Source organism: Hevea brasiliensis, chromosome 2 (genome assembly GCF_030052815.1).
Source record: "Hevea brasiliensis isolate MT/VB/25A 57/8 chromosome 2, ASM3005281v1, whole genome shotgun sequence".
Classification (NCBI taxonomy): domain Eukaryota; kingdom Viridiplantae; phylum Streptophyta; class Magnoliopsida; order Malpighiales; family Euphorbiaceae; genus Hevea; species Hevea brasiliensis.
In genome coordinates this window covers 66,425,820-66,497,908 of record NC_079494.1, presented here as the reverse complement: position 1 = coordinate 66,497,908, position 72,089 = coordinate 66,425,820, and the positions used below count along the sequence as shown (strand labels likewise).

Here is a 72,089-nt window from a genome sequence, read left to right as displayed (position 1 = left end):
GGAGAAGTGCTACATCTACACAGATCATAAGAGTTTGAAGTATTTGGACACCCAGAAAGAGTTGAATTTGAGATAGAGGAGATGGTTAGAGTTGATAAAAGACTATGATTGTTTGATAGACTATCAGCCAGGGAAAGCTAATGTGGTGGTTGACACCTTAAGTCGTAAGACTATGGCAAGTCTATGGGTTACACCTTTGTCTATGATACATGGGTTAAGATTATTACATGCAAGCTTAGAGATTAATGATGAGGGGCAGACAGCAATTGCATGGCATGTACAGCTAGTATTGATTGACCAGATTAGAATGGCTGCTCAGAATGATGAAAGGTATCAAAAGCTGTTGGAAGAAGTCAGATAGGGCAAGAAACCAGAATTCTCAATAAGAGATGACAGTCTATTGCTACACCAAGGCAAAATTCGTGTTCCTAATGATATTGATTTGAGAAAGATCATTTTGAAGGAAACACATGAGTCTCCTTTTGCCATGCACCCTGGTGGCACAAAAATGTATAGAGGGCTAAAGGAGCATTACTGGTGGATGGGTATGAAAAGAGATGTGGCAGAGTTTGTTTCTAAATGCCTAACTTGTCAGGCAGTGAAGGCAGAGCATCAAGTACCTGCTGGGTTGTTACATCCACTACCAATACCAGAATGAAAATGGGAGAGAATAATGATGGATTTTGTGATGGGACTTCCAAGGAAACAGAAGAGCCATGATGCAGTATGGGTCATTATTGACAGACTAACCAAGTCTGCTCATTTTCTACCAGTCCGGATGGACTACAGTTTAGAAAGATTGGCCAAGTTGTACATCGATGAGATTGTGAGACTGCATGGAGTGCCAGTATCCATCGTATCAGACAGAGATCCTAGGTTCACTTCTAAATTCTGGGGTAGTCTTCAGAGAGCCCTAGGAACTAGATTGAACTTCAGTACTACATTCCACCCATAGACAGATGGCCAATCTGAAAGGGTAATTCAGATCTTGGAGGACATACTACGGGCTTGTGTGATTGAATTTGAGGGTAGTTGGGACATACACTTGCCTTTGATTGAGTTTGCTTACAACAATAGCTACCAATCAAGCATTGGAATGCCTCCATATGAAGCTTTGTATGGTAGAAAATGTAGAACCCTGTTGTGTTGGGATAACGTGGGTGAAAGAAAGATGATTGGACCTGAAATTGTTCAGCAAACTGAAGAGAAAATCAGGGTGATCAGAGATCGACTTAAGACTGCATCAGACCATCAGAAGTCCTATGTTAATCTGAAGAGAAGGGATATTGAATATGCAGTGGGTGACAAAGTATTCCTCAAGGTTTCCTCTTAGAAGAGGATTATGAGATTTGGCAGGAAGGAGAAACTGAGTCCTCGCTTCATTGGGCTATATGAGGTTCTGGAAAGAGTGAGTCCTTTGGCATATCAATTGGCACTACCTCCAGAGTTGGAGAAGATACATAATATCTTCCATGTGTCTATGTTGAGGAGGTATCAATCAGACCCATCTCATGTACTACCAGTTGAAGAAATTGAAGTGAATCCAGACCTCACATATGAATAAGAACCCATAGAGATTCTAGCTTATGAGGTGAAGCAGCTACGAAACAAGCAGATACCATTAGTGAAAGTGCTGTGGAACCATCATTCGGGCCAGGAGGCTACTTAGGAACAAGAGGAGGACATGAGGAGACAGCACCCACAACTGTTCAGAGATTGATACCAGGTAAAATTTCAAGACGAAATTTATTTTAAGGTGGGGAGAAATGTAACACCTCTATTTACATAACCTGGTATATTTCACTATTCCGGTGACCGGAGCCGGTCCGGACAATTAAGGGGATTAGAACAACACTTAAGACAACTAGATAAGCCATAAACACAAATAATTAGTAATTGTCAATTAGTTAAGTATAAATAACAAAAATAGAACATAAGAAGTTAAACGAGCCGAGAGTTACAACGATAGGTGACCTTCTCGGGAAGGACTATGAAGTCGATTTAAACTCAAATTTCGAATCATAAAATATGACAATACGGTCCTTAGGACTATTACGAACACAGTGGAAAAGAGAAAATCACGAAAAAGAATTGTTAAGCCAGTCAAATAATTAGGTCAGGGAGCCAGAAGAAATATGGAATTATTTGCAAACCGGGTTGAACCGGCGAGGGGCAATTTGGTCAATTAACCCCGAAAGCTGACTCCTGACCTGACTATCAAATAAAATCGGAGAAAAGAAAATTTCAGAGTCGGCAATTAAATTAAAGAACTAATAAAAAAAAATGAAAAGAAAAGAAAAAGCTAATTACATCACTCTTATGACATCAAAATGATGTCAAAATTGATTTTTAATTTCCCACCATATTTGACTAATTCAATCACATAAAAGTAACCATAAAAGACATAAAAATTAAAAAAGAAAATGACCCTTCTCTTACCTCAAACTTTCGATAGCCATAGCTCTACCTAAGCTCACCATTGTTTCCTCCATGAAAGCTTGAGTACAAGCTTCTAAACACCCATTTAACCCTACCTTGTCCCAAATTCTTCCATAAAAACTTGTTTTAGTCACTTGAGAAGAAGATTGATCACCAAAGAAAGAAGAAAAGAAGAAGGAAATTAAAGATTTAGCATCCAAGTTGAGGTTAGTGATTTAAGTTGTAAAATTAGTTTATTAGTTGTGTTTATAACTTAACTAACTTAGAAATAAACTTAAATAAAATGAAATTAATTGTTGAAGGACCAAGTTGAAAATTCAGCCAGCTAGGGTTGCTATGCATATGCTTGTGTTTTGATTAAATTTAATATGTTAGGCAAGATTGTATGAATGTGGAAGTGAGATTGACATGCTTAGATGTGGTTAAATGTAACTACTAGTGTGGTTAGGGCTTGGACACTTGGGGTTTAGGAGACAAAATTTAGAGAAATGGTGAAATAATGTGTTTGACCTAGTTTGAAGTGAGAAATGGTCATTTGTGACCAAATGAAGGGTGTTGGAAGTGTTTGAATTGAGGTTAAATTTGGATTCAATGTGGTCATGCTGCAGGCAGCAGGACCAATGTCCCTTTGAGGGACCAAAACTAAAAATTTACAAGTCCAATTGGTATGAGACCAATTGAGAATGAAAATAGACACTAAATGACACAATTTTCATTTGGGAATCATGTCCAAAAAGTGATCAAAACCTAGTGAACAAATTGACCAAATCTGGAAATTCTCAGTCTGCCCTATACAAACTGACCAAATGAACAGTATTTGTTCGTTTGGCCATAACTTGAGCTAGGTAGGTCTAAATGACCTGAAATTTTACCAGTGGATAGTTGAGATATAGACCTAAAACTTTCATTAAGAACACAAACCCAAATTATTCCATTAATCAAGTCATTTTGCCACCCAAATTTGGTGACCTAAAACTGCCAGAACCAGAATTTGCCCAGAAATCTGGGTTAAGTCCAATCCGGTAGCCATGGTTCAAATGGTTATAACTTGAGCTATAAAACTCCAATTTGAGTGATTCAAAAAGGAGAATAAACTTAAGACAATTGGGAACATTTTCTATGAAGGAAGTTTTGCCAAATTCTAACAGAAAAATGACCAATGGAACAATGCAACTTAAGACACCAAAACTGAAAATTTGCAAATTTGCCTAAAAGACTTAGAATTTGAGTAAACAACCAAAACCAACAAATTTAGTCACCCAAATGTGGTATGTGGGTGAAGTTGGAATTCCCATACCTATTAAGCCTTAGAAAGTCAATAAATTGACTTGAATAGTATCATGAATAGTAACCCTGAAACACAAATTTTAAAGAACGTTAAGTTTAGCACATTAGAGCTAGGTAAAAGTGAATTTAAATTTATTTTTGGAATTATGCTAAGTTATGGTACTGAAATACTGTGAAACTGTGTGTTTCAGTGGAAAAGAACACCGGGTAAGAACCTGAGGAATCGAGTCAAGGCCAAGAGGCGACTCGCTTAAGGTTTGTGCACAACGTATAATTTCTGTAAATTATTTTCTGCATAATGTTTTGAATAATTTGAAATAGTGAATTTTGACATTATTTGTGATGCTTTGATTTAAATTGTTGAAAGTTATTGTGTATATTTGAAATGGCAATGTTTAGTAAATTATTAAGATAAGTTTTGAAACCACAGTGTCATGACCATATATTTGAACACCTCACTAGCATGACTAGTGGGGGTAATCAGTTTCGAATTTTTATTCCTTCTCTGGCTTAAGTGTTGAGGTGTGTGCCAGTAGGAGAAGAAATTGAATGGATATCCATATATTTGAGCTAGCTAGCCTTGTGATGTGACTTCTCCTTAGCCTCTGGCTATTGAGATTATATTTGTTTCGAATGGCATGATATAACTGTGGGTTTTATGAAATGTGTTTCAATACTTTGAAATGAACTTGTCTGGATTAAAATCTAATAATTCATGTTTTGTATTTAATTCTCATATTCAGTCCAATTTTTGAATAAATGTGATTTAAATTCTGCATAAAGATTATTTTAGTATGTTGTGCACCACTGAGTCCTAGTACTCAGCGATGGCTGTTATTACTGTCGCAGATTTAGAGACTAGTGGAGCAGCAGATTGAGCTGCTGAGGACAGAGGAGATACCTACTTGAAGTTATATCGGGTATATTTTATACTCTGATTGTAGAAATTTATTTTGATGTATGTAATATACATAAATGTATGGACATGTAAAACTGGTCTTCAGCAGCTTGTATAAAGTTTTTGTATAAAGTTTGTAATAAATTTTAGCTTAAATTTCTCTTAATGTAAATTTTTGTAATGATGTATATAAATTGTTTTATCATTAATGAAATATGAATGGAAGTAATTTGTTTTAAAATTGAATGAAATTGAATAATGGTATTTTGTTGATTGCTGAATATTGGAAATTGTGGATTTGAATTTTTGGAAATGGATAAATGATGTTGAAATTGATTGGATGATTGTGAATTTGAAGAAGTTGTTGAGACAAATTATTGGAAGTGCTTTTTACAGGAATTTGAAGAACTGTTTTCTCAAAATACAGATGGCACTCTGACGAAATTTTTATAAAATTTGCGAAAAAAAATAAATAGGACAAAAATTTTACTAGATTTAAAACTTTGAATAAATGATTTTAATATCTATTTAGAAATGCTCACCACTTATAAAAGTAGAAAAATTGTTTTAAAATCCCTTGTAGGGTACTTAATGAATTATCGGTAGGTGAAGTTCGGTAATTCATTAGGTATTCTACGGGATCATGTTATGCCTTACAAAGGGGTAAGGTGTGACATTAGTCACCAAAACAATAGAATGTACAAAACTACCTAAAATGAGGATGTCACATATATACCCAAAGCCAACTCAAAACACTGCGCCAATGTCTCTCACTCTGCAACTTTCTCTTTTTCCCTTCCTGTGATAGCATACAGAAGCTATTGCTGAGCATTGAACTTAGTGGTGTACAACTATAATTTTTAAACTCAATATAAAATATGATTTATCAAATTATAACAGAGAATTTGAAATATGTAAATGTCTCATAAATCATAAAACCAATGTTACAATTTTCAATCTTATAAATTATTTGTTTCAATCACATTTTATCAAAGCATTCACAAATCAATAGTGCTGCCAACAATCACACAGTTAGGGCCATGACACAAAATTTCACAATCAATCCCACATTGTACACCACGACAAAGCAATCTCACCCCAATAACAAAGGCTAAAGGTTGACACAAAAGCTAGCGGGCAACATGAGTACTCATCTAATCTCAACCTCAACTGGCAAGCCAGATAGGGAAGTCATATAATCAATCTCACCTCAATTAATGAGGGACACAAATCGAATTGCCATGCCAACTGTGATTTCAAAATAAATTAAAATAACTTTCATTCAAATAATCACAATTGCAAAATCAAATAATCACATTTTATTCATCATAAATTCCCATACAAGGGTGGCAACACATCAAGTTCTCAAAACACTTCTAAAAAGCATTCAAACTGGCTCACCACCTTGCTACAATAATTTCAAATAGCTAACATCAGCCATTTCACAATTATAAATCCATTTCACAATTCAAAGTTCTCAAAACAATGCATAAACTTCTCAAATGCAAAAGAAAAGCAATATTGACTCATATGAAGTTCATTTAATCCAATTACAAAATTTAAAATAAAAGAGGAAACTAGTTGTGCACAAACCTTCTTTCAATTTCCTTTTCTTAACTTAGTTCTTCTCTTCCTTGGAGGTCTCCTTATCCACTGAAAATTCACAAATCTAAATTCTTAATAATATTCATTCTAACCTTTACCAATAGCTAATCAAATAAATTCCTAAGTTAACTATGAAATTTAATAACTTTTGAGTTCAGGGAAAGTTTGAGACCTAACTTTAGAACCCAATTTCAACTTAGTTCCAATTAAAATTTGATAATTCAATGCTCATGGAAGTAGTTCCTCTATATCTTAGTTTTCATTCCCTTTTTGAATCACTCAATTTGGAGTTCTGAATCTCTAGTTATGGTCAAAATACTAAACACTGTTCCAAGTGCCATATCCTGAAATTCTAGGTTTTCCAGATTTATACCTTAAAATTTCATGCTATATCCAAGCACCTTATGCTCAGAATCTGAATCATGTCCCTAAAACAATGCTTTAGGCCTTTGTCTTAGGTTTCCAAATCATTTTGAATCACCTAAATTGGAGTTTTGTAGAGGAAAGTTATGGCCTGATAACCATTCGGAGGTCACAAAGCAATTTTGTTAAAGTGCAGGATTTCCAGATTTGAGATTTCTAAATTATTCTAACATTTCCCCCAATTTGCCTTAAGAACTGGGTTTAAGTCTAAACATGAAATTTGTAGTTCTATGTCTTATGGTTATTTTCATAAGAATTGTTCTCCTATGTCTCAAGATTCCATAGGTTCTAGAATTACCCAAATTGGAGTTTCCTATACTGAGTTATGCTTAATTGATTAGGTACTATTCATTTGCTTATTTTTCTCAGGTCTAGAATTGCAATTCCAAATTCAAGCTTAATTTGAGGTATCCTATGGTCATTTTCTAGGCAAGTGTCCAACATAAAAGTTAGAGCATTATGTCTTAGGTTTCATTTCCAATGGGTTTCACTTCAATTGGAGTTATGTAGCTCAACGTATGAGCATTCAAGCTGTGACACCCCTTACCCGACTACAGTGTAGCCGAGCAAGTTATGCTACTCAGTGTGCCGAGCACTCTATTTTATCTTAATTCATTTTTATTCTTCCTTTTTAATATAACTTGTGAAATATAATTTATTTAAGCCATTTATCGAAATTATAATTTATTTGAGGTTCCGAGAATTTTATAGAAAATCCGGCAGAGTACCGGCTAAAAATAGAGAAAATAGTTCTTCGGAACCTGTGAAAAACACTTCCTATGATCATATTCAATCATCTCATCACTCTCAAACTTCAATATCAAAATCTCAACATTTTTCACCATTCATTTCTCAATCATTTATCTCATGTGATAATCATGTACAAGTCACAGTTATGTATTCACTTTTCCTTTCACAAACACAATTTTCTTAACAATTCCTCTATTTGTCATTCATTCATTTCACATCATCATTAGACTCAAATCATAAATAAATTCTCACATGTGATTTATAATCACAAATTACAAGCTCTTACATTAATACAAAATTATATTACATTTATTTCAAATACACATGATAAAATAAGAGTTTAATTACAAAATTTACAAAAATCTCAAAATACAAAATGGGACCTAGTGTCCTACCAATGCACTGTGGATGGTGAGGTGACACGGACACTATGCAGAACTGTGAACTGCCTTACCGAATCTGTGGTCTACTGGGCCCTCTGTCCAAATCTTCAGTACCTACGCGTTGCAAAAGCGACGCGCTAAGCATAAAGCTTAGTGGTGCCAATAATACAAGAAAATATAATGTGCAAATAAAAATAATAATTTCCTTGCTATTGTGTTCATAAGAAATGAATAATTACTAACTTATTGTTTAGTCGAGGGCTAATCATGTTTTATGATATTAACTTCTTCATGCATTTCGTTAATTATTTTCTTCATGATCTTGAGCTTCTTTGTATTTTTGTAATCATTCCTGATACTTAATTTTCGTATTTTCTTTAATAATCAGTTCAATCACAGTTATACTTTTCCATGCCCAAGTAACCTATACTGGACGACTGGACTGGATAACGGGTCGTTGGCACTGGACACCGCGGTGCCTCGGGCCGTCATACCATGGGACGCAGAACGTCAACCATGTATGCAGTCAGTATGGCTAAAAAGCCATGATATCACATAATCGGGCATAAAAGCCATGCATACGGGCATAAAAGCCATGAATACGGGCATAAAGCCATGAATACAGGCATAAAGCCTTTCGCAGTACTGCTAAAACAATACCCTATTGGCATGCCAAACTATCCAAACCAATCACATTAGACCTACTAGGGCATTTTACACTTTTAAGTTTCACAATTTTTGAATTTCAAGTCTTGGTGTCACTATTCACTTCATTGGTCAACAAAAAGTTGACTTTTGCATAGAAAATAGGTGTATTGGTTTTAACACCCCAAACATACCACATTTTGTATTTAAAACTTGTTGGTATTAGTTGCCAATACCATTTCTAAGCTTAATGCTAATTGAACAAAATTTTCAGATTTGGTGCTTCATCTTCATTGTTCCATTTGATATTTCTACAGTGGGAATTTGAGGAAATGGTAAACATGAAAGTTGTTCCTTATTTTGTCTAGTTGAATTTCTTTTTTTGAATCACTCCATTTGGAGTTTTGTAGCTCAAGTTATGGCCAAAATAAGTTTACTGTTCACGTGTACTGTTCATGCTGAAATTTTGGGTTTTGACAGATTTTGGTCCAACTTTGGTCAGTAATTTGACCAAGTTAAGTTCATAATTTGGTCTAACTTTCTTCATATGACATGTTCTACCATACCTTAGGTTTCCATCGGTTCAAGAATCGCCTAAATCCGAGTTTTCTAGAGAGAGTTATAGTCCTCCAAACATTACTGCTCAAATGAAAATCTGCAGAGTTGCAGGTTTGATAACTCAACTTTGCCCAATAATTTGAATGGGTTAATGGCATAATTTGGGGTGATGTTCTTCATGAAAGTTGTTTGTCTATATCCTATCTTGTTTCTGTAAAATTTTCAGGTCAATTAACCAAATCTACAGTGATTTATGGCCAAATGAATAGTTACTGTTCATTTGGTCAATTCTGCAGGGGCTGTTGCAAGGTGTCCGGATTGGGGCCAAGTTTTGGTCCTCTTGCTTTGGTCTTTTGGGCATGGTTTCTTCAGCAAAAATGTGCCATTATAAGCCTAGTTTCATGTTCAATTGGCCAAACACCAATTGGACCAACACAGCCCAAGTTATGGCAGTGCAAGTGGACTGAATTTTCAGTCCCTCTGCTGCTGTCCTAGGGCAGCCTGCAACTTCACTTTGCAATCCTATTTTTCAGTCCATTTTATGGTCAACTTACCTAAGATGGTCACTAATTGACCATTAAAATGTGCTCTAACAATTTCCTAAGCCAAGTCAATTTTCACTCCCCAAAACCCAATTTTCACTCCCCAAAACCCTAGCTTCACATTAGGTTTTCTACAAAATGCCTTAGTTAGCATACCAACTTATTATTCTTATGTTTATAAACTTCCTACATGATTCTAGTTCACTTCAAGCTCATCAAAAACACTCCTTCCTATTCCTTCACTAGGGCAGCCAAAACTCATGTACACATACACATGAATTTTGTTCATTTAAATTACATTTTCTTACTAAATTCAAGTTCCATTTCATGAAATTAAAGAGTTTTAGGTATATAGTGCACTAACCTTGAATAGGGCAGTTTTTTTTCCCAACTCAAACTTCTCTTTCTTTCCTCTTCTTGGCTGCCAAAAGCTTGTTTAAGGTGTAGGGTAAATTTTTGATGAAGTGGGGTTAGGGTTTTATGGTGAAACAAGGTAGGAAATTAAGCTTGCTTGATTGAACATCAATGGAGGGAGGAAGAAGAGAAACTCACGTTTTTGGCTGAAGAGAAGGCAGCTGGTTTTTGGTCTTCCTTGGTCTTTATTTAGCTCTTTTATTAGTTAGTAAAATGGTTACTTAATGGTGATTGGTTGGCAATTTTAAATGACATCACAATGATGTCATAAATAAGCTTTTTCTTCACTTTCTTTTCTTTCCTCCACTACTCATCTTCAATTTAATTTCTAGTAATGTTTATCCATATTTTATGTCATATTAATTATTTACTCAATTGGACAAGTCGGCCAAAAATCACCTCTGAAGGCGAAATGACCAAAATGCCCTCCGTTTGGCTTAACGGGTCAAAATTGTCTGTACCGATTGAAAAATTTTTCTAAATATTTTCTTGGCATTCTAATGCCATAGGAACCTCAATGACCCTTCTCTGGAGTCCCAAAAATTATTTTATGAATTTTTCCCGGGTCTAGGGCTCCTCGTTGCGAGAACCGCAACTTCCCTCTGGTTTACCCCTCGCTAGGGCACCGGCTCGTTTAACTTGGTTATATTTTATTTCTAAAATTTTTACTAAATTTTTTCTTATTAATATTTGAGTTAATTATGGTTCCTGACTTTAGTTTAAATATTTTTCCGGACGTTCTAGCTGTCCGGACCGACACCGATCACCGGAACAGTAGAATGTACGGAGTGACTACCGGGAGGGTGTTACACAATCATACTAGACACAAGCTGTCCAGATTCCAGCACATTAACCACACTACCATTTCATTAATTTATTTCACCAACTAACTTCATTTCACATTAATTTCACACCAATTGACCATCATACAACATCAAAAACATGAATTGCGCTTCATATCAAAGAAACCCTAATTCTCCAAAACCCTAATTTCACATCTCCCCCAATTTATACAAGCTCATGCAAACTCAACATACAAATCATATATACCACTTCACCTAAGCTAGAGTTCATGTTCAATTTCATTAAACCACTCAAAGCCGTAATTTTCCCCAAGCTAGCTGAATTTCTTCCCCCCCCCATATCATGCATGATTCTCATGATTTTACAAGTAATTTTCCCATAACTAAACTTAATTCAATGAATTACATAACTAGGAAGGCTAGATTGATCACTTACCTTATTTGGCAATTTTGTATCTTCCAAATTCTTCACTTTCTTCAACTCACCTTGCTTCTATACTTCCAACCAAGGTCAAATTTCAAGGTTTCTAGGGTTTGGTTCTAGGAATTATGGGAGGAGATCAAGCTTTCAAAGCTTTGAAATGGTTGAAAATGGAGGAAATAAAGGAGAAAAAGAGAGTGAGAGAGAGTCAGCCACAATTGAAAAAGAAGAAGACTTTGGTTTATTTTAATTATTTTTGTCTCTTATATAAATATCTTAAATTAAAATATTTAAATTATAATTTTAATTATTATTATTATTATTATTATTATTATTATTATTATTATTATTATTATTATTATTATTATTATTATTATTATTTTATTAATTCCCCTCATATCCTCATTTAATTTTCCTACACACTACCATGAATTTAATTCTTTTCCAATGTTTTAATCACGCGCATTTTAAAAGACATTTAGGTCAAAAGTCATCTCTTGAAGTGAATTGACCAAAATGCCCCTCATCGGGTTACAGTCCATCTTTTTCAATAATACCCAATGAGTCCTTAGATTTTGATTCCCTTATTTGTACTTATTCTCTTTTCATTTCTTTGATTTTCAAATTCCCAATAATATCTAAATTAATCCTCGATTAAAGGCTCTATAGAGTTCCACATGAATTTAGGGTGGCAACTGAACTCACAGTCGCTTCTTGGATCGGCCACCCATCGTCGAAACCTAGGCTCATTTAACCTATGTGTACTCCATTTCTTTTATTTTCCTCCAACCTCATTTGATCTTTATTAATTTTATTTACAGCTTTTCTATGTGATCTAAGTATAGTTACTGACATTCTAGCTGTCCAAACATACATTAGTTACCGGAATAGTAGAATGTATAGACTACTTAGTGTGAGGGTGTTACATTCTGAAGCAATTTGATAAGTTGTTTTTGCCAAATAATTCAATAAACTTCTTTATGGGCTCATCATATTTGTCATAATTTATGTAGAGAAGCTTCTTGAACTATTCAATAAAAAATAACTTATTAATATGCTCCAAGATGCACTAAATATCCATCAAAATATTGCAAATTAAATATGCAATATTGTCTACAAGAACCCGTGCACTAGGAGATCTTCGTGCATGGCCTTGACTGGATTTATATTAGATACAAATTATAATTCAATCTTTTTTATCTATTTTTAAAATTAAAGGGCTTATTTATCTCAAAGCGCTTCTTTGATTTGTTTTTAAAATTTTGAAATACATATTTGATCTTTTTAAAAGCTAAAGGGCTTAATTAAACTCGAAACATTTTAAAAAATTATGTGACTATTTGACATAAATTTAAGAGTCTAAATAGGCATTTTTTTCAACATAATAATATTGAATCAAATAATGTAGTAAGTAGGAAATCGAACAAATGGCTAGATGCAAAGTCTAAAGTATAGGAGTTGAACAAATGGCTCACATAGATGATAACAATTTGTTCATTCATTCAATCAATAAGTTAAGAAGCAATAGCGGGTCAATTTGTTTGGTAACATCACAAATTAAAATTTCGTCATAATGTCTAAATTATGATTTTCCTTTAGAAAAAATAGCACTTTGAAAAGATTTTAGAATAGGTTTATAATATGATTGAAATTTTAATTTATATTAACATTATTGATAATAATTATATTGTTTAATTTAATTTTTAATTTAATTTAAAATTATTAATAAAATTATATTTCTTAATAAAATAATTTTTAAATTTAAATAAAAAAACTACTCAATTAAATTAAATTAAAAATTTTTAAATAATAATAATAAAATTCTATATATTTTTTAGCCAATTAAAATAGTGGGCAATTTGTCATTATTAAATTCAATTATGCCATTTCTTGCATCTCATTATTTCGGGTAATTTTTATAGTCCGTCTCTGAACTTTGCCCCGTATTTCACTTCTGTCTCTTCACTTTAATTCATTATTACAAAATCCATAAATTTATATTTTGTTTCACAAAAATCCCTCTAACTTGCTACAACAGGTTTTCAAGTTAAGAAAAACAATTCTTTTCTTTGACACTCAAAAAATACCGACCGTTTTAACTACAATATGAACTTATTACAAAAATACTAATACTATCACAATGATTTACTTTTTAAAAAGGAGGACTTACTCTTCACTAAAAAGTGTTAAAGTGGTGAAGCTACATTTATAAGCGTAACACTATAGTTTAGAGGGATTTTTTAATTTGAAAACTTACTATTACGGGTTAAAGCAATTTTTTACTAAACAAAATTAAAGTTTAGGGATTTTTTAGTAACAAATTTAAGTTAAAGGGACCAAACTAAAATATGGGACAAAATTCAGAAAAGGGCTAGAAAAATTACCCCATTATTCTGAAAAAGTTATGCACCAATTTTAGGAACAATTCCATAAGAGGTGCAGAATTTAGCAATTTGAAATTTTTCTTAAACTAGGGTTTCATGCATCATGCTACCACATTTAGCTATTGAAAAATTCAACATTTAGTCACACTAAATTATCCTTTTAGTCCAGGATAGGCCTAATTGTCATTAGGAAGCATTTTCCCCAAATTAAACCTCACTAAGGTTTTGGAGATTATATACCCTTTAAGGCACAGAATCAACCAATTTCACCTTAATCCAGGCAGTGAGGACTCCCAATTGCAAGTCCTCTAGCTTGTCCACACAAGCACTTGACCAAGAACACCTTCAATAGCCACTGACTCTCCCAAATTCTGCAAAAGTATGGCAGCCAAGAAGAAGAGAGGAAGAGTATGTTGTGTTCTTACGGTTTTCTTGTTGGAAGTAAGGGAGAAACAATTTCTTTAAGGGTTTAATTCAAGAAGACAACAACTTGAGTTCTTGAATTTTATCAAGGATGAGGATGAAACTATGGAGAGGGAGAAACACCAAGGGTGGTCAGCACAAGGAGGAAGAAGAAGACTATTTTCTTCTTCCTTATCTCCACTTAAATACCTTAATTAATATTAGTGAGCAAATGTTGAATTCCAATTGTATAATCAAAATTCTTGTCCAATTCTTATTGGACCATTTGTCACCACTAACTATTAATCAAGAAATTAAGCCTTAATTAATCATCATTAATTATGCCAAGATTAATTAATGAATCATCATTAGTTAATTAATAATGGTCTTCCAACTTTGACTAAGACAAAGAGGTCAACATTTAACCAAGTCAAATTCTCCAAATTTCAACTTCATCCTTTAAGTAATTTTCAAGTTTATATTTAAACCATTTAAATATTAACTTATGGACTTCCATAGATAAATTTAGTTTCAAGTCATGCAAGGAACTTTGCAATCTTATTGCAAACTAAATTTGCCTATTCAATTAATCAACCAAAGTCTTTAGTCAATTAATTAAACTAATTATGTCTTGGTCAATATGCTTACATGCGTGTGTGATTTACTAGGTTCACAACTAATTGGCAATAAGATTGGAACCGTTCCAAAATTAGAATGAAATCTCCATTTTATTCGAATTCTCATAAGTCATAATTGACGTCTAGCATTATTTGTTATGACTACCCAATTAGTAATGAATTATATCTCCAATCTATGAACCTTTGGTTATGCTTGCCATGTACTAGAATCTCTCTGTTACAAAATCTAAATTCTAGTTGGAGTCATAGTTTATATCAAACTCTAATTGTTTTGAATTATATGTTCTGTTTTAATTCTAGTTCTTGACTAATCAGACTTCCTTGTCAGAAACTCTTTTTTGGCTAAGTCTATCTGTCCTAGCCAGGAACTTAAAAATCAAGAACAATTAAATGAACATAGGATTTTATCCCTATTTACTTAGGGTAACGAATCCCATCTTGACTAGCACCTATCTTCATATAACTTATAGGAGCCAACACATGCCCATATACCCATACATAGTATAAGTATGAAAGTAGTATCAAAGTATGAAAGTAGTATCAAACTCAAACCACCTATATACAAGATAATTGTGCTATCTCAGGTCAAGGGATTATATGCACTAGCATGACCTTTATGACATTGCATTGACAAGAGTAAACTCCATGTGCATGTCATAAGTGTCACTGGTTCGGCCTACTCATCATAAGAGTACACACAATGTTTGTTATATGGCATGAGACTCACCATTCCATCTCATTAGTATCTCATACTAATCCATGGACACAAACATGAATGATAACCTTTTCGGATAAGTCATGTCCCTTATGAAGTATCCTAGATTGCGAACCATATTTATAATACTTGTATAAGCATGTGCTATCACTCATATTCTTAACATCTTAAGAATAGAATATCTAATCAAGTATTAAAGTACCTTTTTCATTACACATAAATAATTTATATAAACAGAAAAGAATAATTTCCTTTTATTGATAAATAATTATTTACAAGGTACAAATAAATGATAGGCTCTAGTGCATACTACTAACAATCTCCCACTTGCACTAGAGTCATTCATTACAATACCTAAAACCCATCTTCTCAAGATTTTGGTTTAGCTGAGTTTGTGTTATGGCCTTTGTGAATGGATCAGCTGGATTATCAACTGATGCTATTTTCTACACAGCTACATCACTGCGCCCAACTATTTCTCTGTTAATGTGGTAGCGCCTTTCTATGTATTTGGATTTTTTATGAGACCTGGGTTTCTTTGCTTGAATAACAGCACCATTGTTGTCACAATACAATGGAATTGGTGATACAATGGATGGAAACACTCCAAGTTCTTTTACGAACTTTTTTATCCAAGCAGCTTGTAACACCCTCCCGGTAACCACTCCGTACATCCTACTGTTCCGGTGACCGGTGTCGGTCCGGATAGCTAGAACGTCCGGAAAAATATTTAAACTAAAGTCAGGAACCATAATTAACTCAGATATTAATAAGAAAAATTTAGTAAAAATTTTAGAAATAAAATACAACCAAGTTAAACGAGCCGGTGCCCTAGCGATGGGTAACCAGAGGGAAGTTGCGGTTCTCGCAACGAGGAGCCCTAGACCCGGGGGAAAAATTATAAAATAATTTTTGGGACTCCAGAGAAGGGTTATTGAGGTTCCCATGGCATTAGAATGCCAAGAAAATACCTAGAAAAATTTTTCAATCGGTACAGACAATTTTGACCCGTTCAGCCAAACGGAGGGCATTTTGGTCATTTCGCCTTCAGAGGTGATTTTTGGCCGACTTGTCCAGTTGAGTAAATAATTAATATGACATAAAATATGAAGAAACAATACTAAAAATGAAATTGGAAATGAGTAGTGAAAGAAAAGAAAAGAAAATGCAAAATAATGCAAATAATGACATAGTATGATGTCATTTAAAATTACCAACCAATCACCATTAAGCAACTATTTGACTAACAAATAAAAGAGGTTAAAAGAAGACCAAAATAACAAAAAAATGCAGCAGCCATCCCTCCTTTCCCATTGCAACCGAAATCCCTTCACCATGCTCCTCCATTTTTGGTTCTTGAAAGCTTCAAATTTCCATGCTTCCTCACCCTAAAACTCATAAGTCCCTTCATCAAAAATTAATCCCAAACCTAGACAAAGCTTTTGGCAGCCAAGAAAAGGAAGAAAAGTGAAGTTTTGAGTTGGGAAAAATCTGCCCTATTCAAGGTTAGTGCACATATATACTTAAATCTCCTTTATTCCATGTTAAAGCCTTAAAGTGAGCAAGAATTTGTCACTTAAATGAATGAAATTTATGCTTATGCATGCCTTGAATTTCGGCAGCCCTAAGGAAGGAACAATAAGGGAGTGTTTTGATGGTTTTAATGGACTTAGCATGAATTGGAGATTATGTTTAAGCTATATATCTACATAGATGTTGAACTAGTGTGCTAATTGAGGTTTATGGGTAAATTGCATTGGACATTAGGGTTTTGAGGAATGAAAAATTAACTTGGCTTATCAAACTGTTAAAGAACACTCTAATGGTCAATAAGTGACCATTTGAGGTATGTTGACCACAATTTGGACTGAAAAATGGTATGGCAAAGTCAAGGTGTGAGCTGCCCTAGGACAGCAGCAAATGGACTGAAATTTCAGTCCAATTACACAGCCATAACTTTGGCTGTGTTAGTCCAATTGGTGTTTGGCCAATTGGACATGAAACTAGGCTTATAATGGCACATTTTTGCTGAAGAAGCCATGCTCAAAAGACCAAAGCAAGAGGACCAAAACTTGGCCCCAATCCGGAGACCCTGAAACTGATTCTGCAGAATTGACCAAATGAACAGTAACTGTTCATTTGGCCATAACTCACTATAGATTTGGTCAATTGACCTGAAATTTTTACAGCAACAAGTTAAGACATAGACAAACAACGTTCATGAAGGAACCTACCCCAAATTATGGCCAGAACCTAACCCAAATGGCAGTGGCAGTCACTGTTCATGTTACTATAGATATGGTAATTTCTGCAGAATGGTAATCCGGCCAGCTGTGGTTTTTGGACCATATCTGGAGCTACAAAACTCCAAATGGAGTGATTCAAAAAAGAAAATTCAACTAGACAAAATAAGGAACAACTTTCATGTTTTACATTTCTTCAAATTCCCACAGCAATAGTGTCCAATGGAACAGTGAAGTTGACTCACAAAAACTGAAAATTCTGCTTGTGTTGGTTTAAACTTTGAAATGGTATAAATGCTTAATGCCAACAAGTTTGGAATGCCAAATGTGGTATGTTGGGAGTGCCAAAGTCAATGTACATATTTTTATTCTAAAAGTCAACATTTTTGTTGACCAATAAGATGAATAGTGACACTAAAAATTTGAAATTCACAAATTGAAGAATTTAAAAGTTTCAAATGCCCTAGTATACCTAACAAGATTAGTTTGGATAGTTTGGCATGCCAATAGGGTTCAGTTAGCGATCGCACATGGCAATATGCCATTACGTGATTTCATGGCTTGTAGCCATTCTGACTTTGTATTGAGACTTGGCCTTGTGCTCGATATTATTCTGACTTGTTAGTCGCTGTTGCACACTAGGAGATGCATATGTGACCGATGGTGTGACGGCCCGAGGTACTAGGTACCCAGTGCCAGTTTACCCGTTATCCAGTCCAGTCGTCTAGTGTAGGTTTACTTGGGGCAACCAAATGAATAAAAGTGAACAACGTTAACGAAATAATGGTTATACCAATACCAAACAAAGAAAGCATACACATTCTATACACATTCATTTTCTTGCTATTTTCTTCTATTATATTATTGCACCACTAAGCATTATTGCTTAGCGCGTTGCTTTTGCCATGCGTAGGTACTGGAGATCCCGATCGTGAGCCCAGTAGACCACAGACTGGGTGAGTCCATCCTGCAGTTCTGCACCGTGTCCGTGTCACCTCGTCACCTGCAGTGCATTGGTAGGACACTAGATGTCATTTTGTCATTTTGTAATTAAATTTTTATTTTCTCATATGTATTTGGGATTTATGTAATGTATTTTGAGGTTCATTTAAATAATAAAGATTTATGGTTATGTATGGAAGTAATTTGAGTATTTAATTGTTGTTTATATATGAGAACCCTGAGAAAGGGATGTTTGAGAAATGAAAAGGTTGTTGAGACCTGAAATTGAAAAATTGTTGAGATCTTGATATTGAGTTTTGTGATGATATTAGAGTTGGGAATGAATGAATTTGTTTATTGGAAGTGTTTTTAACAGGTTCCGAAGAACTGTTTTCTCCATTTTTAGCCGGTACTCCGCCGGATTTTCTATAAAATTTTCGGAGCCTCAAATAAATAAAAATTTTGCTAAATGGCTTAAATAAAGTATATTTCATAAATTATATGCAAAAGCATGATATAAATTAATTAAGGTATATTAGAGTGTGCCGGTACACCGTGTGGCATTACTTACTCGGGTATACTGTACACGGGTAAGGGGTGTCACACAGCTTCTTTTACAGCATCCGATGCAGCAATATACTCCGCCTCTATAGTGGTGTCAGTAGTTGTACTCTGTTTGGAACTTTTTCAACTTACTGCACCTCTAGTACATATGAACACAAAATCGGAGATAGACTTTCTATCATCCATGTCTGATTGAAAATCAAGATCTGTAAAGCCATCTAGTTGAAGGTCACCTCCTTTCAATAGCTGAAGCATATGGAATCCTAGCCATTTTCTCTCTTTCTTCAAGTGTCTTAGGAGGTATATCCTTAGAAAGATGGATACCATGCATTACTAGTAACAATCCTCTTTTGGAATCAAGCATGTTAAACTTCTTTAGCACCTTTCCTGAGTATAGACTTTGAGATAAACCTATTATTCTTTTCGCTCTATCTCTATAAATGCAAATGCCAAGAATATAGGCAGCTTTCCCTAATTCTTTTATGGAGAATGTATTTGACATCCAGACTTTTACAGTAATAAGCATACTGACATCATTACCTATTAATAATATATCATCCACGTACAGTATAAGGAAAGTGATTGCACTCCCACTAACCTTTTTGTATACACAAGGTTCATCTTCATTTTTAATAAAGCCAAAAGATTTGATGGCCTCATCAAAACAAATGTTCCAACTCCTCAAAGCTTGCTTTAATCCATAAATAGATTGTTTTAGCTTACATACTTTAGAACGATCTTGGGGTTCAAAACCCCTAAGTTGTTCCATGAATATATTTTCCTCAATATATCCATTAAGAAAAGTTGTTTTGACATCAATTTGCCAAATTTCATAATCATTGTATGCATCAATAGCTAATAAAATCTTAATGGATTTAAGCATGGCAACAAGTGAGAAAGTCTCCTCATAATCGATTTCTTGCCTTTGCCAAAACCCTTTCGCAGCTAGCCTTGCTTTATAGGTCTCCACCTTTCCGTCAAAACCAATTTTCTTCTTGAAAATTCATTTACTCCCTATAGGTACAATACCTTTAGGAGGGTCTATAAGATCCCAAACTTAGTTCTTATACATGGAATTCATTTTGGATTTCATTACTTCGATCCATTTAGAAGAATCTATATCTAATATAGTTTCTTCATAGGTTAAAGGATCATCTCCATGATCTATTTCCTCATGAACAAACAATTCTTGTTCATTCTCATGAAGAAAACCATATCTCTCTGGTGGATGAGATATTTTGGTTAATCTATGGGGAAGTAAAGTGGATGCATCATTAATAGGTTTAGGTTGAGAGGATGGATCTATATCCATTTGATCTATTGGTTGATCAAAATTCTCTAATTTCAATTCTATTCACCTTCCTTTACCACCTTCTTAAATAAATTATTGTTCAAGAAAAATGGCATTCCTACTTATTACAACTCTTTGTGATGTTGGCAAATAAAAATAATATCTAAAACTATCTTTTGGATATCCAACAAATTGTTCCTTTTTAGATTTCGTTTCTAATTTATCAATCTTCAGTTTTTTAATATAAGCTGGACAACCTCAAATCTTAATATGCTTAAGACTTGGTTGTCTTCTATGCCATATCTCATAGGGAGTGGAAGAGACTGATTTTGATGGAACTCTATTAAGAATGTATAAAGCTGTTTGCAATGCAAATCCCCAAAAGGAAATTGGCAAATCTGTATAGCTCATCATACTACGTACCATATCCAATAGGGTACAGTTTCTCCTTTCAGATACACCATTTAATTGTGGCATTCCTGGAGGAGTCAATTGAGAAATAATGCCATGTTTCTTTAGGAACTCTTCAAATTCAATACTTAAGTATTCAGCTCCTCGATCTGATAGAAGAATTTTAATACTTTTTCCTATTTGATTTTCTACTTCAGATTTGAATTCTTTGAACTTTTCAAACGATTCATGTTTTTATTTCATCAAACACAAATACCCATACCTAGATTTATCATCAGTAAAGGTAATGAAGTAATGATAACCACCTCTTGCCATTTCTTTAAATAGACCACATACATCACTATGTATTAGTTCCAAAATATTTTCAACACTTAACCCTTATCCAATAAAGGGAGATCAAGTCATTTTGTTTTAAATCCAGGATTCACAAGTTGGAGTAGGTTCAAAACCTAAGGAAGATAAAATCCTCATTTCTCTAACTTTGCAATCCTAGCTTCTGCAATGTGATCTAATCTTAAGTGCCAAATGTTTTGGACTAGAGTTAGTTTTCATCATGGCATTAAATTCATTTTGATTTCTTGCCGTACTTTTGTATTTATCATTATTATTCAAATAATAAAGTCCATCATTCATATAACCCATGCCAACAATATTATTTTCAAAATAAATATTGCAAACGTCATTTACAAACTAAAATTTGTATCCATTTCTAGTCAAACTATATATAGAGATGATGTTCTTAAAAGCATCAGCTACATATAATACATGATCTAAATACAAAACATCTTCAGATAAATATAAAGATTTAGACCTTATGTGTGACACCCCTTACCCGTCTACAGTGTAGCCGAGCAAGATATGCCACACAGTGTACCGGAACACCCTATTTTAATTTAATCATTTTTATTCTTCCTAATTTATTTTTTTTTTCATAGATATGGAGTATAATTTGTGAAATATAATTCATTTCAGTCATTTATTGAAGTCATAAATTTATTTGAGGTTTCGCAAATTTTATAGAAAATCCGGCAGAGTACCGGTTAAAAATGGAGAAAACAGTTCTTCGAAACCTGTTAAAAACACTTCCAATAATCATTTACAATCATTCTCAAACTCCAATAATTATCAAAATCTCAATATTTTCCACAACATTTCCATTTCTCAATCATGCATTTCTCATGGTATTCATATATAAGCAATAAATAAATACTCAATTTTTCCATTCATAAACACAATTTTCACTATTTACATTAATACCAAAATACATTACATAAGTTTCAATTACATATGAGAAAATAAAAGTTAATTACAAAATATCAAAATAAAACCTAGTGTCCTACCAATGCACTGACGTCGGTGAGGTGATACGGACACTATGCAGAGCTACAGAAGGTCTCACCCAGTCTATGGTCTACTGGGCTCTCAGTCGATCTCTCCAGAACCTACGCGTGGCAAAAGCAACGCACTAAGCAATAATGCTTAGTGGTGCCAATAATAAAATAAAAAGAAATAACATAAAATAAATATGCAGTGAATATATTGATTTCTTATTGTAAATAAATTTTCGATGAGTATTTGTAGTCTTACTTATTTTGTACTTGTTATATTCATTATTTCATTAAATTTGTCCACTTTTATTTTTGGTTGCCCAAGTAACCTATAATGGATGACTGGACTGGATAAACGGGTAAACTGGCACTGGATATCAAGTACCTCGGGCCGTCACACCATCGGTCACATATGTGTCTCTCGGTGTGCAAGAGAATAGCTAATAAGCTGTAATAACATTAGGCACAAGGACAAGTATCAACATAATGTCAAAATGGCTAAAAGCCATGAAATCACAGAATGGCATAATGCCATGTGCAGTACTGCTAACTGAACCCTATTGGCATGCCAAGCTATCCAAACCAATCTTGTTAGGTATACTAGGGCATTTCACACTTTTAAGTTTCACAATTTTTGAAATTTAAGTTTTAGTGTTACTATTCTATTCATTGGTCAATAAAAATGTTGACTTTTGCATAGGCAATAGGTACATTGGTTTTAATATCATCAACATACCACATTTTGCATTCAAAATTTGTTGGTATTGGTTGCCAATACCATTTCTAAGCTTAAAGTTAGTTGGGCAGAATTTTCAGTTTTTATGCCTTATTTTTACTGTTCCATTGGTCAATTTTATAGTGAGAATTTGGCAAATTGATCAACATGAAAGTTGTTCCTTATTTTGTCTAGTTGAATTTCCTTTTTTGATTCACTCTATTTGGAGTTTTGTAGGTCAAGTTATGGTCCAAAAACCACAACTGGCCGGATTGGAATTTTTCTGGACTGGCCATATCTATAGTGCAGTGAACAGTGACTGTAACTCCCTTGTTGGATAGGTTCTAGTCATAATTTGGGGTAGATTTCTTCATGAAAGTTGTTGGTCTATATCTTAGCTTGTTTCTGGTAAAATTTTAGGTCAATTGGACCATTCTACACTGAGTTATGGCCAAATGAACAATCACTGTTCATTTGGTCATTCTGCAGAAACAGATTGCAGGTCACCCGGATTGGGGCAAGCTTTTGGTCCACTTGGTTTGGTCTTATGGACATGGTTTCTTCACCAAAGTTATGCCATTATGTGTCTAGTTTCATGTTCAATTGGCCAAACACCAATTGAACCTCTACAATTCAAGTTATGGCTGCCCAAACCTGCTGGACTCATGTCCAATTCTGCAGGTCAGCCATGGGCAGCATACCATTTCAATTCCAATACCACAACAGTCTCCAATTTAAGGTCAAAATTCATCAAATGGTCACTAATTGACCATTAGAATTTAATTTAAACATCTAAGCATTAAATCCTCAATTAAATCTCAAAACCCTAACCCTAACAATCCATCACTTCATCTAACATACCCAAATCAACATCTAGCTCAAATATCCTTATCAACAACCATTTCTAAGCTATTTAGCTCAAACAAATCAATAATTTCCAAACTTCTCCCATGGCTGCCAAATTTCTTGGTGTTCATACACATATATTTTATTTCAATTCCTTATAATTTCTTACCCAATTTAAGCCTCTAACATGGAATAAAGAGTGAGAGATATGAAAATATGCACTAACCTCTTGTAGCTTAAATCCAAGCTAACCAAGACTTCAATTTTTCTTTACTTTCTTACTCTTTCTTGGCTGCCAAAAACTTCTCCTTGGTGTGGGTATAATTTTTAGTGAAGGAAGGATAAGGTTTTGAGGTGAGGAAGCTTAGGAAAATCAACCTTTAAAAGAAAAAAATGGAGAAAAAGCTTCTTGGCTATGGTGGACGGGAAATGAGGAAGAAGAATTCAGTTTTTTATTTCAATTTTCTGCCCATTTGACTCATTTTAAGTGGTTTATGGACATGTGTCACAATGTGATTGGGTGAGAGTGCTTAGTGACATAAGCATGAGGTCAAAATTGTAATTTTAATTCACTTTTTTTTTCTTTTCTTTGCTACTCATTTTCAATTCAATTTTTAGCAATATTTATTCACATTTTATATCATAATAATTATTTAATTAACTGGACAAGTCGGCCAAAAATCACCTCTGAAGGCGAAATGACCCAAAAGCCCTCCGTTTGGCTTAACAGACTAAAATTGTCTGTACCGATTGAAAAATTTTTCTAAGTATTTTCTTGGCATTCTAATGCCATAAGAACCTCAATGACCCTTCTTTGGAGTCCCTAAAATTATTTTATAATTTTTCCCCTAGGTTTAGGGCTCCTAGTTGCGAGAACCGCAACTTCTCACTAGGTTACCCATCACTTGGGCACCGGCTCATTTAACTTGGTTGTATTTTATTTCTAAAATTTTTTCTAAATTTTTCTTATTAATATTTGAGTTAATTATGGTTCCTCACTTTATTTTAAATATTTTTCCAGACGTTCTAGCTATCCGGACCGACACCGATCACCGGAACAGTAGAATGTACGGAATTGCTACAGGGAGGGTGTTACATTATGGCTAAGGCTGCAACCGTTGCTCCATTGCCAATTCTGAGTCTAACATCTTGCGTCTGCAAGCTGCTACTGCTTGCTAGTTCTTGCAAATCAAAACATATGTGAGAACTAGCACCAGTATCTAAAACCCAAGCTATAGATGAACTAGGAGTATCATCTGAATCTAAATAATAAGAAACAGACATACCTTCAAAAGGTTTATCCTTCTTGTCCTTTAGAGTTGCTAAATACTCCGGGCAGTTTCTTTTCCAGTGCCCTTCTTTCTGGCAATAGAAACACTTTCCTTTGCCTTGCCTAGCTTCGGTCTTCTTCATCTGCTTGGCTATTTTCTTAAATGGTCCTGGAATAGGAGATTTGTTTTTCTTGTTACCCTTCTTCTTCTTGGACTTTCCAATAAAAGAAGAAGATGCAACCAAAGCCACCTCCTTTCCTTTATTGCCCGACAAATTCTTTTGGGCAATAACAAGCATGTTTAATAAACTAGCCAAGGTTCACTCTTATTTTGTCATATGGAAATTTGTAATAAAATTCCCAAAAGACTCTGGTAAGGACTGAAAGATCAAATCTGTTTGTAATTAGAAATCCATGGTAAAGTTAAGATCTTCCAGTTGCTCTATGAGCCGAATCATCTTGCGGACATGATCTCTAACATTTTGTCCTTTCGACATTCCTCGTTCTAAATAGTTGCTTAAATATGTCATATCTGGCATTTCTACTATGCTCACCATACAGCTCTTGCAGGTGAGAGAGGATTTTAGATGCACTTTGCATCTTTTCATGCTATTTTTGCAATGCATTTGTCATGGACGCCAGCATGTAACACCTTGCTCTCATATCACGCTCCTTCCACTTGTCCAATGTATCAAGTTCCTCTTGAGATTCCCCAAGATGTAAGGGATCAGGAACTATTAAATCTAAAACATATCCAATACGTTCTAGATTAAGGACAAGTTTTAGGTTTCTTAGCTAATCAGAAAAGTTAGGACCAATTAACCTATTGTGATCTAATATGCCTACTAGAATGTTGGATAATGGTGATTGTTGTGTGCTCATTTTATCAGATTATAAACTGTAAAAAATAACAAGATTTAATTAGCAATTGTATCATGTAATTTACCAAAATGATTATGATCTTTTAATCAAATTGGTCTTCCCACTAAGTAGGAAACAGATATTCAAGTTGGGATGAATTTCTAGTGGGTGATTGAATTCTTATAGACTTTTTAATCATCCTCAGGCACATCCATTATTGGACTCATAACAATCTACAAGTGAGTAACTCTTTGCTCATCACATCTCATGTGAGGCTCAATAAATTATTTGGCTCCTAATGCTCAAAACCTCAGGCACATCTATTATTGATTTATCTTACATTAGTTAAGTTGAGCCCACAGAGTCTCTAAGTATGCAAGTTTGAACCTTAATGACCTCAGGCACATCCATTAGCCACTAAAGTATCTACATACTTACAATATCACATGCTTAACAACTGCTTTCAAGAACATCTCTTAAACCAAATGCATTATCCCTATGGAAGCATAGCTAATAATGCAAGTGTTTAAAATTTCTCAAAGTAATTGCCTCAATGGAGGGTCATGGTGCAATTTTCAAAATTCACCATTACCAACTTAATCATTTTATTAGAAGATTTAGTAGGCTGCCCTAATTACTATTAGGTCTCACTTTGCACATTAACCATTTTCATGTATATCTCATATACATCATAAAAATATATATCACATACGTACATTCATTCAATGGTAATGTAAAAGGCATGATCATGGACTGTTCTATGGGAATTCAATCCTAGCCACAAGAATTGAATTCAGGGCATCCTAAGTTAACATCCATCTAATTGCAGCTTGATCAAAATTCTTCTACTCTTGAAGTGTTGTGCTCCCACTGATCTACATCAATATTTTAGCCTTCATTCCATCTTGTAAGTCCACCAAGCCAATTACAATATTTATCCTTGGCATACCAAGGTGAAATTACACTGAAATTGAGCATACAAGCTCAAATAAATGAATGTACAACCTAAGGAACTATCACAATAATTTATGATACAGCCCTTGAAAAATTAAAATTAATTATTACATCTATAGAACTAAATAAAAGCTCATTCACAATGGTCTCCTAAAGTCCATGATCACCCATCATGCCAATTCATACATTCAACACTTGAATATATATGTTAATCTCAAATATCACATATTCAAAATTAACCTAATTACTCATGAATCTCATTCATTTGCATGTTGTATGCAATTTGGGACCAAGATTAAACAATTCAATCACTAAGAAAATTCACAAAAGTTGGTGAAAACACCTTGATCACATCACTTGCCCTATGGACCTTCCACCTTGGCATAATGGTGCTTTACTCAAAATTTGTGATTTTTCTTGCAATCCAATGGTTTTAAACATCATCATATGCATGTCCAACACCATAAATCAACTCAAATCCAGTAAATAAAATTATATGCAAAAGGCCAAATTTTAGCTGAACTACTTTTTGAATAGTAACCAGCATACACTTCAATTTTTACCTTAATTTAACTTGCATAAAAGTTACATCCTATGCAACCTGACATGATCCCAAGTTGCCTACAACATGTATAATGTTCCCAATGGCAAATTAGGGTGGCTCTGATACCAATTGAAAGAGTTATGCACCAATTTTAGGAATAATTCCACAAGAGGTGCAGAATTTAGCAATTTGAAATTTTTCTTAAGCTATGGTTTCATGCATCATACTACCACATTTAGCTATTGAAAAATTCAACATTTAGTCACACTAAATCATGCTTTAGGTCCGGGATAGGCCTAATTTCCATTAGGAAACATTTTCCCTAAATTAAACTTAACTAAGGTTTTAGAGATTACATACCTTTCAAGGCGCAAAATCAATCAATTCCACCTTAATCCGGGTAGTGAAGACTCCCAATGACAAGCACTTGATCAAGAACACCTTCAATAGCCCACTAACTCTCCCAAATTCTTCAAAAGGATGGCAACCAAGAAGAAGGGAGGAAGAGCATGTTGTGTTATTATAGTTTTCTTGTTGGAAGTAAGGGAGAAACACTTACTCTAAGGGTTTAATTCAAGAAGACAACAACTTGAGTTCTTGAATTTTATCAATGATGAGGATGAAACTATGGAGAGGGAGAAACACCAAGGGTGGCCAGCACAAAGAGGAAGAAGAATACTATTTTCTTCTTCCTTATCTCCGCTTAAATACCTTAATTAATATTAGTGAGCAAATGTTGAATTCTAATTAGATAATCAAAATTCTTGTCCAATTCTTATTGGACCATTTGCCACCACTAACTATTAATCAAGAAATTAAGCCTTAATTAATTATCATTAATTATGTCAAGATTAATTAATTAATCATCATTAATTAATTAATAATGGTCTTCCAACTTTGACTAAGTCAAAGAGGTCAACATTTGACTAAGTCAAATTATCAAAATTTCAACTTTATCCTTTAATTAATTTTCAAGTTTATATTTAAACCATTAAATATTAACTTATGGACTTTCATAGATAAATTTAGTTTCAAGTCATGCTAGGAACTTTGCAATCTTATCGCAAACTAAGTTTGTCTATTCAATTAATCAACTAAACTCTTTAGTCAATTAATTAAACTAATTATGTCTTGGTCAATATACTTGCATGCGTGGTCAATTAATCAACAAGTCATGCTAGGTTCATAATTAATTGGCAATGAGATTAAAACAGTTCCAAAATTAGAATGAAATCCCCATTTCATTCGAATTCTCATAAGTATTAATTGACATTTAGCATTATTTGTTATGACTACCCAATTAGTAATGCATTATATCTCTAATCTATGAAATTTTGGTCATACATGCCATGCACTAGAATCTCTCCGTTACAAAATCTCAATTCTAATTGGAATCATGTTTTACATCAAGCTCCAATTGCTTTGAATTGTATGCTCTGTTTTAATTCTAGTTCTTGACTAATCAGACTTCCTTATCAGAAACTCTTTATCTATCCGCCCTGGTCAGAAATTTAAAACATCAAGAACAATTAAAAATCCCTATTTACTTAGGGTAACGAATCCCATCTTGACTAACACCTATCTCCATATATAACTAGTAGGAGTCAACACATGCCTATATGCTCATACATAGTACAAGTATGAAAGTAATATCAAACTCAAACTACGTATATACAAAATAATTATGTTATCTCAGGTCAGGGATTATATACGCTAGCATGACTTTTATGTCATTGCGTTAACAAGAGTAAACTCCATGTACATATCATAAGTATCACTGGTTCGGCTTACTCATCATATGAATGTCCACAATGTTTGTTATATAGCTTGAGACTTTCATTCACTCTCATATAGTGAGCAACGACGCCAAGCATTATTAAACGGAACAACGTCTGAAGTCTATCTCAACCATATAAAAACAATCTTTCCGTCATTTTCTTCTGTACAAACTATGGGGTGGGACGCCTACATAGGAAAGAATATTATAAACATAGAAATTAACAAAAAAAAAAAAGGGAAAAAAAAGAGCATTTAAAATCAATTCAACAATATGCACAAGATGAAATTCATTGATAGTCTAACAATGCAAACTTCACATGCAAACCTATCTTGCCCCCCTCGGTTACTAATTTAGCAGCTGTCACCAACCAATGTCCCGGTGCATCATGCGGGCCTCGCACTACCTCAGCTGTCTCTACATACTTAAGCAGCTTTCCAGAGCGAATTGGAACAGGAGGACCATCTGGATAGACTCCAGAATTAAGTGCAGCTGGAGGTTGCTTTTCTGGACCACTGACAGTTCGTTGAGTGAACGTGAAAGTGGTGCTCAGATTAGTGAGAAAACTTGACTTGTGAGACGCTTCTGGTGCAACAGCCCACTCTGTTTTCCTGATGGCACAGTTCGGTAAGTGTGTGAACAGCAGACGAAGGTGAAGTACTGTCTTAGGCCACTTCCCTTTGCAAAGGAGCTGTGCACCAGTTACAATAAAAACACCAGTTGAATCTCCCTGCAGCCAGTTGGGATCATGCTTAACAACAGATGTGCACACCCTAGAGTATCTCTTCCATCTAATGGGTTCCAAGAACTGGTCACCAGATTTATAATCATCAGAGCCTCGCCACTGACACGGCCTACATATGGTGGTGTCTCTTGATGGGAAGGTCATGATATTTGGAAGACTTGAAAGATGCTGTAGATGTAATGCTAGTAGATTGCATTTCTTCCCTTCTAAGTACAAACGTAGGCCTACCACAGGTTTTTGATCACTTGAAACCTGAATCGTTACAAGGTCAAGAAACTCGTCATTATTGATAGCTGCATCTTGGACTGCTATTCTCACAGTTAATCATGTAAAACTAACTCTGGAAATGCAGCAATATGAAGTAAAATTTTTTTTGGAACTTGGATAGAACGATGAATGCTCCTTCAAAGAGAGGATGATAGAATATTCACATTTCATTTGTACGTACAAAGATGAATTAAAAGGAATTAAAACTTAAGCAGTAGTAATTCTAAAGACAACAGAATTTTAGATGCCAACAAGATTATAAACAATAACCAGAAGCATCATCATTTGTTTCAACTGGACAAGAACATATGCCTAATGAAGCAAACTTAAACAAGCTAACAAATAGTGGCACATCTAAAACTTAGTTTGTAACTGTAGTACCTGGGTAGAGCTAACATATATTTTAGGACCCATAAAGCTGAATCTCAAGGAAGGGCAAGAAGCTTTTCTTCTTTGGTGTCGCAGAGGCAGCTCACAAAACATAGGTGCCCATTGCTTTGGAACTTGAAATTCCAAGAAGTACTCTAGATCCTCTGGAGCAGGCTTGTCTGGACAGAGACAAGGAACACACCATTTTCATTTTATGCAGAACTAAAACTTGGGTGAAGAAGAAAATAAATCCATTGACTGCAAGGAAATGACTAATTGACACTGATGTTAAAATGATGCCAAGATGCCACTTGGTCGCCTAAGAGTTGAATAACTGCCTTGTAGTGCAAATGCTGCTTTCCCCTTCCCCTCCCTTTCAGACACCACACACCACCCCACAACAACACCACCCACCAACCATCACCACACAACCCCAACCCCCCCAACCCCCCCCCCCCCCCCCCCCCCCCCCCCCCCAACCCACCGCCCTTCTTCTTCTCCCTCCCTCCTTTTCCCCTCTTAGCCGTGAACATGTATAGTGTAAATGGAAATTAAAAAAAAAAAAAAACACTGAGATTGCATAACAGAATCATGGAAAAGAAACAAGATATCGTTGTGGGCAAAACCATATTTGCAGCATGGCCTTGTTCATTTTTCAATGTCTACATAATGAAAAGATGCAGACCACGAAGTCTATAACTATGGCTTAGTCTCTCAAACTCTAATCCTGCTGGAGTGCTGGTCCAATTATGGAGAAATAACCCAACGTGAGCCTCATCAATAGTTCTGGGAGAATGTGAGCTTCACTGCTCAACTGAAGTCAGTTCAAGTTGGAAGGAAGCGTTACAAATCAACCCCCTGTCCATGTTCTGAACATTGAGGCACAATAATAACTAATAATGCAAAAGAATGCACAATAGATGAGCTGGATTAATGCAATACATCCTCACACACAGAAACATGCACCATTCTAGGTATCATAGACCTCCTAAAAGGATATCATAAGCTAGTGTACAATCTTCATAACCTTAATGATTCAATATTGTTACCAAAGAATACTTGTGTGACAACCAAAGCTCTGAAGTATTGGCTAATAATATCATACCTATAATTTTTTTTTTTTTTTCACTAGTTGGATATTAAAGAACTTACAACGGAGATACAAGTTGATAGCATGACTAAGATAACCACTGCCAGGAATCCCAGTTAGAAGAGAAGTAATAGGTACAAACTTGAAGAGAATTGCTTCTGGTTTTATAGGCACAGTCTGGAGCCAATTGGAGTGATGGCGTGAGAATACATCACCTCCTCTTTTTGAACAAATGATAGTGAGGCCCTGTCCACATTACAGAAACAAGTTAAAAGAAAAATATATATAGTCCCTTTCAGAACACATGCAATATATCCTGAGTTGCCAACTTACATCCTTGTTTGATGTTTCTGCAATGCTGGTCAATGGCACCGTGTTTGATTGCCTAATATGGCTAAAGACCTCAGGAACCTATAGGAAGACATCACTTCATCAACCATCAATATGGATAAAATTATGACATCATATGCTAGAGGACGAATAAATACTTTTTGTTTGCTATCTCTTGTATTCCTTTGTAATAGAGGTAGGCTTCTTGTATCAGAAAATAGAAAGTCCCCAAGATCCTCCAAGTGCTTTCTGAGCTCAGCAGAAGGAATTGGCGAGGTAGGTTTCTGTCTAACACAAATTAAATCTTGACCTCCCACAGCCATCCCTACTATTATGTGTGTACCATATGTTCGGATGAACCTGCCTAACAAAATTAATCAGCATGCATCATCAATGTGCCACACTAATGCAGCTCATATAACCCTAGACAATAATATCTAAAGCATTGCTTCTTTATTTTACTTTTTAATATTAGGACAAGTGCATATAATCCAGGATTGTTAAAGTCAATAACCCTTTCAATTAAGATATTCTTGTCAGCTGAGATTAGAGATTTATTTGAGCAATAGGATCTGATTTTACCCAGTTTTTATATTTATAGTATAAAAGAGCTGCAGCTGATAGCAATAATTAATTAGCAGAATTTTTAAGAAGTTATTAAACCCATTGGCTGAGAGTTTGGTCTCTTTGTTCTTTAGTTTCAAGTTCCCTTTCTCTTTGTACAATATAATTAAGGTTAGAATTTGTTTGTTGCACGAGAAAAGATCCTTCAATAACAAAGTCTACAAGCAAGCAAATTGTCCGCTACAATGAGTTTTTTGAGATAATGGACACAATAAATATTTCATGGTTAGAAGAGAAATACCCTCTTTGGGAAGCTAAGGCTAGTGTTATGACTTCTAAAAGGAAGCACAATCTTTTCAGTCAATTAACGAGTTTATTATATATATATTATTTCCTTTTGTGGTTGAAAGAAAGTTAAGTTACTGTACTTGATGTAGAACAAAGAGAAAGATCGAGGAAATCAAGGACCAATCCTTGAAAAGAGAACTAATTCTCCCTAATATTATTGATCTTATAAAATTATCATAACAAGGCTTGAAAAATAATGAGAACCTTTATGCCTATATATAGTGTTTGAATAACCTAATTAGATCCCAAACTATTTAGGAATTGAAGAATCCTAATTTAATTAGGAAACCCTAATCTAATTAGGGATACACAACCATAAAAATCTCTAGAAGTTCTTATTTTCTATATTTTTTCCTAAAGTACGTACTGCTAAAATCTTTAGGAATATATTCTACATTATTCCCCTTTAATCGAAAAGAACTCGACTTTATAGAGTTGATTTGCAAATAAGCATCCAAGAGAGAAGGATCTAAAGTCTGAAACTCCTCTTGTGTGATCCAAGTAGTATTAGAATCAAGAGTGGTCAAGCTCACCAAAGCTATTAGGGAGCTCTTCCTTGTTACCCATTGGGTTTGTAACCCAACCCAACAAAATCTTGCAACTGGGAAGTCGGATGGCGGTTTTGACAACGGGAAATGGAAGATCGGTGGTCGGAGAAGGGATTGGAAAGGTCAGATGGCCGGAAATATTGAAATTCCGAGGGGTTGAAGTTCAGGTAGACACTTGACCCAGTCAAATCTTGGTATCCGGCCAACTTTAGGCGACCGGAAAAGTAGCTTTAGATTCGCCACAGGCCAACGAGTTGTCAGGCAGTGGCGGCATGGCAGTTGGGAGGCTGGAAGATGGTGCAGTGGTGAAGGGCAAAAGTTAGTGATCGTTTTCTGGGTTTCTCTGTTTCACGAAGTTTTTCTTTCTTCTTTTTTTTTTTTTCTTTTTTTTGAATAATCAATAAATTAAAGGCCGAAATTTAACAAAGGCATAAGGAAATTGGGACGACACAGTGGAAGGGTGGGATTTAGAAGGCATGAACACAAGTTTGAAGGCTTGAAAGTTTGCGGAAACTAAAGAAATTTGGATTAATTTTGGACTCTGGTACCAAAATTGATGTAGAAAAAAAGGAAAGAACCAAGAAATCAAGGACCAATCCTTAAAAAGAGAACTAATTCTCCCAAATATTATTAATCATATAAAATTGTCATAACTTGAAAATAATGAGTACCTCTATAGCTATATATAGTGTTTAAATAACCCTAATTAGGAATTGAGGATCCCAAACTATTTAGGAATTGAAAAATCCCAATTTAATAAGGAACCCTAATCTAATTAAGGATACACAATCATAAAAATCTCTAAAAATTCTTATTTTCTATGTTTTTTCCTAAAGTAGGTAATCCTAAAATCTTTAGGAATATATTCTGCATCAGTGGCATCACTAAAGATGTTATTGCAATATTATTCACACCAATGTAGTGGTGAACAAATTTGGCTCCCCCCTTCTGACTTTTTTAGTATGGATATTAAGATAGATTGTTATAATTCAATGTGCTGTAGGAGTATGTCTGGTAGTGGTATAATTGCAATATTTTGTTTATGTTTAACATTTGGAAAAACAAAGCTATAAACATGTTAGCTAAATTGGCTAATGAGTAATGACCTAAAAAAAATCAAAACTTTCGGTCCAAGCATCAATCATCGCCAATTCTTTTCACATATCAATTATAAATACCCACTTTGAGTTCAATATTGAAGTCAACTAAGATTAGTTTAAAGGCAGTATGTGCAAAGCCAAACACCTCAACTGTTGACATAGACTACATTTTATGCATAAAGGCCGAATACATCATTTCACCCCTGAACTTTATCTAAAAAACCTCGTGGCACCCTAAACTTTTAAAACGTCATATTACACACCTAAACTCGTTAAAAGTGGAATTAAGACATCCTTGCTCTCCCCAGATAAGAGAGCGTGAAATACAAATGCAGTAACATAGACTAATTAAGTTGATGTGGATATACATGCGTTCTGCTGACTAGGATCCGAAATATATCTTAATTCCACTTTATAGAAGCTGAAGTGTGTTATGGGACGTTTGAAAAGTTTAGGGTGCTATGAGATTTTTTTTAATAAAGTTCAAGGGTGAAATGATGTATTCGGCTTAATATTTAATAATCACTATACTTGTTTAAATGCCACTTAATATTTTCAAAATACTTTGTTTCTCCCTCTTGTATTATAAATTGCTCCCTTCTTTCATAATCTTATACATAAAGTATAGTCTGCATCATCTATGGTACTTGGGCACACACATCCTCTAGGCTAGTCATAATAGACATCAATGTTGAAGATAGTTGTTAAACAAATCGTCATAATTGACATTGGGACCAATGTTTTGGATATTTTTGGGTCAATACTTCCAACTAAAACCACTCCTATTTCCTGGAGCCTTGAAAAATTATTAACGCTCAAAAGTCACAACTATTATCACCACCACCCCTAGTCATCATCACCAACAATACACCTGTTGTTCCTCCCCACCACCACTTACTAAACCATTGCCAAAATTATACCTCCACCACCTTACAAAGCTAAGCCCCCACCCTGCCGTTAACCTTGCCAAGTCACACTGCCATCACTCACAAATCACCCTTATCTACTGCCATGGTGTGTGTGCATCTATATATATATATATATATATATATATATATATATATATATATATATATATATGCCATGGGTGTGTGTATATATATGATACTTTTTTCATTTTCAAGAAACAAAACACTCGCAAGAAGTTTCACATATTTTGAAGTCTATAAAAGGATTGTAAAAACTCTTTTCAATGGAACAGAATAGAAGTTTATTAAAAGTTTATATTGTGGACGTTTTGTGGTAACATTCGCACCAAGGGTTTTCTTCTTATTCTCCAAATTTTTTTGCTCATTATTTTCCCTTCATATTTATTCTTATTTTCCTTTGTCAATTATGCACTACCTTTTACCTATGCAAGAGAATCATCATGGAAAACCTCAAAATCAGCCAACTTTTATCTCCAATTGCTTCTAAATCACTAGCACAGGTAGGACTGCAAGTAAGATATCTTACTTCACAATTTTGCAGAACTGCTTTAATTATTATTGATTGATATGTCACCAAAAGTTGTAATCACAATTATTCACATTTTTCCTACTGGGAATAGAATCATAAGGTACAAGTGCACCATACATGCATACCAGTTACTTCAAAACATATAATAAAAACTCAAAAACATTTAAACCTCGTATACAAATCTGCACTCTTTATGTATTATACAATATACGTGTAAATATATAAAAGGAAAAGTCATTCAAGGTTAACATTCAACCAGATCAATTAAAGAAAATATTAACTAAAATTTATTCTATTCTAGAAGAAAAACACTATCCACAGGTGACGTTTAGCAAATCTGAGCTCCAAATTAAATTCATTTTTCAGCTATCTTCAATCATTTCATACTTCTTTTAAGTTCTCATTCTACATTTAGTGGCCAGGACCATAATTCAATTCATGGCCAAGCTCAATAAAGTCAATCAAGGAACATATGTTCTTGTGATTAGATCAAAATGATCTACTAACGGAGGTATTATCACAAGATTATCTCACCATGTGTTTAACTTCAGATAATTATTTAATTAAAAATGTTGAAAAGGTACCTAGCCAATGATGCTGGATTCCAACGAGGTGGAACAGACTTTCTTACTTTGTCTTGCAATATTAGAGGAGATGCTGTTAGGTGCAAATAGTACAATGCAATGAAATAACCGTCAAAAGCGAGATACTTGGTATCTGAAGCATCACGAAACCACTCTCCAGTTAAATCGAAAATGGAATTAAGATATCCTGAAGGAACCTTTCCATGTATTGAACATTTCTGATTAAGTAGTTCTGACATCTGCAAGGAAATTATAAAACTTAGAGCAAGATGAGCTAAATTTACTGCTTATTATGAATAAATTCATATAGATTTAAAATAAAAATGAAAATGAAAAATAAAAAGGAATAAAAAAAATATTAGTTGCAATGAATTTGCACACATAAGCTTACAATAAAATTCAGAATAAGAAATTAATTGTAAAAAGAGGAGAAAGAAGAAGACGTGATTAGAACAACAAATTCAATGCTGTACCTTGCAGATGAGTAGTCTGCAAGTATTTTGACAACATGATCATCAACAATACCCCCTCCCCCCACAATTGAAAATATATTTACCGTAGTTGAAATGAGTAGTGTAGCAACCTAAATCGCAATGGCACTATTATTTGCATTCTTTTTTTTTTTTTTTTTCTTCCTGTAACATCTGCCAAGGAAACTCATACCGCTAAATAACCATTGCATAATGAATTATTGGCTAAAATATTGTTTATATAAATAGATATACCTCATAAATAGGCAAATGAACAACTCACTCGACTAACCTGAAAAATATCTAAAATCGTTAAGTTGACATCAAAATGTTTAACTTTATGCATCAGTGTCCATAACGTTATTATTAAAATTACAAGCAAAAAGAAGAGTCACTTTTACAAGTACTGGAATCCAGTTACAGATAGGCATAGAAAATACAAACAGCTAAGTATGTGCTCATTAAGTTTATTCATAAACTTTCTTGATTCGAAAAATAATGTCTTTTTTCTCTTAGAGAAGAAACATATGATGCTTAAGGATCTGGTTTTTTCACACAAGTTTTTTTCTGAAAACATTATTCTCTTCTTTCCTATATTTTGGATGCTTAGGAAAATCAGTCAACGAAACAATTTTTCAAATCAAAGGAAAGTCAAGCAATTTTCAGGGAAAATGACTTCATGTTATAAAATGGAAAGTCATTTTCTGAACTTTTAGAAAATTATACTGGGGAAAGGGGAACTATAATGAAAACACATTAGCGCATGCCACCAATTCATTAATTTCCACTAATACCTCACATTTCATAATTCGGATTTTATGTCCTAAGAAATAGACAGATAATTATCACAAGAATTATTCGGAGATTCCTAAAGCTGCTGCAAGCAAAGGTAATGTAGACACCATATTTTGGCCGACCTCTGAAGGCAAGGGTCTCTTAAAATCGAAAGTCTATTATCCGCTCTCAACCGATGTCTTCGATTACAAATGGCTTTTCCGGACTCACCGATTGCTCGTCCCTGGAACAGACCGATCTCACGCTCAAGTTAAATAGTTTTCCGATCTCTTGGTCTTTGTCAGATGAAATCGAGTCGACATTGGGCATCCGGACCATCTAATCTTGCCTACCAATGTTTTCCGATCTATCTGTGTGCAAACATCACAGAGCTTCGCTTGACTAAATGTTATGATCGGGCTTCTCGCTTGAATGCCCCATATATTCTTTAAAATGAAGTTAAGGTTTCTATCCGGTCTAATAATGGTTCCGATCTTAAAAGTTCAAGTCAATGTCAAATCTTTGCAATTCTATTATTTTAAAGTTTCACCCGGTATTTAGTCATGACTTAGTCCGATCTCATGTTCACGTGTAATGTTTTTTCGATCTCTTATACTCTAATTAATAGGCTCTTTCAAGTTTAATGTTCAACTACGTTCAATCAATTAAGTACTCGGACAATTTGGACACTTTCCGATCTCATCAAAAAACTGAACGTAAATAAAAAGAGGACTTCAATTCATTTCAAAATAAAATATACAAGTCATTCAGCAGGAGGATCTCTCCCAACCTGCTCCCTGGGTACATTATCAGTTCTGTCATCCTCTCCCTCTCTCTCAGGCTCCTCATCGCTCTCCGCTTAGGCCTCTGGAATGAGCTGATTCATCCAGGAGAAGTCCTCCTCAGGATAACGCTTCCTCAGCTCGGCCAGGAGGTCATTATGGGCGTTCACATATGCCCCAGCCTCTTTTGTTGTGCTTTCCTCTTCCTTAGCCTGGAGCTCCTCCTCCTTGGCCTGGAGCTCCTCCTCCTTCGCCCGAAGTTCCTCGGCAAAACGAGCGAGATCGGCAAATCGACCAGCTCGGGAGACCTCAAGTTCTTGCTCCACTTCGGCTACCCTATCTTCGCAACGCTTCACCCGATCTTCTAGCCCGGCAATGTAATCGTTGGCAGAGGAGAGTTGAGCCTTAGCAGTTGAGGCATCCTGGACCGCCTTAAAAATCTCCTTCCTTAAGACATGGGCTTTTTCTCTGATCACATGTTGATTTTCAATAGCCTCCAAGCCCAAACTCATTGTCTGAGTTAAAATATTGTTCATGCTCTCCTCTGCCAATCTGTTTCGATCTTCTTGGAAGCAGATGGAGGTGCCCATGACCTTGGCTAGGCCAGGGTTCCCTCGGGTAGAACGGTTCCTCTCTAGTCATTGGATGAGAAGTTGAGCTCCTTGGGAAAGCGTCCTAACACTGGGACCAGAAGACTCTCCTTCCACATTGGAAGAGATCAGAGGAGGCGGAAGAGGCGGACATTCAATCTGCCGAGGTGGAGAAACGGCAACCTCTACTTCAGAGACCGGCTGCTCTTGAGGTCGAGGAGGGGAGCTCGATATTTCTACCAATTCTCGCTGAGCAGTTTGAGCAGCAGTAGCAGTGGCCTCCTTCATCGCCCTTACCTTTCGGGAGACCTCCCTCTTTCGCTTGCGGCTCTCTTTAGAAGCCTCGCCACCCGCCATACCTACACAGAGAGAAAGTCAGTGAGTTCGCTAAGATTTAGAGACTAGAGATATGGATTGTACCAGGACCGAGGTCAGATAGCTAAAGCTCGTTGTCTTAGTCGGTGATCAGGCGCATCATCCACCACGTCAGTTCGGCCATAACCGCATCTAAACACGAGAATTTGTGGGTGGACGCCTGAGTCTTTAAATCGTTCACCATGGCGTCTTCGTCCTTATTTGGGGTGATCTTCTTTGGAATTGAAGCGACCAAGTATTGCCAACTCCGTGGGATACCCTCGAAGCCGTTCGGAATCTTGCTCCTTAATATGAAAAACCGGTTCTTCCAATTCTTTAATGAAGAAGGGAAATCGGTAAAAAGCGCGCAGTTCAGCTTCGCCTGAAAGAACCAGAATTCGTCATTCTTCCTTCGGGTAAGCCTATGCAGCTCGACAAAGACTTTAGCCGTGGGCTCCAACTTCTTGGCTCGGCAGAGGCCCCTGAAACTGCTAAAGTCCTCCAGGAGTTCGGATGTACTTGAGCTACCGAAACATGGTGAAACTTTATGACGGCCTTATAAAATTCATCCAAAGGAAAACGGAGTCTGGCCTTCAGCTGCTCTTTGTATACTATGATGAGATCGCCTTCATTAAAGAAGTGATCGGCCCAAAGGTCACCATGGCATTTGATCAGTTCAAAGGAGTCAATCCGCAAATTGTACTCTTGACTTATGGACTGGAGATCGATTTCTCTCAGGACGGACGGCAACTCATTGACTAGCAGGTTTTCCCTTCTCGAAGAGGTTCCTCGCTTCGGTCGGGTAGCCGGACCAGTAACCGGAACGATGGCCATGCTGGATCGTCCGCCTGATCTAATCACATCGCATTCTTCAGAGATCCACAATATATGGACGGAAGGCGGCTCGCAGCTCTCTGACCCTCGGTACCGCTCATTTTCAGAAAACAAAAAGAAAATTAACCGAGGAAAGATTAAAATCCTTATCGGAGTATAATCGGTGCCTGAAAACTCTAAAAAACGAAAAGGAGTGCTGAAATTGCTAAAGGAAGCTCTGAAATGATATAAGGAAGCAAATAAGTCACCCCTCCCCTATTTATACCCGTCTGAGCATTAAATGCTCACGAAGTCCTAAGCGACGCATCGGTTAGCGGAACCCGGCCGCTTCTTTGACACGTCGCAAGAAGGTTCCAGAAACATAATAAAAATCGGATAAATGAGATCGGTTAACTAAGGTCATCAAATTGAATAAATTTCCGAACCCACGGATTGCCGAAAGACGATTCGTCTTGGGATCAGATCGGACACACTTATCTGAGATCGAAAAGATAACTAATGCGATAACAAAACAAAAAAATTCAAATAAAATTTTCATTTTATTTCTCAAAAGATCGGATTACATCATTTGGGCGATTTCAAAAGATCGGATTACATCATTTGAGCAATCTCTCAAAATCAGCACTACATTCTACCTAGCTTGAGACTACTCCGAGGCCCGGAATGCAGGCCTATGTCAAAGCCTAGTCTTGTGGTTGAATCAAAAGATGTGTTTGATCAGAAAGCCAATCACAAATGTTGGATAGATGTACAGCTCAGATGGAGTGACTATGACTCATGATATTGAGCGGAGTCATCACCGATGTTATTGATCAGAACCGAGCTGCAGTCGGAACGCCCGATATGATTAGGAGCCAAATGAACTTCAAGAGGCAGTCACCGACATTAAGATTGAAATTAGCAGTCCTCTTGTCTGAGATCGGTCTACCGATTATACCGATAGACCGATTCGAGATCGACACGGCCGTCACTTTCGATCTTGATCGGTAAATTAGTCTGGTTCCCTCACTGTCATTAGATAACATTCTTATGGCTCTCCGATTGCCGGGGTCATAAATTTTCAGGCGAGGGACGAAGGAAATAGTCGGAAAAAAATCAAAATGGCATCATGATTAAAATTATCACCGGAAAAGCTAAAATTAGGAAAGGGGTGCTTTGAAAACAAACTAAGAAAGGAAAAGTGAGGTGTGAAGATAATTTCCCATCGCTGCATATATATAGGACCTTGGCACTTATGCATACAGAACCCGAAGCGGATGCATCGATAACTGAAGAATTTATTACGTTGACCAATGCAAGTTAGATAAAAGGGAAAGATCTAGAATGGGAGAAATCGGGAAATGAGTGGAGACCCGATACAAGAGAGAGATCGGAAAAGGAGAGGTTCATAATAGAGAGATCGGAAGAAAATTAAGATCGGAAAGCATAGAGAGATTAAATAACTTTCAATCAACTCTCTTCATCGTCATATCCGAATTAGTTAAAGCATTACAGGCATGATCAGAACCTCACCACACGCCAAAACAGTTAACGCAGTCCTGTACATCTCGATCTCCACCGTTGATCATAATCGTAAAGATCGATCCGGAGCCCTCAGATCAAAAAGCAGATGACAGGTTCGGCGCTTTTTATTCCTAGCCTTTGGATCCATTTTGTAAGGCAAGACCCTGAGCCGTTGGATTAAGAGAAGAAAGGACGGATATTCAGAACGGAATCCCGACCCTCCATTTTGATTCTCTTTAATTCTCAGACATCAGATTACGTCCTTTTGAATCTAAACCCTCCGTCTCCCCTGGTGAGATCCTAACCCTTCATTATGGGCACCAGTTTCCTATAAATACCTGCATGCAATACTGTAGAAAGGACGGACAAAAAAAAATGAAAAGGTGGTGATTATAGTGGAAAGACTCTGAAATTTGATTCAGTCTTGCTACTTGTCATTCCGAGCTTTCGAAGTGTTGAGAAACTTCAGAAACCAATTTTCTTAAGTATTTTCATCCAAAGGAACTTTTAAGTCCTAAAACTTCTATTTTTTTAGTTTCAGTGTAACCATCTTCATCTTCACCTTATTCCCACCGTACTAGTATCTGGCATTACCCCCCCCCCCCCCCTCGAGTTCAACTTTGTTCCGACCTCTTCCCATTACTTTGGGTAAGTCCTGGTCATTCGGCCGTCAGCTCCCACTCCTTCAAGATTCGTGGATACCGGAATCAGCTCATCTGTCTCCTCAACTTTTCCACAGGTAAGCATCTACACTGTCATTTTGTTAAATACCCTTGGTTCGTTTTCTCAAATCTACTTTTAAAGTTTCTTTTACATCCAGTTATATTAAGTCTCAGAATAGTCCCGAAATTATCTCCTGTGCCTTTTCTTATTTATTCGCAAATCCCATTTATCGTCATTTAGTTTTCATTTTCTTCGAGAGTAGACGTTCAAGTCACAAGCAACTAGTAAATACTCAAAAGAATATAGGCAGGGGTATTTCGACATGAGAGTTTTCAGGTCAAAAAAATAAAAATGATAAAAAGATAGGTGTAACAAAAGGTCGAATAGGCTGGAAGCGAGAATAGGTCAAACGAACAAGTTATGAGGTCGGGCCACGGAACAAGCCTAGGTGATAATATAATAGATCGGGAATCAAGATAAGTTCGGATTCCAGGTGAGCAATTAAAAGAGATCGGATCAAAGAGTTCTGATAAGACAATCGCGTAGAAGATCGGCAAGAAGTTCAGTCTTGTATCCTCCCTTTAGTTATAAGGTTCAGTGGGTTAGAAAAGCTTTGCACAGGTTTCTTGCGCCCTCGGTCACTAGAATCCTTAGTTTAAAGTTCTTATAAAATGCAATTCTAATAAACACATTAGGAGTTCGGAGGAGAGTCCTTACCCGAGCTCGGTCTAATTTTTAAAACATAACACATTAAGAGTTCGGGGGACAGTCCTTAGGAGAGTCCTCACCCGAACTCAATCTAATTTTTAAAACATAATATATTAAGAAACCGGGGGAGAGTTCTTACCCGAGTTCTCAACTTAAATTCTTAAATACACCAAGAGACCGAGAGAGAGTTCTTACCCGAGTTCTCAACTTAAATTCTTAAATACACCAAGAGATCGGGGGAGAGTTCTTACCCGAGTTCTCAATTAAACTTCTCAGCATTAAGAGATCGGGGGAGAGTCCTTACCCGAATTCTCGGCTAGAGTCTTAATTAAATATGCAAAGATCGGAGGAGAGTTCTTATCCGAAATCTCCCACTTGAATTTTAAACAGAATAAACTAAGAGATAGGGGGGAGAATTCTTACCCGAATTCTCAGACAACAATCTTAATAAAATATGTAGAGATCGGAGGAGAGTCCTTATCCGAAATCTCCCGCTTAAATTTTAAACAAAACACTTTAAGAGATCGGGAAAGAGTTCTTATCCGAATTCTCTTAACTTAAATCCAAATTAAAATATTACAACTTCAATATACAAATTAACCCTCAAACAAAAATCCATTGCACGACGCCTATTCACTGAAGGGTCATCTCACGTACTCGTGTTCTTGGGCAACCCTAAATAGTGAAATATCAAATATTCCTTTTATCCGAACAAAGGACTAACATCATCATTCTAACCCCCCTAAATTATCAATTCATAAAGAGCATAATATTAAAACTGCTTACCCTCGTTGAGGGACGAGGTGGGGTGCCTAACAGCTTCCCCACCCGTATTCGGACTCTGAACCTAGAATCTTTGTTTTTAAAGTGGATTTTAATTTTCAAAATGGTTTTCTTTAATTTCCCTCAAAATTAAAGTGGCGACTCCTCACTTTTCCCACTTCGGTGAGAGCTCGTCCAGCCGACCGCAAAAACCCTTGCGATAGGTAACAACAAGCAGATTGCTGAAACTCCTGCAACAGAGCCAAAAATACAAGTTAACTCCTAGAAGCTGAATCCTGCAACACCTAAAGAAGAGGAGAAGAGCAGCAACTCCAATCCCCATACCAAACCAATTCTAGGCAAGTGATTCAAATGTGAACAACCAAAGCATCGTTCCAATGAATGTACTTCACAGAAGCAAGTTGCACTCGTGGAGCATGTTGAAAGTGGTGATCCTGAAGAGGAAAAGGTCATTTGTGACCCTAAAGAGCGAAGAGTTTGATGCCAGTGCCTTTCGCTATATGATTCAAAAAAAGTTTGTTGACTTTGAAGAAAGCTGATGACTCTCAAAGCCAAAATCTGTTTAGAACTCAATGCAGAGTTCAAGAGAGGATTTTTTTTAACTCGTGATTGATAGTGGGAGGAGTGAGAATATTATTTCTCGCCAACTTGTGAATATGATGAATTTGCAAGTTGAAAAGCATCCAGAGCCCTACAAAATTACATGGATCAAAATAATACTGCCAATTTTTGTTGCTGAACAATATTGAATTCCTTTCTCCATTGGCAAATATAAATATAAGATTTTACATGACATTGTGGACATGGAAACATCTCATCTTCTGTTTGGTAGGCCTTAGCAATTTGATCGGGATGCGCACCACATTGGAAGGAAGAATGTTTATCGATTTACCGAGGGTAATGTTGCAAGCACAAGAGCAGCCCCAAAAGCAGTAAGAAGAATTGGACCCCCTGCTCCAAGGTCACCATTCTAAGTCACTCCATACACACCACCATCAGCAGATACAGTCCTTGCGTATCTACAGAAGATGGAGACGACTATCAACAACTAGATGAGGACACTGAAGACTACTCTATCCGACAGGATCAAGGCTATAGTGGACAATCTCCAGGAAGCCCACAACAAACTAGACATGATTCTTAAGAGGCAAGACGAGGGGGCACCTTCCTCATCATTGGAGACTTTCTAGACTTAGGATAGATTTTAAGATATTGTACAGGCTTAGGCCTTAGTCTTAGTTAATACCTAGTCTAGTTAGTTTATTTTGAACAAACTTTGCCCTTATGTTTATATGCTTTGCCTTAATACATATTTGCTTTACTAATATCGTGTGTTTATTATCTTATTCTATCTGTATTTGGCTTGTATAATATGTTGTCATTGAGGACAATGTCAAATTTGAGCTTAGGGGTGCATTCATGCATTGTATTTCATTTTAGACATTTCACATTTAATAATTCCATTGCTTTATTATACCTTTATCATACTTATGTATCAAAATCCAGAATTTTTTTTTCAATTTTTGAACTTTTTCAAAAATTTTTATCTTAGAACTATAACTAAAAATCTTAATGAGCTAATAATTAATCTCTCTTGGAAAGTATAATGGATGTAATTGAATAGGCAAAAAAGCTTCAATGTATTGTTTGTGAAAAATCCATTGCCTAAGTGAAGTCAAACTAATTAAACCCCCCTCATTGCTATTAATTTGTCACATTGGACTTGTAAAATTAGGAGAAAATTTTTGAAATATGAACAAGCCTAGATATGCCTCACCAAACCTAGAACACATCTCTTAGACCTATTGAGGCAAAATCTTAGCATATGCTTAATAAAGATATGATTAAAGCATTCTTTGTTGACAAACTCATTATAACCTTAGCCACCTTAAATCAAATTTTCACCTCTTAAAGTCAATTTGAACCTACATCTATTCCCTTATATGATTTCTTTGATAACCCATAACATTGCCCAAGCCCTTTGCCTAAACACTTATCCTACACCATGAGGAAGCCAAAGTGCATAGGTGAAAGGTACGCTAGGTGTATGGAAAAAAAAGAGAGAGAGAGAGAGAGAGAGAGAGAGAAAAGATGGAAAGAAGATGCAAAATCAAAAGAAGTGCAAGTATGTAGTCAAAAATATCAAAAGGATTATCCTTCCAACCCATTAAAAGCAACGAGTTTGGGGTAAGCACCAAAGGAATACAAATACCAAATAAAGTCAAGAAAACAATCAAAGAAGTCCCAATTTGAGCACCAAGCAAGCATACTTAACACTAAAACCAAGTCATCAAGAAAACGCTCTTCTTTTCCATGCAAAAATAGAGAAAAAGAAAAATAAACCTAGTGTATTTGAAACTTTTGCATGATAGCAATCCTCATACTTGCATTCCCTAAAACCTTTTCATTGGCAGCCAAGTCATTACCCTCTAACCCTGTTACAATCCTATTAAAAACCTTTTAATCTTTTGAAAAGTACATGCTACATTAGTGAAAATAAGAAATTGAGGTATGCCTATGGAGTTGGAAATATATCACCTCACTTTATCACAATCATCCATAATAGAGACAATTTGAGGTAAGTAAGTGTTTCTCAAATTTATCCTAGTAAAACAGGCTATTTGTAGCTTATTAATGGCCTTATAAGTTGAATGATTGGTTAAAACTCCATGAGGGGAATGAAATTCTAACAAGCAAACATTGATGTCTCAATGCCTTAAAGGTAGGAAAATTGATATGAGTTCGTAGAGAGTTCAATTATGTGCAAGTTAAGTTCTTGGTTATGTTTTCAAAAAAAATCAAGTACCTTAATGAGTTTTTAAAAGTTTTATTTTGCTTAAGGACAAGTAAAAGTTCGAGTTTTAGGGTATTTGATACACTTGTATCATATAGGTATTTTGAGATACCTTTGCATTACATTTCATAGTATTTAGATAGTTAATTACATGAATTTTACTTAGGATCATTAATTTCTATTACTTTTAATAGTCTCCGCTTAATTTCGTGTTTTCTGTATCTTTTTAGGTGATTTAATGAAAATCCAATATATAGAAGTCAATTGAACAGGCTTAGAAGTCAAAAAAGTCGTGTAAACCAAAAGCATGACCCATGTAACCTCCTAGCCAAGGGAACTTGAGAGAGCTTGGAAAAACAACAGTACACGGGCCGTGTAGTTTGCCCCGTGTAACATCCAAGACCCTGTGTAATTTGTTGTCTTCCCTAAAATATGAAGCATGAAGTTGTTCAGAGACTTACATGAGTCAAGGCTGTGTAATGCCACACAGGCCGTGTACTTTGCACTAGACAGGACTTCTACTTCGACCTGGATTCTACTACACTTATTCCGAACAAACTTCCAAGGCTTTTGAGACTCAAAAACATGACTTTTAAGCACTTGATATAAATACTAGAAGACCGAAACAGGCATGAGAGTTTGCTTTACTTCCAAACCCTAAATTTTTAAGCAATTTAGAGAGAATCTGTATCAAAGCTCAAGGAGAAGGACTCTCAGCTGAAGTTTTAAAAGTTTAAGGCTATAAATCTTTGTTCTAGATTCTCTTGTTTTATTTCTTTAGATTATCTTGTGTCCTTTTACTTTGATTTCATTATGTTTGTTAAACTCACCATGAGTTAGTAGTTTATTTAATTCTAGGGTTAAGAGAGTAGCACTTTCAATTTTTATTATGGATCTATACTAAAGTTATTTAATGAATTTAAGTTGTATTCTTTCATTCAATATTCTATGTTTTTAATCTATGCTTTGTGCTGGTACCCACTTAACGATGATATAAGATATTAATTAAAGAACTGAAAGATGAAGATTAATATTGAAAATTAGGATTTTGAACTAAGAAAATTTGACCTAGAGGTAGGCTGAAATCCTTTGTAGAGTTCCATAATTAATTAAAAAGCTTAAAAGATTTTAATTAAGATTGATCACCCTAAATATAGGGTTCAAGTTAATTAAAATACACCTTAAGCGCCTTGAGAGAGGACTTAAGATCTGTTAGGATTAATTTCCATCAAAGTAATAATTCTAAATTTGTTAAATAGTTAAGGTTAAGTCCATAATAAGGTTGAAGTGTGAAATCCTAATTCTGAAATTGTTTTCGTAAATTGTTTTCTAAATTTAAGTTTACTGATGTGTCTTCTTTTATTTTCAACGTCTTTAGATTAAACCTCTCATCATATTCGGTAATTTAAACAGTCAAAATTGTTGTCCAGCTTGGTACTTACAAATTCCTCGTGAGAACGATACTCTACTCATTACTATGTTACTTATTCACAATTCATGCACTTGCGGGGTTGTAAACCAGTAAACAGTCAAAACAAAACCAAACACAAAGGCAAAAGCAATAGCCTTTGTTCCTATTGCCGTGAAGGAGTTGTGATTGAGTTCAAAGGGTTGGCTCCTGAAGAGTTACCAAAGGAGTTGCCACCTATGAGGAACATTTAGCATCATCTAGATATGGTTCCAAGGGGAAGTTTGCCTAGCCTATCTCATTACAGGATGAATCCAAAGGAGTGAGATATTAAAGAAATGGAGTGATGTGCTTACTGATAAAGCTTACATTCGGAAAAGCATGAGTCATTGTGCAATCCCAACATTGCTAACCCTGAAGAAGGATGGGAATTGGAAAATGCATGTTGACAACCACGTGGCCCAAGCCATTGACAAAATCACCAATTGATACAGGTTTCCAATACCGAGGCTCAAGGAAATGCTCAATCAATTATCTAGAGCCCAATTTTTTCCCAAACTTGATCTAAGGAGTGGCTACCACTAGATTCAAATTCGACCAAGAGATGAATGGAAAACCACCTTTAAGTCTAAGGAGGGTTATATGAGTAGTTAATTATGTCATTTGGATTATCCAATGCACCTAGCACTTTCATAAGGTTGATGAACCAAGTACTTAAGTATTTCATTGGAAAGTTTGTTATAATCTACTTGGATGATATTTTGATCTACAACAAGTACGAAGAAAAGCGTATTGAATACTTGACAGAGGTAATGAAAGTTCTTCAAGAAAACAAATTATACCTAAACCTAAAGAAGTGATGCATCCCACATCGATTTTGGAGGGAGGTCATAGTTGTCGTATGTATGGATTTGCAAATCTCCCCTCGTAAACTAGCTTTTGAAGTGAATTTAGGCAAGATCATATCATTTTGTATCAAAGCCTCACTCTACACGAGTCAGTGAGCCACGTACAAAGGTTCCCTAACATTCTTCGGGAGTGGTTGAGGTGAACAAGTCATGACCCCGATTGCTTCAAGAGGACATTCATGACTTGTTCACCCCTCAGGTCATGACTTCTTTACCCCGACCTCTTTCATAGAACGTCAGAGAACCTTTATACATAGCCCACTGACTAGCACAAAGTGAGGCTCTGATACCAAATAATATGAATCTGCCTAACTCCACCTCAAAAGCTAACTCACGAGGGGAGGTTTGCAAACCCATACATATAACACTCAAGACCTCCCTGCAGAACCGATGTAGGATGCATCAAGAAGAGTGGTTTTACGACTAAAAGGCTTGTATTCTTAGAATTTGTGTTCAGTTCTAAAGGCATACAGGCAGATGAAGATGAGGTGAGAGCAATCATTTATTGGCCTACAACAAAGACCACGAATAACAACAGAAGTTTCCATAGACTTACTACTTTCTATCTCAAGTTCAATAGAAATTTCAATAGCACAATACATCCACAAACTAATGGACAAACTGATATTGTCAATTGAATATTGAGAAATTTGATTCAGAGTATGCTAAGTTTGCATATAACAATGGAGATAAGTACAAGCAATGGATCATGTACTTCTACAAGCTAAGTTTGCTTATAACAATATCATGCATAGTTTTACAGGCAAAACAAAGCAATTTAATCCCTGAGATTTAATAAAACCTACAACTTAGTCCCTCTGTCCAATTGACTTTTTATTATAGAAAAAATTACCAAACTGCTCTTCTCTATATATTGTCTAAGATAGAGAAATGAGAAGCCACAAGCTTCCCTGGATCAATCTAGTGGTCACAAACTATCAAGTCAAAGACCCGCCTCCGTCCCACAACTTGTCCCAGACAAATTCTTAGTTATTGAAAACACGAAGATCATAGCTCCAAGAAGAGATATCACAAGTCGAGTTGCTACCTGTAAACCCAACTTGACTGGATCTTCATTTTTCCAATGCAAGAATTTTTCTTATTTTATTTCAAGAAATCAAAATTTCATTAGTTAAAATCTAAAAAACATATATGGGAAAACTTAAGAAATTTTCCAAAATAATTTTGAAATTTTCTTATTAGGAAGAATTAATTTTGAAAAGATTAATATATTTATTATACTATTTAAATATAAAATTTAAATTAAGGGACTAAGTTATAGGTTTTGCCAAATATCATGAGCTAAGTTTCTTGGTTGTGAAAATATAAGGACTAAGTCATAAGTTTTCCCAAATGTCAATTACTAAATTGTTTAATTTTGAAAATATAAAGGCCAAGTTGTTAGATTTCGCCAACCTCAGGAACTAAATTATAATTTATCAAATTCTAATTTGGATGTTGGATAAAATATCTTTAATTTTAAAAGATTTGGTTTAATTGTCCAAAATTAAAAAGTTTGGATAAAATGAGCAACAAACGTAAATATTTGTATTTATCTAGACAATAGGCCTTACTAGAACTTAGTTTTTCAAGTTGTCTTTACTATGATAATAATTTCTAAATATGTAGCCTTAAAGGGCAACATGGACTAAATGTTCATCAATTTAATTTCAGAAGTTTTCTTCTAAGTTTTGGTGTGCCAAACTTATTGGCTTAGCCCGTGCTAAGCCGTTTTTCGATTCTCACGATGTGCTTAAATATTTTGCTACCCACTCCGTCACTCCTTTATACCCTAAATTCTTTCTACCTAAGTTTCCAGCAAACAATTATTCTTATTTTCTAATCTGATTTCCCCGATTTTTAACTTTTTCTTCTCCTTTTTGCTATGCCAACTCCATCCTACAACAAGGTTGCGAGGTAAAATCATGCCAGCTACTCAAAACATTCCGCATTGGTTCCGTTGAATATATATGGATTTCAAATGATGTATTTGAATTTGAAATCATATCGACTTTTACGATTTTCTACTTGAAACAGAAATCAATTTCAAATTCACGTCCAATCAAACCGACACTAAGAGAAATACCAATAATGAATCCTAGATTTAGGATTCGTTTCGCATGCTTTGCAATTGCTTTTTCCAAAGAAAACTTGCCGTCAGTAGTCAACCAAACTACTGGCTTTTAGAATAACCCAGCTGCCAAGTATCTTTATTAATCCCCAAACTCCTAATTGAACTTCAAAGTCATTAAGATTCAGTTCACGAAATTTTAGCAACTTCACACCAGTATTCTTCTGCTAAGAAGCAAAATCAAAATCAAAAAGACATGTATGAATAAAAAAAAAATAAAAAAAAAAAGGAAATAGAAGAAATACCAAAAGGGAACAGTAAGGAGCACAATCTAAGTCAAGAAGAAATGTATAAATAAATAGAAGAAATAGTGAAGAAGACTCCCACATGCAACAAGTGGCAGGTTTCCTTAACAAATGAGAAAAATCCAATGATGGGTTTAAAAAAAAAAAACAAAAAAGGTTCACATAATTTAGGTGGAGTAACATCCAGTAAAAGCACGCAATGGTTTGGCTACTCTTAAGAGTGTTGTTGAAAGCGAATAGCAAGAGAGCAAAGTTGGGTTTAGAACCCAATTAGATTACTCATCGAAAGGAGACTACAAACTGAATTTCAGAAATTCAACTCAAATTTACCAACCTCCAAAGAAAATTCACATTTGAAAGAGAGATAGAAACCTGATTGAATTCAAGAACATCAGATTTGAAGCGAATTCGGTCGCCTTTATCGAATCTAATATCCTGAGAAACATCAGGAATGGTAAGGCCACCCGGGACAATTACATCTCTCTTGTTTTGGTGATCCAACTCCACAAGACGTTCCTTAGTAAATTTCAATCTGAAATCACTGGTGAGATCGAAGCCTTTCCCTAAAGCCTCCATGGCCCTGACCTCCATGCTCTTGTGGTCTGCTGCTTCCATTTCTTCTTCCTTGGATTCTTAGTTTGTCATAAAAGAATTTTCAATTATTGTCGATGTGTGAGAAAAGAGGCGTTTCTAACTTGTCTCAGTGCGTGAATGACAAAGAGCAAAACAAACAAAATATAATAAATAATGAGTGGGTCCCACTTGGTGTTGACTGTTCAATGAAACAGCTGCTCAAAGGTCAACAGTGACAACCCACGGCTTACCTACACCACCTAATGCCTCAAGACTCCTTTTTATTATTGAACAGTGTTGTCAAAAGCAAAAAGGATAAATTGCACTGTCTATCCTCAATTAACATATTTATTTTATTTTAATTACTTAATTTTATTTTATTAAAATAAAATTTTTTAATTTTAATTTTATTTTAAAAAAATCATCTCAATATATAATAACAGATTTCTAAATTAAAAAAAAAATTCTCCTTCAACACTTAACTCTCAAAACAAAATCATTATTTTTTTTCTTTCTCTCATTTTTCTATAAAATTAATTGTTAATATTTATTAATAACATTATTTTATTTTATTTATTAAATTTATTAATAAAATTATTAATTATTTAAAAACAAATTTATTGACTCTAAAATGAATCATAAAAAGAAAAAAAATTAAAATATTAAAAATTAATAAAAAAAAATCATACTATTAATGCGGTGGGCTTAAGAGAGATCCTAGATTCATGCCTTAAGATTGTAAATGTATCGTTTTATTTGGGATCTTATAGCTCGCTATCTAACTTCTATAATTTATATGCTATTGTGAGGGTCAAGAATGTGATTAGTCTAGTTAATTAACAGTTGAGATACAGACAAAAAAAAAAAATCAACCCATTTCTTGCATTACTATTTCATTTATAGAAATCAAATTTCACACTAAAAATTTCCTGGAAAAATAATTGAGGTTTAGAAAAGAACAACAAGAGAAAGAGAAGAAACTTATTTTTTTACCTTTTAGAGAATGATTTCACTTTCAATATTTTGGCATGTCCACCAACAGAAATGGTAACAAAAGCAAAATGAGAAATGTCAAACCCATAAATCAAAAGTCTCGCATTTATATGTATATGAAAACATTACAAATGGTATAATATCCATTACAAAGAAAAAAAACTACCCATTAAAACAAAACTTGAATCAAGCAATAAATGAGTATAATATCCATACCTAACAAAACCTAAAATTTCAATTAATAGATTAAAAATCCAATAAATTGCATAAAAGAAACTCTAAAATTCATCCTTCAACATAATAAATCAATAACCCATTATCCAACTAGCACCAAACTTCAATTATGATAGCCACTGGAAGCATGAGACAAGAACTAAGAAGGCAAATGGCGGCGGCTATGCTATTGAAAACCTTGTGAGGTACGAGGGAGAACTAGAGAATGATGGTAATGAAGCAAGGGGAGAGAATAGACAAAAGAAAAATAAAATGAGAGAAAAATTATAAGAAGAAGAAGAAGATGCACAAACGGGAAGAAGCCTAAACAAGAACTAGAAGGTTAGTGATAGGCAAAAATTGTGACACCCTTCATCCGACTACAGTGTAGCCGAGCAAGGCATGTCACACTCGATGCCGAAACACTCTATTTTATCTTACTCTATTCCTTTTAAAATTTTGTTCTCATTATATTTTAATATCAATTATTTTTCTATGGAGAAACCAGCAGAGTTTTCCCTATTTCTATTATCATTTGGCGTATTTTACTATTCACCTGCTTGAAATTTCAACAATATTTTTACAATAAAATCTCATCAGTTATTTTCATAATCATCTCATCACACATTCAATTCTTGCAACTCATTTGCATATATAACCATTCATACTCAATTTATGTATCAAAATTCTCAAACTTCATAATTTACATGATTTACAAGCTAATTTCATAAATTTACAACTTACATGATGTACAAATTAATTACAATACCATAATTTACATTACAATTAATAACTAATTATAAATACATAAAATAACTTTTGTGAGCCCTATCTACATGCATTGCTGAGGAAGTGACAACTTGAACACTTCTGACGCTTCTGCAGATCTGGACTCCAAAAATTTCAGTCAAATGCCTACTGGATTTTAGCTTCAATATCTACGCGAAGGAAATAAATCCATAGTGCTAAGCATTTCTGCTTGGTGGTGCAATAATATAACAAAAAAAATAATATATACAAATAAGAAAGACTGAAGTATAATTTAGATCCTCGGGTATCAATTAAATTTGGTATGATATTTCTAATATCAACTATCTTATATTCTATTTTGTCCCACTTTGGAAGTGCTGAGTTTATACAGTAATAATATTCGATATACAGATTAATTCTATGAGTATTATATTTTTGGTTCCTACAATTCTGAAAATTTCATTTATACTACTTGATTCAGTTATGTTTCTATTGCTAATCTTTTTTCTCATTTCATTCAATACTTTCTAATGTTTTTAATTACTAATGTTCTTAAATAATTTCAATAATTTACACTGCCTAAGTAACTTATAACAGGTTGACTAAACTAGATAACGGGTCATTGGCACTGGACACCAAAGTGCCTCGAGCCGTCATACCATGGGACGCAGAACATCAACCACATATGCAGTTAGTATGGCTAAAAAGCCATGATAACATATAATCGGGCATAAAAGCCATGAGTGCGGGCATAAAGCCTTATGCAGTACTGTTAAAAAAATACCCTATTGGCATGCCAATCTATCCAATCTGACACATGTATCTAGGCAATATATTGGCATATAGTACCATTAAATATTAATATATTGTTTTTTTATGACTTCATTATTTCATGATAAATTTCAATTATAATTTATAACATTTCAATTCTATTCCTAACAGAAGTATAAATTTTTAAAATACATTTTTATATAAATTTTACCTTCATCATAATTCATATATTTATTCATCATATCATTTGTGTTGATCACATTTCACAACAATGGTTCTCATATACCATTGTACTCAAAATACTTTTCCTTTCTACAATAATGAAAACTAATATCTCATTCATACATTAACATAATTCATTTATTCATTACACTAATACCCATGCAAAAATTTTTCAATTGTGCTCCTCTCTAACTGTAGCAGCTCGCTCTGCTGCTGTGTCCTTTTCTCTATCTGCGACAGCAAGTTAAAGCTATCGCTGAGTATATAAATACTCAGTGGTGCACAATAAAGCATACAATGCATAATATAAAACATTTATGAACAAATCATCATTCAAAAATCTCATAATCGCATTTCACAATTTTTTTTCTCAAATCACATTTATAACAAATCATAATTTTTAGAGCTTAATATAGTACAACTTGATCAAACAATTTAATAAACATAGTGTTGCCAAACAATAACACAACTTAGGCCATGACACAAAATTTTCGAACATGTCGTGTGTACATCACGACAAGGCAAACTCACCCCACTAATCGAAATCAATGAGGGAGGTGGCTAGCTAGCTAATGAGTACTCATCCAAACTCACCCCTCAAACTGGAAAGCCAGAGAGGGAGGAAAGTGATCAAATATCAAACTCACCCCACAAGTGGAGGAGGAACATATTAATATTGTCATGCCAAGTGTGAATTAAAAATAATTTAAATCAAGTTATTCAAATATTTTATATAATTCACAAATCATATTTTATTCTAAACTTTTCATTTACAAAGTAGGCAACACATTATTTTTCAAATAATATTTTCAAAGCCATAACAATCAAAATTATTCACAATCTTTATTTCAAGAATTGTTAAGTAGAAACAAAGAATTTTAAGTTTATTGTGTACAAACCTGACGTGAGTCGCTTCTAGCCTTGACTCAGTCCCTTATACCTTTCGGGTCTTTTTCAGCTGAAACACAAAATTTATAGTGTTTCAGTATCTTATTTCACAATAAATCTAATAATTAATTCATAAATACTTAATTCTAGCCCAAATATGCTTAAATTAACATTCTTGAAAATTTTCATTTTGGAGTTACTATTCATGGTACTATTCAAGTCAATTTGTTGACTTTCTAAGGCTTATAGGTATGGGAATTCCAACTTCACCCACATACCACATTTTGGTCACTAAATTTGTTGGTTTTGGTTGTTTACTCAAATTCTAAGTCTTTTAGGCAAATTTATAAATTTTCAGTTTTGGTGTCCTAAGTTGCACTGTTCCATTAGTTATTTTTCTGTTGGAATTTGGCAAAACTTTCTTCATAGAAAATGTTCCCTATTGTCTTAAGTTTATTCTCCTTTTTGAGTCACTCCAATTGGAGTTTTGTAGCTCAAGTTATAGCCATTTGAACTATGGTTGCCGGATTGGACTTAACCCAGATTTCTGGGCAAATTTTGATTCTGGCAATTTTAGGTCACCAATTTTTGTGTCGCCAAATGACTTGGTTAATGGCATAATTTGAGTTTGTGTTCTTCATGAAAGTTTCAGGTCTATATCTCATCTGTCCACTGGTAAAATTTTAGGTCATTTAGACCTGCCTAGCTCAAGTTATGGCCAAATGAACAGACTGTTCATTTGGTTAGTTTGTACAGGGCAGACTGAGATTTTTCGAATTTGGTCAATTTGTTCACTAGGTTTTGGTCACTTTTTGGGCATGCTTCCTAAATGAAAATTGTGTCATTTAGTGTCTATTTTCATTCCCAATTGGTCTCATACCAATTGGACTTGTAAATTTTCAGTTTTGGTCCCTCAAAGGACCATGGTCTTGCTGAAAGCAGCATGACCACATTGAATCCGAATTTAACCTCAACTCCAACACTTCCAACACACTTCATTTGGTCACAAATGACCATTTCTCACCTCAAACTAGGTCAACCACATCATTTCACCATTTCTCTACATTTTGTCTCCCAAACCCTAGGTGTCCAAAACCCTAACTCACTAAATTATTGCATTTAATCAAATCTAAGCATCTCAATCTCATTACCACATTCATACAAGCTTGCCTAACATATTAAATTCAATCAAAACACAAACATATGTATAGTAGCCCTAGCTGGCCGAATTTTCAGTTTGGTCCTCCATAATGTTTTTATTTCATTTTAAGCATATTTCTAGGTTTATTCAACTATAAACACAATTAATTCAACTAGAAAATCAAATTTAGTTTACTAACCTTAGTGCAGAATTTTCTTTCCCTTCAAACCTCTTCCTTTCTTCTTTCTTTATTCTTCAATCACCTCTTTTAGTTGCCAGAACAAGCTTTAACCATGGTAGAATAATTTTCTATGATGAGATTTTTGGTTTTTCAAGCTCAAAGATGAGCTTTCATGGAGGATGAAGTGAGGGAGAGATGAAAGAGAGAGTTGGACGGCAATGAAGAAGATAATCTCTTTTTTTTTTTCTTTCTTTTCTCTTTTTTTTTTTTATCTTATGGAAGACCAAAATATCTAATTAATTAAATATATTAATTATTATATTTATGGCATCATGCATCATGTCATCTCCCTTCACTTTTTTATTTTCATTTTTTTTTATTTTTCTATTAGTTCTTTAATTTAATTCTCGACTCCGAAATTTTCTTTTCTCCAATTTTATTTGACAGTTAGGTCAGGAGTCAGCTCTCGGGGTCAATTGACCCAATTGCCTCTCGCCGGTTCAACCTAGTTTGCAAATAATTCAATATTTCTTTCGGCTCCCTGACCTAATTATTTGACTGGCTTAACAATTCATTTTCATGATTTTCTCTTTTCCACTGTGTTCGTAATGGTCCTAAGGACCGTGGCGTCACATTTTACGGTTCGAAATTTGAGTTTAAATCGACTTCGTTGTCGTTCCCGAGAAGGTCACCCATCGCTGTGACTCTCGGCTCGTTTAATTTCTTATGTTCTGTTCTTCTTATTTATGCTTAACTAATTGGCAGTTACTAATTATTTGTGTTTATAGCTTATCTAGTTGTCTTAAGTGTGGTTCTAATCCCCTTAATTGTCCGGACCGACTCCGGTCACCGGAACATTATAATTTACCAGACTATGCAAATAGGGATGTTACAGAAAATCTTTTTTTTTTTCTTTGATTTTTATCTCTTTTAATTGTTTTAAGATAGCTTATTGCATTGTAATTGGTGGAGGCATGTTAAATGACATCATCTTATGTCATAATTTCAATTTTTATTCATTTTCTTTTCTTTTCTTTCTTACTCATTTTCAATTTAATTTTTAGCAATATTTATTCATATTTTATATCATATAATTCACTTACTTAAATGGACAAGTTAGTTAAAAATCGTATCTGAAGGCGAAATGACCAAAATGCCCTTTATTTGACTTTAGGAGCCAAAATCGTCTATACTGATTGATAAAATTCTCCTAACCTTTTCTTGGCATTCTAATGTTACCTAGGGCTCTGTAACTCTTCTTTGGCATTCCAAAAATTATTTTACGAGATTTCCCTTGGGTTTAGGGTTACTAGCTGCCTTCGCCGCTACTTCCCATTAGGGTCATCCATTACCGGGGCACCGGCTCATTTAACTTTGTTATATTTTATTTCTAAAATTTTTTCTTAATTTTTCTTACACTTATTTGAATTATTTATGACTCTTCACTCTAGTCTAAATATAATTTTAGACATTCTAGCTGTCCGAATCGACACCGGTCACCAGAACAGTAGAATGTATGGACTTGCTAAAATGAAGGCGTTACAATTCTTCCCCTCTAACAAAAATTTTGTCCTCGAAATTTACCGGGTGTAGGTATCTGAGATAATTTTTTTACCTTTCTATTGTTTCCTCTATTTACTCCTTTTATATATATGGTGTTATTTAGTCTTTTTGAATGTATCATCATACATTTAGGCATATCATAAAGGAAGGATACTTTACCTCAAATTCACATCTGGAGCATCTTGCTCCTCTCCGGCTTGGGTGACATTTGCAAGTGGTGTTACTGTTGCACCTGGTCCTTCCACGACCTCTGTCTGGGTTTGTGGTAAATTCCTCTTAGAAAAATCTTTCAGACGATGGTCTATGGCCCCACATCTATAACAGGCTCTAGTCAATTCCCTACATTCACCTTTATGCCACTTGTTACAATGGCCACATTTTCTTGCTAGTCTTGGTACACTCACTACTAGTATCTCTGGTTGACCTCTTCTGGGTAGAGGCCTGGGTCTAGGTCTCCTACTTTGATCAGATATTTGACTTAACTGTTCTCTCGGCCTCTTATTACTAGACTGTCCAAATTTCCTCTTTTGCTGATCACCACTCCTCTTCTGTTCCACTTCATGAACATAGCTAATATATTTCTTTCTGAACTCTATCAGAAAGAATTCCCAAGTTACGTCGACTGATGGCACTACCTTGGTTATGACATCCCACCACCGATAAGCAGCTTCATGTAGCAATGAAACTGCACACTTAAAACTCTGTTCTGGTGTGCAATTGAGCTACTGCAAGACTCTTTCAGTCCTTTCTAACCAATACTCAGTCGCTGAAGAATCGTCTTCCTTTCTACCATTGAAATCTACAGCTCCATACTTCCTAATTTTTCCTAAAGGTGATTTCCGCTAAGGCGGTGGTGGAATAACCCCAGTCATCTGTCAAAAGAATTCAGTCATTTGCTCAAACAAGGCCTGTTAGGGTTATATAGGCACCTCTTGCGCTGGTGGAGCAGGATCTCCCAGATCTCCAACATCACTCCCAGTCGGGATACGGCTTACTACTTCTTCCTCTACTGCCCTCTGCGATTCTGAGTCCATACCTTAACCTAAAATAACCAAAGAAAACAGATTTGCATTAGTGTCACCTCGACTCATATGAATGCAATACATGTTATGCACACTATCTCATTCTATCTATCGATACCTAGGAACGCTTAAACCGTGCTTTGATACCACTAAATGTGACATCCCTCACCCAAGTGCAGTGTAGCTGAGCAAGGTATGCTACACTCGGTGCCGGAACACCCTATTTTATCTTACTTTATTCCTTTTAAAATTTTATTCTCGTTATATTTTAATATCAATTATTTTTCTATGGAGAAACCAGTGAAGTTTTTCCTGTTTCTATTACCATTTGGCGTATTTCACTATTTACTTGCTTGAAATTTCAAAAATATTTTCACAATAAAATCTCATCAGTTATTTTCATAATCATCTCATCACACATTCAATTCTTGCAACTCATTTGCATACATATCCATTCATACTCAATTTATGTACCAAAATTCTCAAACTTCATAATTTACATGATTTACAAGCTAATTTTATAAATTCACAATTTACATGATGTACAAATTAATTACAATACAATAATTTACTTTACAATTAATAACTAATTATAAATACATAAAATAACTTTTGTGAGCCCTATCTACATACATTGTTGAGGAGGTGACAACTTGAACACTTCTGACACTTTTGCAGATCTTGTCTCGAAAAATCCCAGTCAAATGTCCATTGGGTTTTAGCTTCAGTACTTGCACAAAGGAAACAAATCCATCGCGCTAAGCATTTTTGCTTAGTGGTGCAATAATATAATAAGAAAATCAATATATACAAATAAGAAAGACTGAAGTATAATTTAGATCCTCGGGTATCAATTAAATTTGGTATGATATTTCTAATATCAACTATCTTATATTCTATTTTGTCCATCTTTGGAAGTGCTGAGTTTATACAGTAATAATATTCGATATACAGATTAATTCTAGGAGTATTGTATTTTTGGTTCCTACAATTCTGAAAATTTCATTTGTACTAGTTGATTCAGTTATGTAACGCCCCTATTTGTATAGCCTGGTAAATTACACTGTTCCGATGACCGGTGTCGGTCCAGACAATTAAAAGGATTAGAACCACATTTAAGACACTTAGAAAAACCCTGAATGAAAATAAATAGTGATTACCAGATAGTTAAGTATAAACAAGAAAAACAAAGCATAAAAAGTTAAATGAGCCGAGGGTCACAACGATGGGTGACCTTACCGGAAAGTGACTGCGAGGTCAGTCCTAACCCTATTTTTGAACTAGAAATTGTGACGCCGCAGTCCTAAGGACTATTGTGAACCTAGTGGAAAAGAGAAAACCAAAGAAAAGAACTGATAAGTAGGTCAAATAATTAGGTCAGGACTCCAGAAGAAAAGCCGAATTACTTGCAAATCGAATCAAACCGACGAGAGGCAAATTGGTCAATTCACCCCTAGAGGTGACTCCTGACCTAACTATCCAATAAAATCGAAAAAATGAAAATTTCAGAATATAGAATTAAATTAAAGAAGTTATGGAAAAACAAAAGGAAAAGAAAAAAAATAGAATAAAGGAATTATGACATCACTAAGATGAGGTAAGCATGACTTAATAAATAAAAATCAATTTAATTGGATTTTTGACCAAGTCAAATTTAAGAGATAAATACATAAAATAACAAATAAAAGAAATTAATTTTGGTATTCTCTTTGCTCAAGTTGCCGCCCCATCTCATCTCTCTCATCTCTTTCCATCATTAACACCCATCTCAAGCTTTTAAAAGCTTGATTTTATTCTCTAAATTCCCTAAAATTAGTGATTAAACCTTGCTTTGCAACTTGAGAAGGAGAATTGAAGAAGAAATTTTGAAGAAAAGAGAAAGGATTTGAAGATTTGAAAATTGACAAGTGAGGTTAGTATTTATTCTTCAATTTCTCTTTATCTTATGATTTAAATACTTGAGTGAAGTTGGAATTTGATGAAAAATTGAAATTAAATGACAAGAAAATGGACCATATGGAATTCGGCCAGCCTTGTGAACTTGAGGAAATGGTGTGTTTCATGTTAATTAAACATGAAATTAAGTTCAATTGAGTATGTATGTGTGAATACCACACTTTCATTACATGAATTGAGTAATTTAGAAAATTAGGGTTCTTGAGTTCTTGAAGTTGGAGGAAAAATTGGAGGATTTCACGACCCAACCTATGGGCCGGATCAACACTAGGAACTGGGCCAGCCTAAAGCCCCCGAGGCCTGTAGTAAGCCTAACTATTCCTCGACCCAACTCTAAGGCCCATTTGGGCCTAATTTCAAGAATTCAACCGGACAGAGTCCGATCATAAAATGGACCTTTTAATAGGGAGTTTTTCACTCACCGGACCTGTAAACACAATATATAATCAATTAGGGAGTTCAGCTCACCTTACACATACTCAAATGTCACAAAAATAAATGGGAGCTCAGCTCCCTCATCCAATCCAACATACATGCATATAATAAGTTTATAGGTCCAACATGGTAATTATATTACAAACCCAAATCAAATAAATATTTCTAACACATGCGAAAATTCTATGAGTTAATAGAATTATACAAATATTAATAAACGACCTGCGAAGAAGAAAAGCAGGTTAACCACAACAAATACCCTCCTGTAGCCTGGAAAAAATAATGAACAGGAGTGAGCGTTCAACTCAGAGAGTAAAATATCAATTTTAACCATAATCTCTATAGCTATCTAAAGCTAATGCACCCTATGAAGTGAAATGCAACATCGTCATAATTTTCATACAAATAACATCAAAAAGGCAATTTGGAGTACTCACACACCCGATAATATCAAACAATACATATATGAGAGCTGATTCCCTATACAGCCCTCTTAATCCAACCTGTGGCAGCGAAGAACTCAAGCTAGACTTTCGCTTAATAAACCAAATCGGGGTCTCAGCGAAGAACTCAAGCCGTATCTACCCCGAAGGACCAGGTCCCAGCGAAGATCTCGAGCTGTGTCTGCCGTTCCTGTCCATAGCCGACACCACACCACACCACATGCACGCCAACTCACGCACACTGCTCTAAATTACCACAACAATATCCGTGGCACTTTAACAGTTATGAATGCAACATAAAACGTGCCTAGAGTTCAACTACATAGATATATACATATAAGTGATGCATGGGCATGCTTGAACATATAATAATATCGAAATTATAATTAAAATTAATATTTTACTCACAGACTCAACCAAAGTCACTGTGGTGGCTGGGCGGAGGAGGAAAGCTGTCCCGGCTCACTTGACAATTTTATTACAATTATTTAATACAATTGACTCAATACAAGCCAAGAAAAGATTAAATACGTCCTAAGTCGTGCCGAAAATCCGGCAGAGTCTCCCCTATACCTAGGACCTACCCAACCTGCAAAAAAGCTTAAAAAACACTTTTATATCCACAAACCATATATCCACAACTTAATCATATCACACAGCTCCTTCTGGGCCCATCCAAACAGTAATCAATAACAATATGTAAAATTACAGTTTAGTCCTTATAATTGACCCTTTTTGCAAAAACTACCCAAATAAGCTCTAAAAATTCTAAAACTTTGCCCCGCAGTCCTTAGCATCATTACTAAGCTAGTGCAAAAGGAATCATAATTTTCTGAGCTACCACGAATATTTCATGGATTTTTAATCCCATTCAAGCAATAGAAAATTAAGAAAAAGTGAGGTTTGGGTTTACCTATGCCGATTCTATTCTAGGAAATGCGCTCGGGACATCTGACAACTGTGGGGTAGCCAAAATCTCGATCCAATCAAGACTTTTTTGGTAGCCAGTCTGTCTGGCCAAAAATTCACAGACCCGGCCAACCGTCGAATTTTCGCGAATTGAAAATACCTACATGAAGCCCACAACACGGGGGTTAGTATATAATTTTTACGAAATTTTCTAAGCTCATTTAATGCTCGAAAAAAATACTACGAAGTTTCATGGGACCCACCGAAAAACGATGTAAAAAAATTTTGAAATTTATATTGCTGCGAGGCTCTCGACGAGTGGAGTGCTCTGGTACTCTCGGTTTTCTCGTGGGGTTCACGGTTTATGAGAAATCTAGCCCAAAAGTTGAAATAGGCTAAAACTTTCCGGACAAAAATTAGGCAAACCGCTCGATGGATTTTAGTGTTCTTGGTGTCTGTGGAAAGCTCTCGAGGTGTAGATAGTGTTTGACACAAGACCCGACCCAATCGGTGGCTAGATTGGCCGAATTTCGGCTAGGAAGCTGAAGCAGCATGCTGCATGTCGGGTGTTCTTCGCGCGCGCTTTCCGGGGGTTCCAGGAGGCGGCCAGCGAGGAGGGAAGGGCGAGGTGGTGCGCTGGCAAGGTGGGGAGGCTGGGGTGGCGGCTGGCCGGCAAGGGAGGTGAGAGGAGAGAGAAAATGGGAGGGGAAGGAGGGACGTCAGGCGCGCGAGGAAGAAAGAAGAAGAAAAAGAAAAGGGCCGGTTCGATTTGATCAGTCCGATCCAGTTCGATTCAACCGGTCCGATTCAAGATACAAAATTTTGAATTTTTACTCTGCCTTGGAATAGAAAACGAGGTCCAAAAATTTCGAAAAAATTCTAGAAAACTCAGAAAAATTCTTAGAATCCAAATATATTTTTAGTTTTGCCACGTGGTCTTTAAATTAATTTTTAAAAATCATCAAAGTTTTATATTTTCGAAGAATAGAACTCGATTTCTAAAATCTAAAAAATTTCAAATAATTTCCTAAAATTCAAATAAAATAAAATATTAATATTTACTTATAAAATAATAAATTTAAAAATTAGGGGTGTTACATTCTTCTCCCCTTGCAGAAAATTCGTCCTCGAATTTTGCATAAGACAGAATAAAGTACAGAATTACACATTGAATAGATAAGGGTACTTGCTACGCATGTCCCGTTCTGACTCCCAGGTGTACTCTTTCACTGACTGACTCCTCCACAAAACCTTAACCATAGGGATCTGTTTTGATCTTAGCTGCCTCACTTGGTAGTCCACTATGGCTATAGGTTACTCCTCAAACGTCAAGTTTTCTTTCAGCTCTACTACATCCGGCTGTAGCACATGAGAAGGATTAGGTTTGTATTTCCTAAGCATGGAGATGTGGAATACAGGATGAACATGAGAAAGGTTGGGTGGTAACTCCAACGGGTAGGCAACTGCTCTAACTCTATCAGTAACATCAAAAGGTCCAATATACCGAGGTGCCAACTTGCCCTTCTTTCTAAATCTCATGACTCCCTTCATAGGAGAAACCTTCAGGAATACATAGTTGCCTACTGCAAACTCCACATCCCTCCTTCTGGGGTCTGCATAACTCTTCTACCTACTGAAATCTGTTTTCAATCGTTCCCTGATTAAAGGAACTATCTCTGAAGTGTACTGCACTAGGTCTACATCATGTACCTTTGCTTCTCCCATCTCCGTCCAACACAGAGGAGACTTACACTTTCTGCCGTATAGTGCCTCATAAGGTGCCATCCCTATGTTGGAATGATAACTGTTGTTGTAGGCAAACTCCACCAAAGGTAGCTGATCATCCCATTGATCTCCAAAATCCAAAATACTCATGCGAAGCATGTCTTCCAGTGTTTGGATTGTCCTTTCGGACTGTCCGTCTGTCTGAGGGTGGAAAGCGATACTAAAGTTCAACTGCGTGCCAAGTGCCTCTTGCAACTTTCTCCAAAACTGAGAAGTGAACTGGGGCCCTCTGTCAGATATTATGGAAGCAAGAACCCCATGTAATCTGACTATTTCTCGAATATAGAGTCGGGCATACTGTGCAATAGAATATGTGATCTTCACAGGCAAGAAATGAGCTGATTTAGTTAGGCGGTCTACAATTACCCATATCGAATCATATCCTCGCATTGTACGAGGTAACCCAGTCACAAAATCTATAGTAATCATCTCCCACTTCCATTCTAGGATAGGGAGCTCTTGTAGCTTCCTTGATGGCCTCTGGTGTTCAAACTTCACCTTTTGACAATTCAAGCACTTGGACATGAAGTCTGCTATGTCTCTCTTCATGCTATTCCACCAATAGCTATCTTTCACATCATGGTACATCTTGGTGGAGCCTGGGTGGATATTGTACAGTGTATAGTGTGCCTCTCGCATGATTTCATTTATGAGATTGTCCACGTCGGGCACACATATCCTGGAACCTTGCATAAGGGCACCATCATTGGCAAATCCAAACTCACCACCTTCACCCTGCTGTACTCTTTCTATGATCTTCATCAATTACTGGTCTCTGTGCTGGGAAACTCTAACTCTATCTCGCAGGTCTGGTCTCACTGAAAAATAAGCCAATAACACCCCCTCATCTTCAAGATCTAAGATTAGACCTTGATCCATCAACTCATGTACTTCTTGAATCAACAGTCTCTTCTCTGCTGATATGTGCACCAAGCTGCCAGAAGATTTTCTGCTCAAAGTATCTGCTTCTACATTTGTAACACCCTCATTGTATCCATTCCGTACATTCTACTGTTCTGGTGATCGGTGTCGGTTCGGACAGCTAGAACGTCTGGAAAAATATTTAGACTAAAGTGAGGAGCCATAAATAACTCAAATATTAATAAGAAAAATTTAGGAAAAATTTTAGAAATAAAATACAACCAAGTTAAATGAGACGGTGCCCTAGCGATGGGTAACCCAGTGGGAAGTTGCGGTCTTCGTAGCTAAAGGCCCTAAGCCAAGGAGAAAATTCACAAAATAATTTTTGGACTTCAGAGAAGAGTCATTGAGGGTTCTATGGCATTAGAATGCCAAGACAAGGTTTAGAAAAATTTTTCAATCGGTACAGACAATTTTAGTCTGTTAAGCCAAACGGAGGGCATTTTGGTCATTTCGTCTTCAGAGATGATTTTTGGCCGACTTGTCCAGTTAAGTAAATAATTATTATGATCTAAAATATGAATAAATATTGCTAAAAATTAAATTAAAAATGAGTAGAGAAAAGAAGAAAAGAAAATGAAAGAAATACCTAATTATGACATCATATGACGTCATTAAAAACCTATCCACCAATCACCATTCAACAAGCTTACATAAAACTAATAAAAAGAGATAAAACAAATCCGTCTTCTTCTCCCTTAAACCAGCTGAACTCCATGGGAGAATGGCTTTCACCATTTTCTTGCAATTTAGCTTCAATTCTTTATGCTTCTCACCCTAAAAGCCCTAACCACCTTCACTAAAAATTACACCCACACCGAGGATAAGTGTTTGGCTACCAAGAAATTTGAAGAAAGTGAAAAAAACTCTAAGGTTTTAACAAGCCAAGAGAGTGGTTAAAGAGGTTAGTGCACTAACTATACCCTTTTTCTTTCCTAAGCATGAAAACATGCTTGATTAAGTTGAAATGGCATGAAAAGAAAAGAAAACTTGGAATATGTTGAAGTTTCAATTTGTGGCAGCCCTAGGAAGTAAATGAATTTGATGGTTTTGATGATTTTGATTTAGTTAGTGAAGTTGATTAATGAAGTTTAAGGCATTAGAAATCAAATTGCATGGATGCATGATTGAGATTGAAATTATAGGTTAGGGTTTTGACCTAACTTAGGGTTTTTGTATTATTGCTTGGAATTTGATGATGTTGAGATGATTTAATAACCATTAGAAGTGCCAAATATGTCAAATGAAGTTTTTGGAGTTGGGAGAATTGAATTTGGGAGTTGGACCTTTGAGTCCAATGAATTGTTTAAGCTATAACTGGAGTTGTGTTGCTCCAATTGGTGTGAGGCCAATTAGAGATGAAACCTAAGACAAAATACCCCATTCTTCATGAAGAAACCATGCCCAAATTCTGTCCAAACCTTGACCAATTTACTGTCCCAATATGGAAATCCAAACACTAAACCCAAAAAATTGACCAAATGAACAGGTCATTTGGCCATAACTTCCTCTAGACAGGTCCAATTGACCTAAAATTTTATCAGCAGAAAGCTGAGACATAGACCTACAACTTTCATGAGGAACACAAATCCAAATTCTGATTATAACCTAGTCAAATTGCAAACCAAACTTAAGTCACCAAATCTGGCAGAACCAAATTGCCCAGAAATTCTGGGTACAGGTCACTCCGGCTAGTTATGGTAAAATGACCATAACTTGAGCTACAAAACTCCAAATGGAGTGATTCAAAAACGGAATTAAAGAAGACACAATAAGGAACAACTTTGATGAAGAAAAGGGAGAAAGAAGAAGAAAAAGAAAAGGGCAAGTCCGATTCGATCGGTCCTATTTGGTCCGGCTCGATTCGGCCGGTCTGATTCAAGATACAAAATTTTAAATTTTTGCTCTGCCTTGGGACCAAAAACGAGACCCAAAAATTTCAAAAAAATTCTAAAAAACTCAAAAAAATCCGTAGAATCCAAATATGTTTTTAGTTTTGCCACGTGGTCTTTAAATTAATTTTTAAAAGTCATCAAAGTTTTATATTTTCAAAAAATCGAACCCAATTTCTAAAATCCAAAAAATTTCTAATAATTTTCTAAAATTCAAATAAAATAAAATATTAATATTTACTTATAAAATAATAAATTTAAAAATTAGGGGTGTTATAGAGGAAATGGTCAATTGATGCAAATGATCTTAATTGACGTTAGAAATGGTCAATTGTGACCAATTGTGATGTGTTTGAATGAGTGAAAATGAAATGAAATTTCGATTAGTGAAGGGTCCCAAACTGGTAGTTTGACCTGGGTCCCTTTCACGGACCAAAAATAAAATTTTACCAGCCCAATTGGTGTGAGGCTGATTGGGAATGAAATTAGACACATACAGACACAATATTCATGGAGAGACCATGCCCAGAAAATGACATTAAAATAGTGAATAATTAGGTCAAATCCGGGTATTGTGCACTGCCACTATACCAAAATGACCAATCTGTTCATTTGTATCTGTTTATTTGGCCATAACTTGGGTTAGATAGGTCCAAATGACCTGATTTTTGTGGCATTGGAAAGGTATGACATAGCACTGCAACTTTTATGGAGAACCCAACCCAAATTCTGCCCATAACCAAGTGAAATTGCCATCCAAAGTTAGTTGTCCAAAACTGCCAAAACCAATAAAGTGCCCAAAAATTCTGGGTAACACCAATTCGGCCAACCTTAGGAAAATGACCATATCTTGGGCTACAAAACTCCAAATAGAGTGATTAAAAAAGAGAATTAAAGAAAAGACAATAAGGAATAACTTTTAGGAAGAACACTGAGCTAAATTTCTATAGTAACTAGACCAATGTAACAGTGCAAAATAGGGCACCAAAACTGAAATTTTGAAATGTCACTTAGGGAATTTGAAATTTCAATTGGTAATCAATGCCAACAAAATTAAGACTCAAAATGTGATATGTGGGTGTAATTAGAATTCACATGCCTATAAAGCATAAAAAAGTCAACATTTTGACCCAATGGTCAAATGAATAGTAACCACCATAATTAAGAACACTAAGAATTCAATTTATGGGATTAGATAAGTAAAGTTTAAATGCAAATTTAAATTGTTAAAATTTTGGTTAAACATAATTTGAATAAATATTAAAACATCTTAATTGTGTGCTTCACTGGAAAAAGGGCCTTCCAAGGAAAGGAATCGACAGGAGTGAAATAAAGAAAGACTAATTACGAGGTTTGTGCATAAAATTTCTTTTAAATTATAGTTTTCACATTGAAAATTGATTTTTTATACATTGTGAATATGTTTTATTCATTATGAATTTCGAGAATGTTGTATTGCCTATTTTAAAACGGAAATTTGGAATGAAAATTATTTATTGATTTGTATGAAATGTTTGAACAATATGGTTTTGAATTTGGTTTTAACCTTGGGAATTTTATTTGAAAATTTGTGTGTTGCCTACTTTAGAAATGGAGATTTGAAATAAAGTTTATTTAATTGTTGTATCAATTATAATTGAAAATTCTAGTTTTAAATTGTTTTTTATTCACACTTGGCATGATAATATTACTATGTTCCTTCTCCACTTGTGGGGTTGAGTTTGATATTTGATCATTTTCCTCACTCTCTGGCTTGCCAGTCTGAGGTGAGTTTGGATGAGTACTCATTAGCTAGCTAGCCACCTCCCTCATTGATTTCTATTAGTGGGGTGAGTTTGCCTTGTTGTGGTGTATAACACGGCATGTTCGGAAATTTTGATTGGCAACATTGTGTTATTTAAATTGTTTGACCAAATTTGTGTTATATTAAGCTTTGAAAATTGTGAAATATTTAAATTGTGATTTGTTATAAATGTGATTTGGAAATTATGAAATATGACTGTGTAATGTTTAAGTTATGATTTGGCAATAAATAGTTTATGTTCAGCTTTTTAAACTTTTATTGTGTACCACTGAGTAAAATTTACTCAGTGATAGCTTTATTTTACTGTCGCAGATAGGGAAAAGGACATAGCAGCAGAGTGAGCTGCTACAGTAAGAAAGGAGCACAGTTAAGAGATTTTGGTACGGGTATTTATTGATACCCTTATAGTTTATTTTGATGTAAATAGTTTAGTGTCATATGTATTAATGTAAAATTGAGCAATTGTACAGTAAATTGTAATAATATTATCTTTTGGATTTTTATGTTTGTAAATTAAATTGTGTATGTAAATTTTGTCACACCCTACCCCTCCGTAAGGCATAACATGATCCCGTAGTATACCTAATGAATTATCAACTTCATCTATTGATAACCCATTAAATACACTACAAGGGATTTTAAAACTTTTCTTACTTCTTTTTACAGTGGTGAGCACTATTGACAGGTGTTAAATTTTTTTTATCTAAAGTGAAACCAAATAACACATTTAAAGTATTAATAATTTTTGTAAAAATTTTGACAGAGTGCCATCTGTATTTTGAATAAAATAGTTCTTTAAAAACCTGTAAAAAACACTTCCAATAAGTTTGTTCAATCCTCAAACTCCAATAAATTTGTTCAACACAATAAATTTCTCAACATTATCAACCCAGTTCAACAATCAATTTTTCAGTGTTTTCAAAAAAAAAACTGAGATAAGATAAATTTATCACAATACTTTTACAGGCCAAAATAGTTTACAATTTTAGTTTACAACTGCTCAAGACCAAGTACGATATATACATACAGTACACATACATTACAACAAAAACTACATAATATGGTATACTCGATATACCTGGCGAAATCTCAAAATGTGGTACAAGTAGCCTAGTCTGCTGCCCTGTCAGTCTGTCTACCTGCAACAGTAATGAAAAGCTATCGCTGAGTAAAATTTACTCAGTGGTGCATAACAACAATTTGAAATGCGATATATAAAACTTTAATTGACAATTTACAAATCAAATAATTCACAATTCCATCTCACAATTTACAAAGTTCATATAACACAAATTTAATCAAGCAATTGAATAACACAGTTTTGCCAATCAATGACACCATTTGATCAAATAACTGAATAACACAGTTTTGTCAATCAATAACACAATTTAATCAAATAATAACACAGTTTTGCCAATCAATAACACAATTTGATCAAATAACTGAATAACACGGTGTTGCCAATTAATAACACAATTTGATTAAATAACTGAATAACACAGTTTTGCCAATCAATAACACAATTTAATCAAATAACTGAGTAACACAATTTTGCCAATCAATAACATAATTTAGGTCATGACACAAACTTTTCTGAACATGCCGTGTGTACATCACGACAAGGCACACTCACCCCAATAATCAAAATCAATGAGGGAGGAAGCTAGCTAGATAATGAGAACTCATCCACACTCACCTCAGACTAACAAGTCAAAGAGGGAGGAATATAATCACACTCACACCATAAATGGAGGAGGAACATAGTAATATTGTTATGCCAAGTGTGAATCAAAACAATTCCAAATCACAATATTTAAATATTTCATACAAACCATAAATCATATTTTATCTCAAAATTTCCATTTGCAAAGTAGGCAACACAATAATTTCTAAATAAAATTCTCAAAGTCAAAACAATAAAAATTTATTCATAACTCATTCTCCAAATAAATTTTCTGGTAAAAGCAGTGAATATAAAAAGTATTGTGCACAGACACAATTTAAAACTCTAATGTTCAATTAAATTTTTAAGTAGAAAATGAGAAATCAAAATTATTATGCACAAACATTTGATATATGCCTCTTGGCCCTGACTCAGTATTCCTTACGCTTTTCAATATCCTTTTCAACTGAAACACACAATTTAAAGTGTTTCAGTACTCAATGAATTTGTTTCTAATAATAAAGTCCAATATTTAATTTTTCTTGGTACTATTCCCTTCAA

The 72,089-nt window shown here is 35.0% G+C and overlaps 1 protein-coding gene and 1 long non-coding RNA gene across 2 annotated transcripts; both read right to left on the bottom strand.

Annotated features, from left to right (window-relative positions):
• Positions 1 to 29,127: 29,127 nt before the first annotated feature.
• On the bottom strand, positions 29,128 to 52,115 carry LOC110661367 (MACPF domain-containing protein At1g14780). Its single transcript, XM_021819977.2, has 7 exons — positions 51,776 to 52,115; positions 36,457 to 36,695; positions 32,013 to 32,214; positions 31,858 to 31,935; positions 31,587 to 31,770; positions 30,447 to 30,613; positions 29,128 to 30,050 (listed from the first exon to the last, which is right to left on the bottom strand). Exons 1-7 carry the CDS (start codon positions 52,016 to 52,018, stop codon positions 29,343 to 29,345), a joined length of 1,821 nt encoding a protein of 606 aa, XP_021675669.2. The 5' UTR covers positions 52,019 to 52,115; the 3' UTR covers positions 29,128 to 29,342.
• On the bottom strand, positions 38,418 to 51,107 carry LOC131173348 (uncharacterized). The gene is made up of 2 exons (XR_009143652.1): positions 39,493 to 51,107; positions 38,418 to 39,431 (listed from the first exon to the last, which is right to left on the bottom strand). It is a non-coding gene; the product is annotated as an uncharacterized LOC131173348 (long non-coding RNA).
• Positions 52,116 to 72,089: the final 19,974 nt, after the last annotated feature.

Bases quoted from the DNA above. Each gene is read 5' to 3' on its own strand.
- LOC110661367 (XM_021819977.2), bottom strand. From the start codon at position 52,018: ATGGAAGCAGCAGACCACAAGAGCATGGAGGTCAGGGCCATGGAGGCT. The intron at 32,215-36,456 runs GTACCTTTTCAA...TTTGTTAGGCAG, and splicing joins AATCCAGCATCATTGGCTAG to GTTCATCCGAACATATGGTA. The intron at 31,771-31,857 runs GTAAGTTGGCAA...TAATGTGGACAG, and splicing joins CAGAAACATCAAACAAGGAT to GGCCTCACTATCATTTGTTC.